The sequence below is a fragment of the Carcharodon carcharias genome, chromosome 25 (assembly GCF_017639515.1).
Source record: "Carcharodon carcharias isolate sCarCar2 chromosome 25, sCarCar2.pri, whole genome shotgun sequence".
In the NCBI taxonomy this organism is placed as follows: domain Eukaryota; kingdom Metazoa; phylum Chordata; class Chondrichthyes; order Lamniformes; family Lamnidae; genus Carcharodon; species Carcharodon carcharias.
Genome location: NC_054491.1, coordinates 11,998,869 through 12,070,957, shown reverse-complemented (window position 1 = coordinate 12,070,957; position 72,089 = coordinate 11,998,869). Strand labels below are relative to the sequence as shown.

The window sequence follows — 72,089 nt, the reverse complement described above, 5'->3', positions numbered from 1 at the left end:
ACCTCAAAAGATCACAGTGGTATATCAAGCTGTGTTTTTAGTGCACCACATGTACTACATGTTCTGGTCCGATTTCCAATTTCTGAAGAAATAGGAATGGGGTTGTGTAACGATATTGGTAGCGTTTGCAATTCATAACTAGGCAGCAAGCATGGGGCAGTTGTAACGAATGGAATTTAAAAGCTTTGTGCAATGTACAATGGAATATGTCCTAACCCTGTGTAAAGTGTATGGTGGCATGTACTCTAAATTATTCAACCTCTCGAGGGGGATACATAACATTAGATAAAAACCTGCAGAATGAGAAATCTGTGAACTGCTTCTGTGAGCTCTCAATGAGAGTTGACCACAACCCATGGGATACTGCACAAAAGTTTCCAGTCTACAGAATCAATCTAGGTTGACTGCATTTCACATTTTCAGATTCTGAATAAAAATTCCTTTTGAGATACATCAAAATGTTTTAAAGGTAAATTACAAAATTATACACTAGACAGGAGGTTCCTTCTGCTCAAGATCATTCAGACCTTCTTTCTAAACTACTTCATACATGGGCCCACAGAGAACAACTTGACCAGGGGCACTGCCAGTTATAGAGCACAAGTTTTCAAGACTGCAGCCAAGATATTGCCGGGGCCTATAGCATTTATGGTATCAAGTGCACTCAGCCATTTCTTGTTATCACATGGAGTGAATCAAATTGGCTGAAGACTGGCATCCATGATGGTCGGGACCTCAGGAGGTGGCTTAAATTGATCATCCACTTCTGGCTGAAGATGGTTGCAAACATTTCAGCCTTGTTTTTTGCACTGACATGCTGAGCTCTCCCTCACTGAGGATAGGGATATTTATGGAGCCCCCTTTTCTGGTTCGCTGTTTAATTATGCACCACAATTGTGACAGGGCCAGAACTTTGTTCTGATCCATTGGTTATGGGATTATTTTGCTCTGTCCTGTGTTGTAGCTTCACCATGATTGGCACCTCAAATTTAGGCACGCCTGGTGTCGCTCTTATACGTTTCTCATTGAACCAGAGTTGGTCCCCTAGCTTAATGGTAATGATAGAGTGATGGATATGCAGGGCCATGGGTGCCTCATTGTCAGGAAGATATAATAATTTCCATAAAGTTATAGGAATTTAATGTAAAATTCTAAAGTAGAGTAAAAGTGGGATGTGTCTATATATGTCTGTGTGGGTATGTGTGTGTATCTGTGTGAGACTTAATTGAATTAGAACCAGTTAATCTGGGTGTTTTGATGTAAGAAGAAAAGTTAGGTTTGAAATGTTAATTAAGTAAACATGGGGAAATTTAGAAACATAGATGACAAGGGAACATTTGCATTTTTAAATAAACCAGACCACATTGTTTTCAAAAGCAGAAGAGAAGACTGGTTGTAAGGGAAGGCATTTTAAGATCTTCAAGTGTGAAAAGACTTCAGCATCTATGCTTCAAGCTGTTATTTTCAAAGGACTAAAGTTAAGAAAATTCACTTTGAATTCGACTTGTTCAGGGTATCATGTTTCTTTGCCTGGGTCTTTTAAAATCTATGTGTCTTACTATTGCCTTAACGGAGGTGTAACTGGGAGTTAGATTGATTAGGCAAATTTAGAAATTATCATAGAGGTAATTTGTAGATCTATGTATGTATCTAAAATCATTTCTCTTATTAGTAAATGTTTAACCTAGATTTGTAAAACCTATAACACTTGGTGGTCTTATTACTACTGAATTCAAAGCATGTAATTCATCTCAAAATTTATAGAAACTGCAATACAAGTTGTGGCAGTTGTTTCAAGTAGACAGTACTTTGTTTACACAAGGACTGTGCAATGACAACCCCAATAATACTGTCATGGGTAGGTATATGTATGACAGGACAATTGGTTGAGACGAGGGCGAGTAGTTTTTCCCTTGTGTTGTTTCTCTCACCACCAACTGCATGCCCAATCTGGCAGAAATGTGCTTTAGGATTCTGCCAACTTGGTCAGTAGTGCTGATACCAAGCAATTGAATTTCCCCATTCTGAATACATTTTGTGCCCTTCCTATCCTCAGTGCTTCTTCCAAGTGGCGTTCAACAGGAAGGTGTACTGATTCATCAGCTGAGGGAAAGTAGTTGTCCATGTTTGACATGATGCCATGAGACTTCATGGAGTCTGGAGTCAATGCTGAGGACTCCCAGGTTGTATACTGTGGAAATATGAGCTCATACTACCCGTGTATTTCAATGTACCTTGTTGTTTGTGAGTTGAACATTCTATGAGTTAAAACAGCTTTTAGTTCTGCTGAAGAAGGATGCTTTGTAAAGGATGAAGAACTGAAGTTGTAGGAAAGTCACTCATTCATATCTTAAATGTCTGGGACATGTTGTTTGGTCAGTGTTCATAGTAATAAAGTGAATAAAGTGCTTGGGTGTACCATATAACCACGACAATGGAATGATTGCGAGAGATTGATGAACATGAGTGTATCTTCTTGACTCCGTGTTACCTGAAGACCGCATCATGTATTTTTTAATGTTTTGCAGTTTAGCATTAGCATGCATGGAATGTAGAGATCGAAGGTGGAATTGGTAAAATTGTTTGGTCAGGTTGGAATGGTAAAGGTTGGTACCTGAGCTCTTCTAGCGAATTGTGAACTCAATAATAAAGAGTAAATATAATCAAATGGAATTGTATTGTATGATATGACTGGGCACTCATGTTGAATTGTGTAACATGAGCTCTTTAAAGACAAGGGCTTGATTCTGCAGTTGTTACAACTGAAGACAAAGTAACAAAAGAAAATAGAACAGGAAAGCAGTCCAATATATGCCCTGGGCCACCACTTTTGGTGAGTCCATCCTGCCAGTGTGACAGGCCATACCCAGGGAAGATGATGCAGGAGTCTGGGTCATTGGCTATAATGTATGATTCAGTGAGTATGATTATGTCAGCCTGTATTTGACTAGTCTGTAGGACACCACACCTAACTTTGGCACAGTGCCCAGATGTTGGTGAGGTCTTTGCTTTGTCCACTGGGCACCATGTACCTTTGTCATGTCTGAATCCAGTGCCTAGGTAGATACTCAGTGGACTGTCCAGTTTTATTTTTATTAGATATTTTCGTAGAGTATACAACAGAGTGGTTGCTAGGCCATTTGAGAGGGTAGTTAACTGAAGCATAGATGCTGAAGGCTTTTCACACTTGTAAGATCTTAAAATGCCTTCCCTTACAACCAGTCTTCTCTCCTGCTTTTGAAAACAATGTAGTCTGGTTTATTTAAAAATGCAAATGTTCCCTTGTCACCTATGTTTCTAAATTTCCCCATGTTTACCTAATTAACATTTCAAACCTACATTTTTGATTGTTTATATATTAGTGATAAAAGACAGAGGAGCTCTTGTGGCACAGTGGCAGTGTCCCTACCTCTGCGCCAGCAGCTCTAGGTTCAAGTCCCACTTCAGGCTTATAGCCACAGAAGGTGTGTTCATACCATGGGCAAACATGATTATCAACATGCAAATCATTGTAAATCTGGTAAGAGCAGGACAGTTTCCTGATTCAGCCATACTGCAGAAGGCAACAGCAAACCACTGCAGTACTTTGCCCAGCATAATCATGGACCAATCCAATGGAAGTCCACGGTTGCCAATGTCCTCTTAGGGCATGGTACCTGAAGGAGGAGGGTATAAGACAACCCAGAACAAACGCTGATCACCAAATGGAGCCTTATTTATTTGTCACCTTTTAGTTTCCATCAGCAAATTAATTTTAGTTAACTTGATGTGCCATAAATTGCATAGACCTTTACCTTCTTTAGAAAATTTGAAAACAAAGATGTTAAGCAAAATCTCAACCATTTTCGCCATCATATCTTGTAAGAATTCTGGGACCATCCATCCAGCTATAGGTAATTCATTGGTATTAATCGATTTGAGCTTCTTAGGACCGCATGTTTTACTGACCTGTACCTTTACCATTCACTCTGAAGCCAGTTTGACGGGATGTGGAAGTTGACTCCTCATGAAAACTGACCTGAAAGATTTAACATTTGCTCAAATTTTCAATGACATGATTTGTCCTCTGCTATCCATCTGTTGTGGACAGAGTTTAAAATGCTTTGATCTTTCACATTGCTCTTACCTACAATTCGCTGATATTACTTTGAACTCAACTTAACTTCAGTTATCCTCAACTGATTTGGAATGAATCCAAAACTTCAACTCTTGATTCCCTGTGTTCATTTAAAAAATACTCATCCTTTATACTACTCCTGATTGCTAAATTCGGTAAGTAGACGTCACTTTTACTCTTTCTTAATTCTGAGGAAAAATCCTCCCTCTAAAGCTACTAAAACGGCAATCAATTTTTCGATTTATTAGCGAAGGCGTTTTGTGTTCCCGTCACACCTCCCACTATAACTGATCACGTATCTTATTTGCTATTTGTGGGACCTTTTGTGCACAAATTGAGTGTGACATTTGCCTATATAACTGATTACATATCAGAAAAGTGATTCATTGGATACAAAGTGTTAGAAATGCCGTGAGAATGTGATAAGCCATTTTGAAAAGGTTTTCTTTGTATGCTATAGCTTTAAAATTAGCCCTTCTGAAGCCCTTATAATTTGCTTTAGCTTTAATTCTGATATCAAATCTAACAATGGAATAATTACTAAAGGAGAATACAAGTGTTCACCCACCTCCATGAATACAATAATTTATGACAGCCTTTTAAATATTAAATGTAATGCAGCATCTGTCCTCGTATCCTGCTGCACATGGTATTTTAAGAAAAAGCCATTTATTGCTTCTATTAAGTTGTTAGCGCTTTCATGTTTCAGTCAAGAGTGTTCCTGATCAGTCCACTTTACCTCCAGGATATTGAAATCCCTCATGATTTCCTGCTGCCTCTCTCATTTAGCTAAACAACTCACTATCTAGCTATCATTTTCATTGAACCTGCAGACACCAGCAATTGCCAATTACTACTTGCAACTTTTATCATTACTAATTTGAACTCATCCTGTTTGGACCATCTACCGCCTGTTGTTATTTCAATCCTTTTGATAGGTGTTATGTTCCCCTGAACCAGTAATGTTCCTTCCCTACCTCGCCTATTAGGTCTATCATTACAGAACAAGCTATACCTGTCATAAGCACATTTTCGTACTGTCAGTTATAAATCTTTTTTCCCTGCTGTGTACGAACCTCTCATCTGAATAGTTTATTCTGAGCGGAATAAGTATTCTACCTTATCCTTCAATCCTGCTCTTAGCTTAATTAAATAATTCAATCACAGAATGGTTACAGCACAGGAAGCTGCCATTTGGCCCATCGTGATTATGCTGGCTCTTCGAAGAGGCAATTTACCCACTGCCACTGCCCCGCCATCTCTTCCCCGTAGCCTTGTACATTGTTATTTTTCAGATAATAATCCAACTCCCTCTTAAAAGCTTCGATTGAACCTGCCTTCACCACACTGTCAGGCAGTGCATTCCAGATCCTAATCACTCACTATGTGAAAAAGCTTTTGTCAGTGTTTTAATCTCTTTCATAACATTATCGCTGACAAAGTTACCATGTAGCCCCGCCAAGTTATCACCGTCATTTGCTAAACCTTCAATCTAGTTACATATATCTAAACTTCATGCAAGCTCTGCGTATTCCAAAAAATTCCCCAATTAGCTAACAAAAAGTAGTTCCAGCTTGAGCACAGAATGTTAGTTCACACTCAGTAATAATCTTCCTTATTCCGTCCCCCGATAGCTTTAGGAAAAATCCAGGTGTATTATTATCACGTCTGGACTCCGGGTGCCTTCAATAGAAGAGAGCTGGCAACTATGCTGTTATAATCTAGTGAACATTTATTGACTATTTACGGAGACAGACTTTAACTGGACTCCATTAGAATCTTCTTCCTTCCAGTTACATGTGATCTGACATTATCTGACATCACTAATGGTGTATTCTAGCTATTAGCATAATAGCTATTAACACTTTATGTTACACCTCCCCACAAATCTTTCATTCCAATCATTAACATTAACTATTTACACATTTAACCTACTCCTACTCCATTCACAACCGCCCCCCAGCAACCCACCTCCTAGTTTTGTCTGCCGGTGGCATCAATCTTCAACTATGTCCTTGGCTCTCTTTGTGGATGTGTATGACGTATACTGTCCGCAGTCTTCTCCTTGAAAGACACCAACCTCAGACAGAAATCTTTGCTTTTGATCCACAGTATAAAGGAGATGAACAAAGATGTTCCTTGTCTTCCCTTTTCTCTTTTCCCTTCTTCTTGGTAGTCTGGAGAAAGGTTGAAGTGCTGGCTGCTCTGACTTGAAAGAATGAAGCTCATTCAGCTCCTGCGAACATTTATTACAGCTGTAAAGGGTCCGCAAACATCTACTGCTGCAACGAGCAAAGTATTAGATAATGCCTCACCCATGAACGAATCAGGTGGATGAAGAATGTGGTGAAGAAGAAGTGGTGACTGTCCTGCCAGTACTGTATGGATTTTTGTTTCTGTAGGTAGTGTTTCAACTTGTACACTCTCTTCTGTGTGAGTTTGCTCCTCAGCAGGCATTAACATTTCCGGAACATCCTCGGAATGTATGCTGTCGCCACCATCAAACGTGAAAGGAACATGCAGGGGCAGAGAAATTACACTTTCTTGTACACCTATGGTGTTAGTAAGATCTGTAGTAAGCACCTCTGTAATGTATTGATCTCCACATTTAACTTCAGATTCAACAATAGCAGGGATTTGTTCTACCATGGCTACAGTGGCAATAGGAAATGTCTTGGATCTCCAATGTACATAAAGATTGCTGCATCAGGTTATTGTTGTATGACATTGGTGTCTTTCAGCAGAATGAACAAACAGGTTGACAGCTTTATCACCTTCTTCAATGGCCCGTAACTTCTAAACTCCGGGGTGGGGTGGTAGGTAGGTGGGACCCCAGAAGATGTGCTGGGGCAGCCCTGGAGCTCCCCACTTAAGGGCTGATGGTACTTGCCTGGAACTGATGGGCAATTACCCTGCATTGGGAACTATCAAATATTCCAATTTAAATCAGAGATTTCGGATGGTTCCAACTGTCTTATTAGAATTGTTCCCCATAGTATTGACCCCCTGACCCCAACCACTGGATCCCCCAACTACACTCAATCCTCCAACACCAACACCCCCACGTCCCTGGCTACCCTCCCAATATCCCCAACTACCTCCTCATCCCGCCTACCCCACCCAGCTCTCCACCCCATGAATTCCAACCCCCCCAATCCCCGTCTTCCCTCCTGAACCCCTGACAGCAGCTAGTGCCATAAAAAAAGGGTGTATGACTTCCTTTCCCTCGATGCTACTGCATTGTCTGAAGGCCTCGGGAACTCTCTACACTGCACTTTTCTCACCCGGCCCGAGTTGGAAAGTCGGGCGAGAAATGTGCAGCTGTGTTCTAATGTAAGTGAAAGGGAGCGGAGTGGCAATCCGACTGTGACTGCCACTCCTCAGAAGCTCTAATCCAATTCCATGCTGATACCCCTCACTAGAGGTATCTGGACAGGCATCATCATCATCTGCGGTGCCTTCAAAAAGCAAAGCAAGGTTCAGGATCTCCTTCTGCGACACAAATCATCGATATCAGCAGTATCTTGGTTATGATCCTCTTCCCCTCTTTCCCGAAAGAGCTAATTTTGGTCTAGAACGTCATCTTGTGGCCTCATCCTTGGTGCACCCATCTCCCGCTTCCTCTTGCCTCACCTCGATGAGAAAGGAATGTCTCCCTGTGGTCAGAGGGCCACAGTGTGGCCAGCCAGTGTGAAACGCAGGCTGAGAGCCTCAGCGCTGCCGGGGTAGGAGGAGTGGGAGGAGTGCGAGCACTGCAGTGTGCACATGCTTGGGGGTGCCTCAGGGAGCTGAAGATTTTTAAAATTAAAAATAAAGATTCTACAAACAATATGAACATGTCCCCACATGTGACTCAGTCACATGAAGAGGGACATGTTAAAGATGATTTTTTTTAAAAACTTATTGTTTTTTTTTGTTTACCGTTGGGAGCCTCGTGGATGAGGATTTGCAAAGGCCGCCTGGCCTATTTGCCTGCCCGCCAACCGTAAGGCTGGACAGGCAGCGAAAAACTCTACTTGATTGCTTGCCTAAGGGCCTTAATGGGCCTCTTGTTTGTCGGCGGGCACGCTGCTGACTCTCGCACGCGCCCGCCAACCGAAATGTCACGAGAGTGCGCGATGACATCGGGATGCTCGCCCAACCTCATCGCGCACTATTTTATTCCCGATCGTGTCGGGTGTGTGCCCACCCGCAGGATGAAAAGTTCTGCCCATGGTGCCAACCGGGCCCTCTTCATGCTGGCTTCCTTGTCTTGCAGGCGTGCTGATAGCCCTATGGTTCATGAATTGGGCTGAGTCCGTGGTCTGCGCCCAGGAAGGTTCCCCGCCACCCTGGGCGATAGGCCGTTTTGCTTGCAAAGTTCAGCCTGCCTGGCTTACTGTTTTGCTTTGGACAAGGTGAAATCTTCTCTGGACAGTAAGAAGTCTGACAATGCTTCATCGATCACCCCCACCATGATTCAGTCTCTGATGAGCTCCTCCCTCAATGTCCCATACTCACAGTTATCTGCTTAGCAATACAGGTCATTTATAAAAGAATCAATCTTCTCACCAGGTGCACTGGTTGCCTTTTGCCTGGTCTATTATGATATTGCACCACAGGCTAAAGTAGGAATTGAAGCTTGATGACTTCTTCATATTTAGTGGTATATTTTCATCAACCCCCTGTCTTCTTAAAATGTTGTCAGCACAGTTGGCAATTACATAAAGGAGAACAGTAACCTGATTGTTATCTGGTTTCTGATTGTGTCTGGAGGCACTCTGGTGTTGACTGAATTGGTGGCACCAGTTCGTAGTTCTCCAGTGCGCAGCTTGGTCGAGGATCTCCATGAAATTCAGGGGCCCAGGCAGAGGTAAGGCTTTTCTCACAGGTCTGTGAACTTCTAGTCAGCAGTCATGGGAGTCCAGTATTAATTAGTTGCTCCAGTTGCTGCTGTGGCAATCTGCTGGGCCGACAGTCTTCACTTTTCCCAAATTTATTGGCGATGACTGGGAAGCTTCACAGAACGCTGCCACCATGTATTATTATCACAACCAGGCTCTGGGTGCTTTTAATAGAAGAGATCTGAATTGCATGTTTTACAAAATATTTATTGGTTAGTTACCCTGTTTACAGAGACTTTAGCAGGACTCCATTGAACCTTCTTCCCTCAGGTTCCAGTGATCTTAAATCCTCTGACATCACTGATGATACACTCTAGCCATTAGCATAATAGCCATTATCCCTTTATATTACACCATATACACTACATAAAATGTCATTGTATTGAGCCAATAGTATTTAAACTAGAATGCCTAAGGCCATCAGATTTCCATCCTCCTCATTTCAAATTTTTGGTTTCTGGTTCTATATTTAATAATAGATTGGCTCAGTATATCTATTGCTGTGTGTTAATAATAAAAACAAATTTAAGCCTAACAGTTTTTTTACTTGTAGTAAACAGCGGCCTAGAAATTCAATGATGCCACACCCACGTTTCAAAGCAGACACCTATGCATTCAATACGATGGATAGAGTACGCACATACACTGGAAATATGCCAACTGATAACTTGGAAAAAGCAGAAAAAGAGGTGTCCAGGATCAGTGCCAGAAACAGGGTGTTCTGCTTGTGCAAATAATGTGTCCAATGCCTGTTTGAGGCACCTTTTGTGAAGTTGGGCTACCCTCCTGGTACTGAGCCTGCCACATTCGGGAAAACATGATCTACATGTGGTCATTAAAGGGGCTGTTGGGAGCTGCCACCAAAAATCATGTTTGTTAAAAAATATACGAATTTGGTTTTTCCTATAAGTGAAAGACACTCTAATTGGACTGCTCTTTTTTTTGAGGCGGATTCCTGGGATGAAGGGTCTGTCTTATCAGTAAAGGCTGAGCAGGTTGGGCCTACATTAACTGGAGTTGAAAATAATGAGAAGTGATCTTATTAAAACATATAAGATCCTGAGGGGGCTTGACAGGGTAGAGGATGTTTCCAGTCGTGGATGGGGAGTGGTGGGGTTGGTGGGGGTGGGGGAGGGGGGAAGGTGGGGTGGGTGGGGGGGGGTGGGGGGTGGTGTGGTGACATCTAGAACCAGGAGGCAAAGTTGAAAGATTTAAAATGGAGATGAGGAGGAATTTCTTCTCACAAAGGGTTGTTAGTCTTTAGAATTCTCTTGCCCAGCAAGCAGTGGAGGCTGGGTCATTGAATATATTCAAGCTTGAGTTAGATTTTTGACTGACGAGGGAGTTAAGAGTTATAGAAGAGGAAAGTGGAGTTAAGGCAATAAGCAGATCAGCCAAGTTCTTACTGAGTGGCAAACTAGGCTCAATGGGTCGAATGACCTACCCTGCACCTATTTTCCATGTTTTTATGTTCTTCCTTACCTGCTTGTGTGAGAGAGTTTGTCCTCAATGCTTCTTCTGAGTGGTTACTATACACAGTTTGGAGATTTGGTGCTCTGATATGCCCTTTGGGGCACTGATTTATCAGATCAGCATGGATGCCACGTACAGTATGTCACTTTGCAGCTCAGGCGTAGACCAAGATGGCCAGCAACAGCACTGGTAACAGCAGCACTCGTAGCAGGAGCAGCATCAGCAACCGCTTGTGGTTCCACAGGAGAGAGGAGGTCAGCAGACAGGTGCATCTCACAGGAGACCTGGAAATAATAATGCAGTGGCTGACTGAAAAAGTCACCAGCAGATAGGCTGCATTCTCGGTCCCTCAGCCCCGCTTCCAGTGTTTCACAATCTTAAAATCCCGACCTGTATTACAAATGTTCACTGAGAACTTTCTTTCAAGAAACTAAATTATTGGAGAGTTCTGGGAGATTAATATACATGAGAGAGTTTTCAGTTTACCATCTGGTTATTATTACCACAGAATGCAAATTTCAAAATACATCCATTCATCAAAAAGCTGCTTCACTCAAAGTTCAGTTGGGTGGCGGAGCTATTTCCAAGATTATCATCTCAGCCTATGCTACTATAATGTGTTATCTCCTTATTATCCTTCAAAATATTCAATAAGATACCCTCTTTCAGTGCCAAACATACAGAGGATGGAAATCAAAAGCGGTATCTTTCGAGCAAAATGATATGTCAGAGAGTTCAGGTTATGTCACTAAGGATGGAGGTTTGGTGGTGACAGTGTGTGCAGCTGTTACTAGCGGTGGATGGTTCTTGCATGTTTTCATGTCTGCTAAGAAATCGTAGGAATATTTTCCTGTCATTTCTACTGAATTTAAAATGCATCTTTTCTCGAATCTTCCTACCTCGTACTTTCTTCAATAATGTTCTTGATTTTGTGTTAAATTGCCCTAATTATTGCATTTACTCCATCAGCCTCAATGCCTCTCCAAAACATTAGGTGTTATGTTTTACAAATGTTCTTGTAGCTTCATCAGCTTGTTGATGAGGGTTTTATTGTCCTTAGCTGCTCCACTGCTTCTGTTTCTGAATTCAATCTTCCTCTGCTGATTGGGTGAGTGGGGAAGCACCATCGTGTCCTGCTTTGGGCTTGGCTTTCATCTTTGATGTGAAAACTGAACCAGGTTCAGTGCGGCTATCGGATTTGTTGAGCCTGTGGATCCTTGAGTTTCTTTTGTTTAAAATTTGTTATTTTATTACCTGCTCTGGCCTAACAATGAACCTCTTGCATGAGTAGCAGTTCCAGTAAATTGCTTGGCATGCTGCTGGGGCAGTGTTTAAATGCTCTTCTATCCAGGGTCGTTTTTGAGTTTCATTTCTCTCAGAACACACATTGCAGTTTCCACTTCTTCACAGAAAGGGTAGTGGAAATCTGGAACCCTCTCCTCCAAAAAACTCTTGAGGCTAAATTCATTTAAAATTTCAAAACTGGGATTGATAGATTTTTTTTTAGATAAGTATATTAAGAGTTATGGAAACTAAGGCATGTGGATGAATTTAAGACACAGATATAGCCATCATCTCATTGAATATCAGAACAGGCTTGAGGGGCTGAATGGCCTACTTCTATTCCTATGTTCCACATTGCTGCTTAAGGAAGTACCATATAAGATGTATGGGAAGGTGTATGAGGTGTATGGGAAGTGGAGGCATTGATGGGATAATCAGCAATCTAGGCAGCAGCTTGTTCTGTTGAGATGCGCTAGGAAATCCAAAACTGAACAGAATGAGGAAACTGGTTATTGCCTGCGCTATTCCCTGCCAAGGTTGGAACCAGAGAAAGTTAGAGCTTTCACTCAGGCAACAGGTATTTCTCAGATCATTGTGCACTGAATTTCTCTGAAGGCAGCTACCTGGAGCTGGTTTCATGCTTTATCAAGCCATTACCACATGTCACTAACTAAATTGCCCACTGGTAACTCCACATGGCTCAACCCAGAAGCTATGACCAGAAAGTTATATTTTTTAGTGTTCACTTTGAACAAATAATGAAAAACATTTACCAAACATCAGGAGCATTTTAGCTCTAATCTACATTTTCATGATGTTTCTACTCAAGTCAAGCAAAGGTACTTTGCCCTTTTAACTCTTGGCAAATATTGCGTCATATTATGTGAAAAATGTATTTTATTTGAATATACTGGAATGAAAACTTGTTAGCATGTTGCACTCATTCTGTATCCACCAAGAGTTTAATTCATCCAGTTACTATCAAGCAGGTGCTGGACAGTGAGTGTCAAATCTGTGTTAACCAGAGATAAAATGGAAGCAACTCTTTGTAGAGCAATGAGGAAGGTTTCTCTTCCTTAATGAAGCACTACAAAAGTATAAACGACTCACGTTTATAAACCTCATTTAAAATAGCACAGGGTCACAGTTGTGGGCGAAATCAGAGAAGGAGCTGTATGAACTTAGGCAAGGTGGTCAAAGGCACTGTTGAACATGCAGTTCCTAAGGAGACTTTTCAATGTAGGGAGAAGTGTTACACAGTGACATGGTTTACAGGGCAGTGTCCAAAGTGTAGGGGTAAGATGGCTAAAGTGCTCTAACACTGACGGTATAACAGAGGGATAGGAACAATGGCTCAAATCTTCCACTCAGCGTCGGAATCCATATTGCTGACCCTAACCAGACAAAAAGCTACCAATTTACCTTCCTCCGATTTTTATGGCCATGGATCCGACGAGGATCCTGCAGAACTCGGTCAGCACGGGAAACCTGGGGAACATCAGCAAAGGCAATCCACGCACCCTCTTCTTACAGCATTGGCTGTCATATTCTGACTGCAGCAGTTCAAGAAGGCAGTTCGCCACCACCTTCTCAAGGACAATTAGGGATGGGCAATAAATGCTGGCCTAGTCACTGACACCCACATCCCAAGAATGAAAAAACCTGATATGCTGAAAAATCCATGAAATCAATCAAGCCAGAATCAATGAAGTGACATTCATAAAAGTCAGCAAAATATTTTACAGTTGCATTTCTGAACTGCCTTTGAGATGTCATCTGGATCACAGCTTCAATATTTTTCACAAAGCTTAACAATGTTATTTTAGGAACACACACAAAGCCCAGCTCAACTCTGAATACCGTCCCCATGTAAACAGTCTCAGAGTTCACCATCTGAAATGGTAACAGCTCATTTAATCTGTCAGGCATTTGGCATTCTATTTGAATAGGTGTGACAAAATAACTGGGAGATGTAGGCAGTACGTGAAAGGTGGAACTTCTTTCTCAGCAGTGTGGGAATGTAAATTATGGGCAGAATTTCACCCATGTCGGGCGAGAAGCCACCCGCTGCCTGCGATTGGGGCCAGAATGCGATTTCACGCTGGGCAGGCCAAGTAAGGCCATGCCCAGCTATGCCCGCCAGGGTGAAATCGCATTCTGGCCCCAATGTGTGGTGGTGGTGGGGTGGGCTGGGGTGGGGGGGGGGGGGGGAGGTGGGAGAAGAGCGAGCGGGATGAGTGTGACCTTTGCACACGCGCACGAGCGCCCGCTTCATATTCTCCCCGAGGCACAGAGAGCTCCCTCAGGGAGGTGAGGGGTTATAAAAAAAAACTAACAAAGAAAATAAAAATGTAATGAAACATGTCCCTGCTCATGTGACATGTTATTAATTAAGATTTTAAATTTTTACCTTATTTTCAGCTGCTTCAGGAAGCCACATCCTCCCCCGTGGATGCGGTTTCCAAAAATGTGCAAAGGCTGTTTGGCCTTTTCGCTTGCTTGCCAGCCGTAAGGTTGGACGGGCAGTCGAAAATTCAACTTAACTGATAACTTAATGATAAAAACAAAAAAACTGCAGATGCTGGAAATCCAAAACAAAAACAAAAACAGAATTACCTGGAAAAACTCAGCAGGTTTGGCAGCATCGGCGGAGAAGAAAAGAGTTGACGTTTTGAGTCCTCATGACCCTTCGACAGAACTTGAGGGACTTACCGGACCTTTTCATTATTGGCGGGCGCGCTGGCAATGCCGACACTTGCCCACCGAGCTAAAGATTTTGCCCTATATGTTTACATTTTGCACAGCTTCCTGTCGATCTTTCTTATACATCAGCTGGGCTGAATATTACTGGGGTGGGGTTGGGGGCTGCCCGAAGCAAAGACAGTGCGGAGCCTACCTGCTCCACGTCGGCCTGTCCCACGGCCATAGCAGGCTGCGGGTGGGCTAAACAAGGCCTCAGTGGGACGTCCCCTCCCACTTCACTGGGGAGGAAGTCCGGCCCTCGGGAGCCGTGAGGCCAATCCAATTGGCTGGCAGCTCCATCAGTCCCAGCCGTCCCAAGAGCACGTTAGTGGGCGTTACCAGGACTGCAAGAGGAGGAGGAAGAAGGCCCATGGATTCCCGAAGCTGGGTAAGTCTTGGGCAGGGAGGATTTGGGCAGGTGAGGGAGGGGGCCAGTGTGGTAGGTTTAAGGCTACAGGTGGGTAGGAGGAAAGGAGTGGGGTTCTAGCTTAGGTGTGGCCACCGTCCGATCGGCAAAGGGCAGCCCCCAAAAGATGGAACACTCCCTTCCATCCCACCCTCTGAAGAGATTATTTAAAAAACCGGCTGCCCACGCCACCCATTTTGTGGTGCGGGCAGTGTATTATCGGGGTCTGTTGGCTTGGTAACAAGCCTAATCAACCCTTGATGATCTATTTAAATATGGCAGGTGGGCTGCCGATTTCGGTGCCCACCCACCACCCCACCCTCAGCATCTGTAAAGTACAGGAACTGTGGGTTCAGCGTGTGAGTCATGCCAAATATTAAGCTTTGGTCGAAATGCTGAAATACGAGAGACAAGCCTCTGGATTGTCACTACTACTTTTACGCTACTCTTTATGGGGGTCTTGCACACAGCATGAGAGAGAATACCCGTTAATGACGTTAAACAGAGATCTTTGAGTTTCTTAGGTATATATGGAATGTTTTGTCGCCGGTCTCCATGCACTTGACAAAATAACCTTTAGAGTATGGAATCTTGGGCACGTGGTCCTTAACCCAGAAATAGTACTGCACAGTGACCAGTTCTCACCATTTTGTTAACTCTGAAGGACATTATTCTCCTGAATTTGTACATATTTTTAGCACACCCTTTCCGGTCGATGCACAACACATTTCTTTCCCCCTTAAAGATAACAGCCGGGATCATTCTGCCCCAGCGCTGACGGGCATCGTTGCGGGCAGGGTGGGAAGATTTGGAGAGCCGTTGACTTTGACGGCTCTCCAAATTTTCCCCACCAGCTCACGACTACGGTCGCCGGTGTTGGGACAGGAAAATCCCACCCAATGTCGCAGAAGAGTTTTTAACCGAATGAGCAGGAGTCAAAAAAATCCCACGGGTTTACTGGGGCTTGAGTCCTTTCCTGTTGGAAACTGATATTTTGCCCAAAACTCTGGCTTATTTCTCAATCCCAGGTTTGCTGGCAGAATTATTCTGTTAGAAGCACAGTCAGACTGTGAACGACACACATTAAAAAGAGGAGAAATTAGGACCCAATCAAGGGCATTATGAAAGATTTTGGAAATAAAATCAAAATGAGAGAAAAAGCAAACATCGAAGGAAAGAAAATACAAAAAGGAAGATCAGGAAATAAAGACTTGAGAAACACAGAGGTATAACCCAACGGTCAACTCGAAATTACCCGGTCACAGCAGCAGCAGCTAGTCTTTCATACCTGGGGTGGAATCGTCGGGTCCCGTTGACTTCGGGTGTCATAGCGACCGGGGGTTGGACAGTATGGTGAGAAGGTCAAAAATTGGTTTCACACCATCGCGAAACCAGGTTGCAATGGTCCGCTCCGTCTGGCAATGGCGGGCCTCGCTTCTGTCACCGCAAATCAGGAACATAATTTCCATATTTTAGTTACCTCATTTATAAGCCCAGTTCGCTGTAATCGCTCCCACACATGAAATTTACCACCTGACTTCAGAACGGCGTGCTGCACAACTGCCTTTAAGAGGCGCGCACCTGGCGAGCTGCGCTTCGAAGGGAACGTGAAGGTGAGTTCACACATCCTTGCGCAGTGCTCGTGAGCATCGTGAGTAGGACGTCAAGGAAGTGGCGCTGTGCGTTCGGGCGGGGTGGGGTGGGCACAAGCCAGTCCCTTTTTTCTGGCTGGCTTTCAGTGAGGTGCCAAGGCAAGGGCTCCAGTGCGGGCGCATGCGCGGGGGTGGGGGGGGTGGGGTGGTGTTGGTGTTGCAAGGCAGCACAGAACTGAAGGGAGTACACAAGCACATGCCGGGGAGAGGGATGGTGTGGGGTGGGGGCGGGGGGAGGGGAGGTGGGTGAGGGAAGCAGCCACGCACTTTTGTTAAAACTGGTCAAAACTGAGCATTCTTCCACAGTTGAGGCCGTTCAGCAGCAGCTCCACTGAAAGGCTTGGAGTCGGGCCTCTGAAGCTTTTCTGCCCACTCAAGTAACGCAAAAGCATGAAAGTGCCACCAAATGCCCCAGAACTTTTCAACCCTTGGGCGCAGACTGCAAATTAATGTGTGTTTGAGGGGGCAGCAGAACAATTGGACCATGAGACCATAAGACGTAGGAGCAGAAGTAGGCCATTTGGCCCATCAAGTCAGCTTTGCCATGCAATGAGATCATGGCTGATCTGATAATCCTCAACTCCATTTTCCTGCCTTTTCTCCATAACCCTTGATCCCCTTACTGATTAAAAATCTGTCTACCTCAGCCTTGAATATATTTAACAACCCAGCCTCTGCAGCCCCTCTGCATTAAAGAATTCCATAGGTTGACTACTCTCTGAGAGAAGAAATTCCTCCTCATCTCTGTTTTAAATGGGTGTCCCTTAATCTGAGGTTACACCCTCTGGTCCTAGGCTCTCCCACAAGGAGAAACAAGCTCTCAGCATCTACCCTGTCAAACCCCCTAAGAATCTTATATATTTCAATAAAGACGCCTCTCATTCTTCTAAATTCCAATGAGTACTGGCCCAACCTACTCAACCTCTCCTCATACGAAAATCCTTCCATACCCGGGATCAACCTAGTGAAACATTTCTGGACTGCCTCCAATGCCAGTACATCGTTTCTTAAATAAGGGGACCAAAATTGTTCATAGTATTCTAGGTGTGGTCTAACTAGTGCCTTGTATAGTTTTACCAAGACTTCCCTATATTTATACTCTATTCCCTTTGAAGTAAAGGCCAACATTCCATTTGCCTTCCCTATTACCTGTTGAACTTGTATGTTAGTTTTTTGTGATTCATGCACAAGGACTCCCAAATCCCTCTGTGCTGCAGCCTTCTGCAGTTTTTTCTCCATTTAAATAATATTCAGCTCCTCTATTCTTCCCACCAAAGTGCATTTTCCCACGTTAAATTTTCCCAAGCTTTTGCTCACTCACTTAACCTGTCTATATCCCTTTGTAGACTCCTTGTGTCACCCTCATCACTTGCCTTCCCACCTAGTTTTGTGTCAGCTGCAAACTTGGCAAAAGTTCATTCACTTCCCTCATTGAAGTCATTAATATATATTGTAAATAATTGAGACCCCAACACTGATCCCTGTGGCACTCAACTAGTTACAGGTTGCCATCCCGAAAGTGCCCCCCTTATCACAACTCTCTGTCTTCTATTAGTTAGTCAATCCTCTATCCATTCTAATATACTACACCCAACGCCATGGGCTCTTATCTTAAAAAGTAGCCTTACATGAGGTGCTTTATCGCATGCCTTTTGGAAATCTAAATATATTACGTCTACAGGTTCCCCCTTATCTATCCTGCTTGTTACATGCTGGGCAAGTTGTAGAAGCCCCTTGCAAAAAGTGGCCATGGTGCAGTCACTGGTGGAGATACACACAAACCCTTGCAATGTCTTTATTTAGGCTTCAATCAGTATCCATCATGATTCAAGTTAACAGCACAGCCTTGCAGTGCCAGTTAGGAGGATGCCTGCATCTGAGCTGAGAGCGCGGCATGCAGTCCAGTAGGCGAAGCTACCGCCAATCGGTCAAGTGGAGTGGGGCGGAGGTCGGTGGGGTTTCCGACAACCAATAAGCGCACTACACACTGGCCAACCAAGTGGCAATCTCCTGCATGAGTGAGGGGGCTTCAGACTTATTCAAGAGTGGTTTTTAGGACACACATGTCTCTTTGATCCTGCAGCAGGAGAACATCAGGATCACGGAGAGTGGTGATTTAGCGATATGCCTCATGGCTCACAGAGAGCAGAGAACAAGAAGAAAAGTGTGGTGGAGGTGCCTGGCTCGACAAAAGGAAGATCACCTCCCACAGCATGAAGGGTGGCAGGGCCTGCTGTGCACTCAGCTGCTGAGCTACAGAAAGCCATTGCTCGTAGACACTTTGCTAGACCCAAGGTCTATAGATGGTGCCTGTCATTCCTGCAGATGACTGAGAACCAGTGTCGCTGAAGACCGTGCATGTCTAGAGAACTGGTCAGTCACATATGCCAGCTGCTGCAGGATATGGGGATATGGAGGACATCCACTGCCAGTGACCATGAAAGTGACCGTGGCACTCAATGTTTAGGGCAATGGCTCCTTCCAGGGCATTTGGCCCGGGATCAGAAAAGCTGGTAAGCAGGTGCAGGGTGCCTTCGACTGCACTCACATGGCACTTAGATCTCTGTAGCAACAAATAGTCAACTACGTCAACCTCAAGGGCTTCCATCCGCTCAATGTTTAGCTGGTCTGCAACCACCACAAACGCATCCTACAGATCTGCACACAATTACCATCCACGACTCCTACATTTGTAGCAAGCCTAAGATCCCTGACATCTTCCAGGGTCCAGAATGGGTGTAGAGTTGACTCCACATGGACAAGGGCTACCCACAGAAACGTGGCTGATGGCACCTGTGCGGCGGCCTCAGGCAGCAGCAGAGAGACGGTAAAACGAGGCTCATGCCGCAACCTGGACTTTGGTGGAGCAAACAATAGGCATTTTGAAAATGAGGGCCCAGTGCCTCAACAGGTTTGGTGGAGCACAGCAATACCGTCCCCAGAGGGTGTCGTGCATCATAGTTGCTTGTTGCACGCTCCGCAACATGGCAACAGGGGGAGGACCTGGCTGAAGAGCAGATGGAAGAGATGCATGTCTCCTCCGATGAGAAGGACATTGAAGAGGATGACAGAGATGAGGTCCTCGAACTCAAGGATGCTGGCGATGAGACCATTGCACTGGCCAGACAGGATAGGCATGCATGGGAGACTCTCATATCCCCAAGATTTATGGAGGATGATGATGACGATGTAATGAGGACACTCCATACTTCTTCACATTACTTCTTTGAATGTCTGACTCCTGTCTGGTTGAGGGCAGCTCGCTTGCGCTCTGTGATCCGGGTCATTTCATGGAGTCGCAGCTGCGAAACTTTAAATGCATCTGATCCTTGGTCAGCCTTCAGCCCATGACCCTTTCAGGAGCACAGCATCACTGGTCACAGATGCTGAAGAGATGGGGGCCAGCCCCACCTCAAAGGTGCTGAGAGCACACAGAGAGAATGATGGAACTCTGTGATGCCTGCCCACAACATCTGGCAGCAATGACCAGCACCACTAAGGTGCAGGTATTACTAAAGCATCCAGTGAGTGTGAAGCCGGACCATCCCTTTGGTCTGAAGGTTACACACTGCACGGGGAAGAGGCCCTGGACTGAGACACCTGCCTTTGCAGGAACCAAGGTTTCAGATCTGAGTGACACAAACACTGCTCATCATAACAAGGATCCATATGCAAGGAGACATTCTTGGGAGTTCATTTACAATCGTGAATGTTATATACAAGAGATTAACATCCACGCCCAGGCTGAGCAACTACAATTTCTTGACCTTCCTAACCCTGTCGCTACGTCTTGGTTCTCCCCAGACATCCACAGCAGAGGAGAAGGTGGCCTGCTGACAGAAGGTGTTATGATGACCTTGGTGGGCATCCTCTGGAGGTCTGAGACCTGGAGCGCACCAGCCTGCTTTGGGTACCCTCCCATGGGCCAGCTGCACCCTTCTTGGCCTGTTGAGCTGGAGCTGCGGGGTTCACAGGAAGAGGGGATTTGGATGGGCTGAACATTTCTGGAGTCACCTGAGTGGATGGCCCCAGGGTGTACACCTGCTGGACCTCTTCCTTATGGGTGCCTGAGAACTCTTGGCTGACTCCTTAAGCAGAAGGGGGAGCTGGAGTGAGATCGAGCTGCCCCGCACCCCTCTTGGCGTTGACACTGTTGGAGGCCACCAATGGTATCAGCGATGGAGTTCAGCCCAAGCAACCAATGTCCTGGACCAAGGCCTCCATGGCAGCCACCATCCTACCCATGTTGACCTGGGTGCATTTTCATGCCGGCACAGTCACCTCAGATGGAAAGCAGACAGACTCCGCCATTATGTCTTGCAATTTGATTGCAGACGACATCCCTTCCTGGTGTTCCCGAGCTTATCTTTGAAGCTTCAGCTACTGAGGTATGACCGAGTGCAACAGCCCCTCATCTGAATCGGACTCAGCAGAGTTCTAACCTCCAGCAGTCCTCCTGCTGCTGAAAACCTGGGAAGTCCTTGCCGCCGCCTGCTATGGATCAGACCGAGCAATGTGCTCACCAGATTGTGAACCCAAGGCTATTCTAAAGCTAGGTCCCACTGAGCTGTGTGACTCTGCTCTGGTGGAGGCTGCGCTGTGACAGGTCTTCAATTAGGGTGTCATCAGATTCTTCTTCCAAGGTGTCGTTGGGGCTTGAGTCGAGGACTTGGGAAGGATGCCTGGCATGTGTGGGTGATGAGTTGTGCCATGGACATGAGGACATGATCCACAGGGCAGATGAAGACGCATGTGAGAGAGTGAAAGGCAATGTCCCTTGAACTGGCAGTGAGTGAGATCCCCGTGGATGTGTGATCGTTTTTTGAGCGTGTGAGTTGGGAGTGATGAGAAGAGTGACTTACCCTAGAGGAACAGAGGAGATCGTTCATCTCCTTTAGCACTTGGTGACTGTCCTCTTTTGCAGATCATTGGCACTGACCATCGCTGCCTCCGTCTCCCATGCTGGATTGGTGACCTTGCTTGTTCGTCTTCACCCAGAGCAGCAGTAGAGAACTTCATGGCAGGCCTGCACTGTGTCCAGTAGTGACTGAGGGAAGTGGTGCTAAGTTTGGGTGCAGCATGTTTCCTCCCTTTGGGAACCATGACTTTGCAAGAGCTTTCGCTCCCTTGGAGAGTGCTAGCTTTGTGCAGGGGTGCCAGTGGTAATTATGGTTTTACATAATGTGTAGTATACCTTTAAGAAGAATGTTATGAAGGAAGATCTTACGTGACCAATAGAGGAGTAGCGCGGGCTATGTCTATAGTCAGTAGTCTGTAGTTAGTAGTTAGAAGTATGGAGATGGGGTCCGATGTAGAAGCACACACGTGTAGCTGCTGTGTACCTTGTAAATAAATGGAATGTGTCTCACATAAGAAGTGTCTGCTGATCAACTCTATCTATAGTCCCAACTCGACCATCCCACAACAAGCGTGTAACTGTGATTCACAAGTCCCAACAAACTTGCGTCAAGGATAAAGCAAGGAAAAAGCAAACAAAAATCAAGGATAGCAGGAAGATAAAATGAACTAGCATCAAGAGTAAAATCACTTAATGGAAGAAATTGAGAGAAACAAAATTGGGCTGTACCTCGCACAGCAATTGTCAGTAGAATTTCCGAATTTTCAAAGTAATCCTCTCACAGGATGCCACAATTCAGAAGAATAGACCCTGTCCGTCCAGCCATGGGTGATTGGCCTCATTACATTGAACACCACGCGTTCTATTTCGAAGTGAATGACATTTCAGGGGGAAGAGAAGAGGCGAGTGATCCTCTGAAGTACATGTGGGAATAAAGTCTATGGGTTATTTTGAATTTTGATGGCACCCAGTGCCGCAGATTTGAAAAACCTTGATGAATTGGTGAACCTCGTGAAGGCTCATTACCAGCTGAAGCCCTCGGTAACAATGCAATGATTCAAGTTTAACTCAAGAAATAGAGCCCCAGGGAAGACAGTTCTTGTTATGTGGCAAGTTTGAAACAATTAACAGAACTTGCGAGTTTGGTACATCCTTGATATGCTCAGAGATCATTTAGTGTGCGGTGTGAATGAGGACGCGATTCAGAAAAGATTACTGCCCGTAACAAATTTGGATTTTAAGAAGGCACTAGAGATAGTATTGGCCACGGAAAGCACAGGAAGGGATTCAAAAGCCATATAGGGAGTGCAAAATGGCACCGTCCTCCATGTTGGGTGGGAAACTCCAGCCAAAAAGGGCGCAGAAATGCAAGACACTGCCGAGAAACGGGAAACAGCCACCGCTATCAGAAAAATAAAAAGAACTGACTTAACAGCAAAAACAAGGAATAATTGCAGCTGAAGTGGAAATAATCCGTCTTATAATGATTGGCAGTTTAAAAAAATCAAATGTTTTTATTGTCATCGAAATGGGCATATAATGAGACAGTGCAAGGAAAGAATCAGACAGACTTTCAAACAAAAGATAAAACCCCATGAGATCTACAATGTAGAAGAGCCTGAAGCAACACATTCAGATGTTTATTCATTATTTAATTTGAAGGTTGGAAAGTCAGAACCAATTTATGTAACAGTGAAAGTGAAAAGTGAATGGCAGACCTATCAGGATCAGGAGCTTCCACTACAGTAATTGGTGAACACATCTTCAAATATCTGAATTATGGTGAACATAAATTAAATTTGGAAGAAACTGATGCCAAAGTAAAAACTTACACAGGTGAAGGCATCCAAGTCAAAGTAGAGTTACTGTCCAATACAGAAGCCAACTGGTTAAACTATCATTGTTGGTATTGGGAGGCAGAGGATTAAACCTCCTAGGATGAAACTGGCTGAGGGAAATCAACCTTGATTGGCCACTGAGATTCCAGAAGGAAGCTGGAAACATTCCTGTTTTGGAAAAGGAGTTTGTAAGGACTCAGCAAGCTAAAGAAACACAGGCAGACTTAAGCCAAAACACAGTAGAACAGCAAAACAAACTCAAATAGACCATGCTCAAAGCAAAGTTCGAGATGAGGTGAGCAACCTTCAAAAGGAGAAAGTAAACCTGCTGAAAGACCCTCACACATGACAAGATTCCCTCAGGCCTAAGTTTGCACCTCTGGAAAAGTATGAAAAGAAAGAATTCAATATTTCTCTGAATAAACTGAAGGATGAGTTGGCAGAGAAGACACAATAATGTTCAATTTTCCAGGGGCCAGCGAACAAATTCAAAAAAAGAGTTGGAAGAGCTGAAGAATCAGGTAAACAAAAGCAGAGAGGCTTTGGAGGCAAAAGTTGCAGAATTTTCTAAGAAGCAGACAGATGATGAAATTCTGGGAAGCTCAACCGTCGAGTTCACTCAAGCCGAGCTTGCCTCTGAGAGTAGTCTGGCCAATATGTAAGTCGAAAAGAAGGCCAAGATTAAACTCATTGTCAAAAAGAAGAAAGCCCTTCAAAAGAAGACACAGAAACACAAATAAGCCTTGATCCTGGCAGCACACTTTCGTACATAGGCCTGGAAATCAAATTGCAAACATCAATGTACTTAGTCGTTTGCCTTTACAAGACAGTGATGATGTCCCAGTTACACAAGAGCTTGTGTGGTGTAATTTTACGCTGACGGGATTTTACGATCCTGTTCAAGTCAATGGACTTTTGAACAAAAACAGAATTACCTGGAAAAACTCAGCAGGTCTGGCAGCATCGGCGGAGAAGAAAAGAGTTGACGTTTCGAGTCCTCATGACCCTTCGACAGAACTTGAGTTCGAGTCCAGGAAAGAGCTGAAATATAAGCTGGTTTAAGGTGTGTGTGTGGGGGGGCGGAGAGATAGAGAGACAGAGAGGTGGAGGGGGTTGGTGTGGTTGTTTTGAACAGCTCGCTGCATTTTACAGCCCCACACCCGCCGTGAGGATGCCGTAAAATTCTGCCCATGTTATTGTTAAATTTCTGAGATTCATCGCCGGTATGCACTAGACAGATCATAGACTGGGCAAGCTGGGACCCAGTCCTATCTCCAGTGCGAGAACAAATGCTTTATGGTTGGTCACAAGAGCCTGTATCAGATTAAATGAAACCGTACTTCAACAGAAGATATGAACTAACCAGCCAGGATGGGATCTTAATGTGGGGAGCACGAGTGATAGTACCTCCAAAGGGAAGAAAGCCGTTGTTAACCGAACAACATAGTGCACACCCAGGAATATCCCAAATGAAAACCACGCAGCTACTTATGGTGGCCTGGGATGGTGGAGAAATGGAAGGCTTAGTGAAGAATTGCATGTAGTGTCAGCAATTGCAAAAGTTACCTTCAACAGCTCCATTACACCCTTGGGAATGGCCAGGAAGACACAGAAACACAAATAAGCCTTGATCCTGGCAGCACACTTTTGTACATAGGCCTGGAAATCAAATTGCAAACATCAATGTACTTAGTCGTTTGCCTTTACAAGACAGTGATGTTGTCCCAGTTACACAAGAGCTGGTGCGGTTACACATTGACTATGTGGGACCTTTCATGGGGACAATCTTTCTGCTCATTGTTGATACCCACTCAAGATAGAAGGACATAAGTGAGGTGAAGTCACCAACATCTTCTGCTACAATTGAGAAGCTAGTCAAAGTTTTGTCATTCACGGACTACCAGAAGTAGTCATATCTGATAACAGCACGGCCTTTACGAGTGCTGAGTTTCAACAGTTTATCAGCCTCAAAGGTATCACTCATGTAAAAACTTCACTACCAGCTTTCCTCAAATGGATTGGCCGAAAGAGCGGTTCAAATATTCAAGGCTAGCATGAAGAAGTTAACTGGAGATTCCATAGCAACCAAGCTAGCATGCTTTCTTTTCCATTACAGGGCCCATCCCTCAGACAACAACAGGTGTCACACCTGCGGAGTTATTGATGAAACACCATCTCATGACAAGATTGAGCTTTATAATGCTGAATTTAGAAGGGAAGGTCGAAAGGAGACAGGCAAGTCAGAAAACTAAACACGACTGGCATAGTCATGAGAGGAAATTTACCGTGGGAGAGACAGTATATGTGAAAATCTTTGGAGAAGGACCAAAGTGGTTTCCGGATGAAAGAAGCACAGTGACTGGACCTCTATCTTACCACGTGGAGTTGGAAGGCTGAGTCATTCGGAGACATGCGGGTCATCTAAGGAACAGAGAATCAAATCACCAAGAAATGATTCCACCAGTGTTCATGACCGGGTCAGCATTTCCTTTTGAGAGAACTCATCCTAGTACAGATGTGTCTCATGTGTCGGATGTACTGCAAGAGTTGAGGAAACAGATTTGCAGGTACCCGCTGAAGAACCTGATGTTCAGTCAACTCCAGAAAATGAGGCTCCTAACAAAGCATCCAAGTTGTAGAGCTGAGATGTTCTACACACATAAAGAAACCCCCAGAGAGACTGAATTTGTAAATTACTTATCTGTGTAAATAATTTTCTATTTTGAGAAAATTGTAATTGTAAACGTAAGATGTATGTTCCAAGTAAAAGGGGAGAGATGCGGTAATAATGATTTTATGTAATGCGTAATTATGTAATCCTTAAGAAGAATGTTTATAAGGAAGATCACATGATCTTGTGTAACCAATAGAAGAATAGCATGGGTTACCTCTGTAGTCAGTAGCTAGTAGTCAGAAGTATGGAGATAGGGTTTGGTATACAAGCACACATGTGTAGCTGCCGAGTACCTTGTAAATAAACAGAATGTGTTCCACCTAAGAAATATCTGCTGACCAACTCTATCTTGAGTCCCGGCTCGGCCATCCCACAACAAGCATGGGATTCATAACAGTGCCCTTTAAATACGGTGCCCGAATTATTGATGGACTGAGGTGACAGTGGGGCAGGCAAATCAGAGGCTGTCCTGCCAGCAACCTGGCCTGTTTCCCATGAATGCATTATTAATGAGGCAGGACATGCCAGGAATGGGACAATACAGCATGAAAACCCACCACTGCGGCCAGCAGGTAAAATAACTTTTATCATGCTGGACCGCAAGTCCTCTGAATGATTGTATTAAAAACAATTTTCAGTTATAAACCACTTCTCCCATATAGTGTCTCAGAGTGCTTAAAGGGGGACAACAAGCAAGAAAAAGGCTAGTACCTGGGAAGAGGTGAAACTGGTGGTATTGTCATCGATAACAGTCTTCATTGAGCAGTTTCAAGAGGGAGGAAGGAACAAATGGGAAGGTTCTAGGGAGAGATATCCAGAGAACAAAGTGTGAAGACTGAATAGAATTCTAGGTCAAAAGCAAACACGCACAATAAAAACTTTGCACAGAAATAACTTCAGAAAAAAGGCCACAAGAAAAAAACCTTACAGTGGCATGTATTAGAAGTTTCAAGGGTAACATAGATCCACTCTGTTCATGTGGCATTCATCCTTCATAAAAGTGCAATTGTCAAGGCCAACAAGACAGTGAAAAATACCAGTTCCACAATATAATGTGTCGCCCTGACAACCAGCTGAAGAGTGCATCATTTTCCCTGAGAAATGCCATTTCCTGCGCAGAAAACACAACGATCAAGAGAAGCTCTTGGGTTCCTGTATATCTGTGCGCTGAAGGCTGCTCAGGGTAAGACATATGTTACAGAAATACCATTATTTTTAACAAAATAGTTGACACAGAAGAAAAATAAGACCAAGTGTCACTGGGTTTAAAATTTTGAGTTTCACATCACTCTATATTTTTGTTGAAAATAGAAGTACTGACACAGCAAAGATGTGAGGCACCTTTCTTTCATTCGCTAATTGTATCAAATAAATGACTATGATTAGAAAGTGGGGAACATTGCTTTAAAGTCAGGTCTAATGTTTTCCTCATATTAAAAAGATGAGAAAAAAAAAACCTACTGAAATTATATAAATATTGGCTGCTATTTATATATTTTTATATTATAACCAGCATTCAAGAGTCATAAGTTTTAGGAACACTGCAAGTGCTTGTTTCTATGTAAAAAAAAATGGGGTGGAATAGTCCCAGATTTGCACTAAGTGCGGTAGTGGGCGGGAAAAAGGACATTTTAACCACCAGCCGCAATGGTCCCAACCCTTCTTCATCGATCATGCAATCCCGGGAAACGTTCCGGGTCGCTGGTGGGGCAGCCTGTCATTCACCCGCTCTGCTGTCACATCAGGCCTTCACTAAACCTGGCACCATGGCTAAAAGCTGACCCTGCAAAGAGCTAGCACTCTTCCAGGGGTAGGAAGCTGCTGTAAATCCATGGCTGCCAAACAGAGGAGCCAATGCTGCCCCAAGGTTTACGAAACCCTCCCTTGACCAGGGAGGCCAGCTGCTATGTCCTCTAGCACTGCTCTGGGCAAAGGCCAGCAGGCAAGATGACTAATTCAGCATGGGAAATGGTGGCAGCGGTGGGTCAGCGCCAACGCCTTGTGACAGAGGGCAGCCACCCAGTGCTGAAAAGAGGATGCGTGATCTCCTCTGTTCCGCCAGAGTAAGTCACTCTTCTCAACGCTCTCAACTCACACACACACACACACAAGCCCATCACACATCAACAGGGATCTCAGTCGCTGCCAGCTCAAGAGACATCACCATTCACTGTCTCACACATGTTTTCATTGCCCTCATCCTGTCCATGGGATGACTATCACCCACACATGCCAGGCATACTTATCACCTGGCCTGGCAGGCATCCTGCTTACAGTCTCTCCATCTGTATTCACGCAGGATAAGCTGGCGCACAACAAGAGGGAGAGGTTGCAGACTGGTGGAGGGATGCTTGAAATCAAGGTCCTCTCCGACATTGAAAATAGAGTCACCCAGCTGGCCGGTGATGATCTGAACCAATCTGGTGCTGACAGTGAGGTCAGCGCTGCTCTACCAAGTGAGGATCCAGCACTGCAACATCCATCAGACAACCATGCTGTGAATGATGTGTCTTGTTTCCCCGCCATGCACTGACTATCTCTCCTTGCTTTCGCAGGCACATCTGGGAAACAGCCAAGGGAGTCCACGATTCAGGCCCTCGACTCAAGATCTGAAGACACGTCAGAAGAATAATCTGCTGAAACCCTCACTGAAGACATGTCATAGCGCTCACCCACACCCACGACCAGCACACCTCAGTGGGACCAAGCTTTAGAGTAGCCTCGGGGTCACAATCTGGAGAGCACATCGCATTGTTTGATCCACAACAGGTGGTGGGAGGGACTTCCCAGATTTCCATCACTTGGAGGATTTATGGAGGCCAGAAATCTGCTGAGTCCGAGTCAGATGACGAGCCTCTGGACTCGGTCATACCTCAGTTGCAGGAACTGCAAAGGCAAGCTCTGGAACATTAGGAAGAGATGTCCACTGCGCTCCTCAGATTGCAAAGCATGATGGAGGAGTCTGTCCACCTTCAGTCTGAAATGATAGTGCCGGAATGCCAACACACTGAGGTTAACACTGTTAGGGTGGTGGCTGCCATGGAGACCTTGGTCCAGGACACTAGTCCTGCACTGATGAGCGGGCTGAATTCCATCGCTGACACCACAGTTGGCCTCCAACAGTGTCAATGCAAGAGGGGTGCAGGTCAGCTCGATCTCACTCCAGCTTCCGCTTCCGCTCAAGGAGTGAATCAGGGACCCTGGGCACCCAGAGGGGGGAGGATCAGCAAGTGCACACCCCAGAGCCATTTACTCCGGGTGACACCGGGAGTGTCAGGCCAATCAGAACCTCCCCCCACCCCTGGCTTCCTGTTACCCCAGTAGCTCCAGCTCCACAGGCAGAGGAGGGTGCCACTGCCACACAGCAGGCCCCAGAAAGCAGGCCGGGGCCCTCCAGGTCTTGGCCCACTAGAGGACGCCCATCAAGGTCATCACAGACAGGGGGCAGAACTTTTTGTTTGTTGGGCAGGCGTGAGCCTGACCTGAACAAGCGAAAAATGATGTGTGATGATGTCGGGTGAGTGTCCCGGCCATGATATTTCGGTCAGTAGGCGCACGTACAAGTTGGCAGCGCGCCGGCTGACAATTAACAGGCCTATTAAGGCCATTAAAAGTCTAATTGAATTACATTTTTCGCTGCTGGTCCAACCATTACTGTTGGTGGGCAGGAAAAAAGGCCAAGCGGCCTTTGGAGTTTTGTGAAACATCATCCACGGACAGGATGAGGTATCGATCCGGCATGAAAAAAATTAAAAATTTTCGAATTAATTTCGAACGTGTCCCTGTTCATGTGACTGAGCCACGTGAGGGGACATGTTGGTCACACTGCTAAAATCTTTTTTTTTAATTTTTCCAAATCTTCCTCTCTCTGGGGCAGCTCTCTGCCACGGGCAGCACCCGCATGCATGCACAAACCTGCTCGCTCGCCCTCCTCCCGCTCTCCCTCCCCACTCCAACCCACACCGCCTCACACAGGCAGTGCTGAGCGCTGCAGCGTGGGTTTCACACTGGTCGGGCCCTGATTGCGGGTGGTGGTCGGCTTCCCAACCGGTCCCGCTCGCCCTCGCCGAGCCTGCCCGACAGGGGCAAAGTCCTGGCCAGGGCGTTGCAGTCGGCAGGCTGTCTCAACCTCCGCTGTAGGGGGGAGAACCAAGACATGGAGGCAGGGTTAGGAAGGTTAGGATGATATAGTTGCACAGCCTGGGCACGGGTGTTAATCACTTGTACATAACGTTCACTATTGTAAATAAACTCCCAAGAATGTCTCCTTATCTATGGCTCCTTGTTCTGATGAACAGTGTTGGTGCACAAGATAAAAGCCGGCGTCTCAGTCTCTTCCCTGTGCAGTGTGCAACCTTCCCAGCCATTAGTGGGGGATCTTCACTGTCACTGGACACATTAGTCATGCCTGCACCTTGACAGGGGCCTATTACTGCTGCCAGAATGTCCTGGGCCAGCAGCACAGAGTTCCGTCGTTCTCTCTGTGTGCTCTCAGCATCTTTGAGGTGTAGCTACCCCCCCCACCATCTCATCAGCATCTGTGTCCAGTGACAGTGTGACCCTGAAGGATTCAGCTCTTGGAGGACGCCATAGGATCAGAAGTAAGAGTTTCTCCATGATATGATCCTGTTTAGAGAGCATAGGTAAGGCACCATCAGCCAGGCAGGAGGCAGACATTCACATAAGCTGTATGAGGATCTATAGTGTCCCCACTGCATGTCATCATCATCCTCCACGAACCTAACAGCTATGACGGCCTCCAGAATGTGGCGGCCCCATCACCATCATCCTCGCTTTTGAGGACCTCCTTGCCCTCATCCCCACCGACATCCTCCTCACCGGAGGAGAAGTGCAGCTCCTCCATCTCCTCCTCAGTCAGCTTCTCTCCCCGTTGCAGTGCCAGGTTGTAAAGGGTGCAGCAGGTGATGACGGTGTGCGACACTCTCTGTGGACCACATTGCAGGGCTCCACCAGACTGGCCCAGGCACCAGAACCTCATTTTCAACATTCCAATGGTTTGCTCCATCAAGGTGCGAGTTGCAGCATGAGCCTTGTTGTACCTGCACTCTGAGGCTGCCAAACAGTTGTCATTGGCCACGTTCTCTGTGGGTAGCCCTTGTCCCTGAGGAGCCAATCCTGCAGCTTCTGTGGACCCTAGAAAATGTCAAGAATCTGATACCTACTGAGAACGTTGGAGTCATGGACACTCCCTGGGAACTGTGCACAGACCTGCAGGATACATATGTGGTGGTTGCACACTGGCTGAACATTCTGCGAGTGGAAACCCAGGTGGTTGATGTTGTTGACTGCTTGTTGACACGGAGACCTGACTGCCATGTGAGTGCAAATAATGGCACCCTGCACTTGTGGGAAACTTGAGATCTCCCCAAATCCAGGTGCTCTTGCTTCCTGGCTGTGTGCTTTCGCAAAGATGGCATCCGTGACCTCATGGATAGCTTGCGGTATATCACAGAGGTCACCTGTGGAGCCCTGAAAGGAGCCACTGGTGTAAAAACTGAGCACTGTGGTCACTTTCACGGCCACTGGCAATGGATACCCTCCATGTTCCCATGGCTCCAAATCCTGTAGACCTGGCAGATGTGACTGACCAGTTCCCTGACATGCGCAGTCTTTGGCGATACTGGTTCTTGGTCATCTGCATGAATGGCAATCTCTGTCTGTCGACCTTGGCTTTATCTAGGTGCTGACCAGCGATGGCTCACTGTGGCTCTTCAGCGGTGTGTGTGGGAGACCCAGCTGCCCCTTCTTCCTAAGGGTGTTACTCCCCTCTCTGCCCAGCATGTGTCTCTGTCAATCTCTTCTCCTTTGTCTCCTCTCTCTAAGCTATGAGGCATACAGCTAGGTCACTAGGTCACCAGGCTCCATGCTCCTGATGTACTCCTCTTGTAGGGTGAAAGAGAGAGTCAGAGAAGTGGGTTAGCCTGGGTTTACTAAAAGCCTCTCTTGGTTAAGTCTGAAGGCCCTTAATGTATTCCAGAGAGTGCTGACTACCGCTTGGATGACCAGAGATTAGTTTGCTGCACGGTTGCCTGAATCCACAGCCACCTCCGCCCCACTCCACCTGATCAATTGGCGGTGGATTAGCTCACTGACTGCATGCTATGCTCTCAGCTCAAACACATGGATCTCCTAACCCACGCTGAAAGGCTGCCCTGTTAGCTTGAGCCAAGGGAAGCCTTCTGGATTTTACTCACTCCCTAAGCCTAATGCAAACCCAAATGTCTGTTAGCCATCCTTTTAACTCAGTTTTCATTGAGTTCCTGCTAGGTGCCAATGACTTGAAACTTTGAGCAAGAGATTAAATTAGCACTTATTTTAAGAAATAGCTGAAATAATAAGAAAAAGATTTCAGGGGTTAAAATCACTAGCTCTTGAAAGCGGACACAGAGCTCGTGTTAGGCGATTAACACACATTGTTTGGACTGTAGGCAGAATGCCATTTGTGCTGCCTGCTCATTCCAATGACTTCGGTGTACAGCCGGCACTAACCACACTTTTGATTGGCTGGACACATCAGCAAGAAACCAATTGTGAGTTTAGCCATACCTATAAATTGACCTATATATAATATATATATATATATATATTTTAGGCCTTGAACAGAATTAGAATATTAACATTTTTGCCAAAATTCAAAATGTAAGTATCCCAACACATCAATGATTGAAAATAAATTCTATGGAGGGAAATAGTTTTCACACTCAGTTACAGTTACCATTAACATTCATTTTAGCTTCAATGTACATTTGAGGGAAGTATATAAAATGACCCTCATTCATTAATAATGGAAATTTTATGAGGTGAATACATTATCCACTAAGTAATTCTCACTTTTTGCCAACATGTCATCCTGATTAGTCTCTCAACAGTACATCTGTTATATAAAGCACTAGCCATACAAAGGTGTAAAATAAGAATATCGCGCCATGGATAATATACTTATGTTGAGAATAATATTGACTTTTAGGAGTATAGTCATTTTGGAACAAGATCCTGCAATGGATTTTGACCACCTCAAATGTTCCAATTTTCTGTCTGTATACCACATTCTGTTATCATTAACGGGTATGGGTTAAACCATGGATAGCTCACTTATTCATCTGATTTTCCTTGACTTCTAAATCCTCAAATAAAGTCATTCATAAAATTACCTGTATACTCCCCAGCGCACTTTTAATGGCCTGTTCCTGTGTTCTGTAAACTAAGAGCCAATTTTCAAAATTACAACCTTGCGATTTACTGAAAACTTACTGGATCAAGCATGACTGAGGAGGACCAGATGGGGTTATAGGCTGCAGACAGCATGATCTCATTGAAAGGCAGAATAGGTTTGAGGGATGAAATGGCTTACTTCTGTTCCTGTGTTACTGTTAGTAGAGTGCTAACCAATTACCAAATTCAGCAAGTCAGTGGATCCGAGTACTCAGCCACTGTTTGGATTCTGAAGGAAAAGTGGACCAAGAAAATGGAAATCAGCTGCAACTGTGACCAGATAATAATAATAGATTATAGACATCTATACCAAAATTGATGCTTCCTTAGCGGCTATGCCTGTAAACTATTCTTAAGCCAATCTGCCTATCTGCAGTTGGTGGATGCATCAAAAATGGCTGCCCATTTTTATTTGATTTAATCTTACTGACTAGTTCCTCACTGACCTTTTACTAAACAAAGGAGACATGCGCAAGCCTTAAAGGATTCAAGAAATTAAGATTTAATATTTGCCTTAAGCAGTTAAAAAACTATTTACTAGATATTATCTGTGCCAAAGTGATTCAAATTACACAGGAAACTCACTGTTGGCCATTGCAATTGAAAGGAATATAAGTTTAAAATGTAATTTGAAATCTTAATCGACACTTAGAAATTAGATTAGCACATCTTTAATTTAGTATTATTCTTTTATATTATTTAATCTGTTAAAATTCTATTTTGTGTTAATCTTTAACTCATGACTAGAGGTTGATTTTAATTTAATTTGAAAATTATGTGAATAGGGATGTAAAGATGAACTAGTACTTCAGATCTGCCAACAGGCTACTTCAAAAGTACTTTGCTCTAATGTCCTTCGATATTAGCTGTCTAAATTTTGCTAATCACTTTCTGTATTTTCAGTTATTTAAATCAAACGTAAATTGCATAGGCCAGTGATGCCTTCTATTTATGAATATGTTGCACTGAGCGACAATTTACACAAAGATTTCCATCACAATATGGATTCCTCATTGTGCATGGACTTCAAAACCAGGGGGAGGGAAAGGATCACAGCTTCGGACTGAGGGGCAGAAAACCGAATGGTAACATAGTATGGCTGGCTTGTTGCCATTACAGTGACACTAGCAGAACCTTGGGAGCACACACTCTGTCATCTAGGTTCAAGGGGAAAATCATATACACAATAAAAGCACATGTAACCTACTTTGTTCTTTACATAATCAAGCAGATGTCAGAAGCTGTACTTCTGAACAGAAACACTTTACTTTGTAAAAGCATTTGTCAGGTCTGGCACAGATCCCAGCTCTCACGATGGTTGGTGTGGTTTTCTTAAAGATGTAATTACTCAGCCTGTACACCAGATAGTGCCATTTTGGGAAACCAATCTAACCGCCTTGCTGACGGTTTCAGCAGAGCCATTCGTCCAACTCCACCTTCTGTTTTTTTTAAGGCTGCTCATTGTCCTTCAAAAATTACGACTGGTTAAATGTAACCCCTTTTCACCATAGGACCTACTATACCTATACCAGGAAAAACTCAGCAGGTCTGGCAGCATCGGCGGAGAAGAAAAGAGTTGACGTTTTGAGTCCTCATGACCCTTCGACAGAACTTGAGTTCGAGTCCAAGAAAGAGCTGAAATATGAGCTGGTTTAAGGTGTGTGTGTGGAGGGGTGGGGGTGGGGGGGGGTGGGGGTGGCGGAGAAAGAGAGAGAGAGAGAGAGAAGTGGAGGGGGTTGGTGTGGTTGTAGGGACAAACAAGCAGTGATAGAGCAGATCATCAAAAGATGTCACCAACAATAGAACAAAAGAACACATAGGTGTTAAAGTTGGTGATATTATCTAAACAAATGTGCTAATTAAGAATGGATGGTAGGGCACTCAAGGTATAGCTCTAATGGGGGTGGGAGAGCATAAAAGATTTTAAAATATTTAAAAATAATGGAAATAGGTGGGAAAAGAAAAATCTATATAATTTATTGGAAAAAAACAAAAGGAAGGGGGAAACAGAAAGGGGGTGGGGATGGGAGAGGGAGCTCAAGACCTAAAGTTGTTGAATTCAATATTCAGTCCGGAAGGCTGTAAAGTCCCTAGTCGGAAGATGAGGTGTTGTTCCTCCAGTTTGCGTTGGGCTTCACTGGAACAATGCAGCAAGCCAAGGACAGACATGTGGGCAAGAGAGCAGGGTGGAGTGTTAAAATGGCAAGCGACAGGGAGGTTTGGGTCATTCTTGCGGACAGACCGCAGGTGTTCTGCAAAGCGGTCGCCCAGTTTACGTCTGGTCTCTCCAATATAGAGGAGACCACATTGGGAGCAACGAATGCAGTAGACTAAGTTGGGGGAAATGCAAGTGAAATGCTGCTTCACTTGAAAGGAGTGTTTGGGCCCTTGGACGGTGAGGAGAGAGAAAGTGAAGGGGCAGGTGTTACATCTTTTGCGTGGGCATGGGGTGGTGCCATAGGAGGGGGTTGAGGAGTAGGGGGTGATGGAGGAGTGGACCAGGGTGTCCCAGAGGGAGCGATCCCTACAGAATGCCGATAGGGGGTTGAATGGAAGATGTGTTTGGTGGTGGCATCATGCTGGAGTTGGCAGAAATGGCGGAGGATGATCCTTTGAATGCGGAGGCTGGTGGGGTGATAAGTGAGGACAAGGGGGACCCTATCATGTTTCTGGGAGGGAGGAGAAGGCGTGAGGGCGGATGCACGGGAGATGGGCCGGACACGGTTGAGGGCCCTGTCAATGACCGTGGGTGGAAAACCTCGGTTAAGGAAGAAGGAGGACATGTCAGAGGAACTGTTTTTGAAGGTAGCATCATCGGAACAGATGCAACGGAGGCGAAGGAACTGAGAGAAGGGGATGGAGTCCTTACAGGAAGCGGGGTGTGAGGAGCTGTAGTCGAGGTAGCTGTGGGAGTCGGTGGGTTTGTAATGGATATTGGTGGACAGTCTATCACCAGAGATTGAGACAGAGAGGTCAAGGAAGGGAAGGGAAGTGTCAGAGATGGACCACGTGAAAATGATGGAGGTGTGGAGATTGGAAGCAAAATTAATAAATTCTTCCAAGTCCCGACGAGAGCATGAAGCAGCACCGAAGTAATCATTGATGTACTGGAGAAAGAGTTGTGGAAGGGGGCCGGAGTAGGACTAGAACAAGGAATGTTCCACATACCCCATAAAGAGACAGGCATTCGTTTAGATAATATCACCAACTTTAACACCTATGTGTTCTTTTGTTCTATTGTTGGTGACATCTTGTGATGATCTGCTTCTATCACTGCTTGTTTGTCCCTACAACCACACCAACCCCCTCCACTTTCTCTCTCTCTCTCTCCGCCCCCCCCACACACCTTAAACCAGCTTATATTTCAACTCTTTCTTGGACTCGAACTCAAGTTCTGTTGAAGGTTCATGAGGACTCGAAACATCAACTCTTTTCTTCTCCGCTGACGCTGCCAGACCTGCTGAGTTTTTCCAGGTAATTCTGTTTGTGTTTTGGATTTCCAGCATCCGCAGTTTTTTTGTTTTTATTCCTATACCAGTTCCATCTCAAATTATAATATGTTATTAATATATATCATTAATAATTGAGGTGTCAGCAGTGGCTTAGTTGGTAGCACTCTTGCCTGTGAGTCATAAGGTTGTGCGTTCAAGTTCACTCCTGGAATCGGACACAAAAATCAAGGTTAAATCAGTCTACTTGATAAGTTAACTGTGCTTCTCTCTCCACAGATGCTGTCAGACCTTCAGAGTTTTTCCAGCATCCACGGTGTTTTGTTTTCAGTTTAGGCTGAGGGAATGCTGCATTGTTCATGGTGCCATCTTTTGGATAAGATGTTAAACTGAGGTCCTGCCTGCCCTCTCAGATATGTAAAAGATCCCTTGGCACTATTTCAATGAATAATGAAGAACAGGAGATTTAACCCAGTGACCTATACAATACTTAACCCTCAATTGATATCGTAAAACAGATTATATGGTCTTTATCACATTGTTGTTTGTGAGACCTTGCAAGCTGCTGCCTTTCCTAACAGCAACTAAACTTCCAAAAGTATTTCATTGACTATGAGGCAGTTTGAGATGTCCTGTGGTCGTGGAAGGTACGATATAAATGCAAGTCTTTCTTTCTTTAATGAACATTAAGTAACAAAGTAACAGAATCATTCAAGTGATCTACTTTCATTATAATTCTTCAAGCCTTGTCATAATTGTCTGTGAACTTTGGTCATTTGTCACTCTAGCACAACTATTCTAACCTCCCTTGAATGGCTCTTCACCACCATCTTGCTGTGCCTGTGTTCTCTTCGTTTTTCATCTGTGAGAGAGGGAGGGATGTGTTTTTCTTATGTCTTTGTCAGCGTATGGCAATTTCTCAACATTTACCTCCTGTCTTAATATTGGGAACTTCCTAGGTTCTACAACCTGCTGGTCTTTGATCTCTCATTTCTTCCATTGATCCATGTGAGACAATGGCCCTGATTTTTGTGGAGTCAGAATGACAGCAAAGCCATATACAAATGGTGAGTGGGACACAATTTAGCAATTCCTGCCTCCATTCCCCTGATTTTCACTGGTGCAGGATAAGGGCATGGGCAGCAAACCTGCACCTTAGTCTCCTGACCTGGCCTTCTCCATTGTGGGGGTCAGGCACCTCCTAAATCCCCGCAATTTTCACGGGGTCAGGCCAGCTTCTCTATGATTCATATTTCACGGCCCCTCTGGTGAGATATGAAGCATAGTCTGGATTCGGGAACTGGAGTAACTAGATATATTGTCCCTCCCTCTTGTCAATCACTCATCATGTGATGCAATTTCAGGGGCTTCGACCAATAAGCGTATTATGCGAGTAATCCTGTGGGCAGGGCTTCCAACGGAGAGATCGCGTCTAGCATGCCAACACCTCCACATGTATCCTAAATTAAGTTTAGCCTTTTCTTCACAAAACCTGCTGCTCCATCAAGTTATTATAGGAACATTTTGAAAGGTAAGTTCAAAAGGTCCTACTCATGCCCCTTCAATGCCCCCATGTCGGTCCTTTCCAACTCAGTGTCAACTTATGCCCCCCCACTCACACCCATAGCTCCTTGTTCTCTGCATGCCAACTTAATGCCAACTCATGCTTTTTCTGAATGCCCATTCATTCAGTATGAACATAACCAATGAGCTATCTAATAACAATGCAAGTGCAATGAGAGGGAAAGAAAACACCCATTCACAAATCTTCCATTGAAAAAAACTGCTGTTCCTAAACCTTATAAAAGAGTCGATCAGACAGACAATTGAAGAGGCTTCAAACACTTCACACATCTTAATTTTGACCAAATAAACATTGAGATACAGGCAAAAGAGATTATAGAAAGAATACTTTATTTTAACCACTTAAAGATATCAATCAATTAAAGTCAACAACTCACTTCAGTTGTCAAAGCAGAAGCCCCTGCTGAGCTAATGCTTTTACAGGTCTGGGCTCAAACTCATCATACATAATGAGTCATAATGATGTTCCGCTTTTGGGGTCAGAAGGCCCCATTCCATCCCAAACATACCCACTCCACATCCCTCCCCCCCCCGCCCCCAATCCTGAGCAGTGAATCTGGGAAATTTTTACCGAGGCAGGTCCAGCACATTGGGAAATTTCCCGACTCGAGCAATTTGCCTCAGTAGCCAAAATCGAGCCCATTGTCAGCACTCTTGCCACATCTCCCCCTCTCTCTCTCTCTCAAAAGGTAAAAGTTCTTTGGCAAACTTGTATAATAATGAGTATATTCTTATTTACTCATTACACATTTTCAACAACTTCCCATTTAATTATTTTTTTAATTCATCCATGGGATGTAGGCATCACTGACCAGGCCAGCATTTATTACTCATCCCTAATTGCCCTAGTTCGGAGCATTTAATAGTTATCTACATTGCTATGGGTCTGGAGTCACATGTAGGCCAAACCAGGTAAGGAAAGCAGATTTCCTTCCCTAAAGGACATTAGTGAACCAGATGGGTTTTTACAACAATCAGCAATGGTTCCATAGTCATCATTAGACTTTTGATTACAGATTTTTATTAAATTCAAATTTCACCATCTGCTGTGGTGGGATTCAAACCCACATCCACAGATCATTACTCTGGGGCTCTAAATTACTAGTTCAGCAACAATGCCACTACACCATCACCTCCCCATTACTTGTAATGTCCTTAGTTCTGTGCACTGGGCTCTGCTTTGGACTCCAAAGTAAGGGTTTGCTTGAATCCTGGGATGAAGAGGTTGTCTTGTCAAGTCTCACACTCTCATACTCCAAAATTGCTAAGTAAGGGTCTGCTCGTGCTAACTACTGTCATTAGAGACCTTGTTGCTTGGATTTCTTATTTCACTTTTCTATTCCCGTTAAGTATTGTGCTTAAAAGTCCAGTTCCTTAGGAACGTCATGAATTGTTCCGAGATGGACCATTATCTGGAAAAACAGACATGTGGTACTGCACATTTTGCAAATTAACATTGCAAATTTTCAAGTTAGGGTTTTTGCATGTCCTCCATGTTGCATGTTTCTTTGTAATTGTAATAATAATTAACAATGTTCTGACAGACAACATCAAAAACAAATAAATCCATTCCAGCCTTTGAACAATGAGCTCAAGTGCTTTATGTGGTTTTATCACCTTCTGCTGTCTCATTTCTATTGTTTGATGAGCAACCACATTTCTCAATGTAATCTTACAGTTCTATACTGTATTTATTTTGTTCAAAAAACATGTTTGCTCTTCACAAACAACCTTCCAGTGCAATGCAGGTTGAAATGATACATTACATGATTTCCCTTCTCAATGATTTGGAGATTATTACACATTCAATTCAAAATACATCATCATTCTGGGCATTTTGTTCATTTCTAAATAGAAAGAATGAAATAACTGGTGCTGGTTACCTCATCCTGTTCAGTATCAAATTGTGAAGTGCACGTCTGCAGAATCTGAAGGCTTTTAACTCCTGCAGTCATGGCTCTATGGGTAAGACTTCAATATTATTCTCTGTCGCTTATAGTTTGCCTTTATCCTTGGAAATGTATGATAAATATACTTTAACGAAAAGATCATCAAGCTGCAACTGCTTTTGTGGCTGATGATTTATCTGTATCTGTAATATCTTGAGTATAATTAACATTTTTTCTAGCTGTTTTGATGTAGAATGAGGTGGTTTCCACAATATAACCTTTATCGACCTCTGACCCAAGCAGTTATTGATGTGGCATAGACATATAAGTGGAATCTCTCAGGTTTAAATAATATCTTTTTCAATCTAGGCGCACCTTATCCTGATATGATGCTTTCATGTGTGACTAGCTGTTCCAGCTATGTCAATGCTGCTCCAGACCTTGGGTTAGAGGCATTTTTTTCCACGGTGAGTTCACCCTTCTAACACTTCAATACTTAGTGAGATATTGCCAGCTGTTTGACTTGTTCAATCGCTTGGCTGTGAATGTGCAGCTAACACCATTCTGTATCTTTCAGTGTCAGTTTTGTTTCAGTGATTCACATACATCATTGAGCTTCCACAAAAAAAAAACTGAGCGAGGGAAGCGACATAAATCCTTGAAATTCTGTGACATTCAAGAGCTTGTGGATTTTCAAATCTGCTCTGACATTTTCTGAGTTGGTTTTTAACCTTGACCTGGATTAATAGGTTCTATAATTTGAACTTCTCAAAGTTTTATTTGATCCTTATCTCTGTTGAGTTGTAGGTTGTGTACACAACAGTTTTCCATAAGGCTTTTGAGCAAACTATAGTCACTGCAGCTTCTTGAGCTTTTACCATACACCAATGTGTCACCTGTGATAGCCTTTAGACTTGCATTAGACACTATTAATGGCTTCTTCCTATGCTCACATTTTTCTAGAGCACTGATATACCAAAGGACACACACAATCTTCTGTATCTGGGTTATGGAGTTGATCTTCCAGACAACTTTTCTTAGTGGACACATTTAACTTTATTTACAAGACAGAAGCAGCAACTACACATATGCATCAAACTCCAGAACTAAAGAAGAACTCTCTACTGGAGGTTCCCTATGTTGCTAACACATTGGTTTACAAAGATAAAGTGATCTTACAATGCAGGATTATTCTTAAAGCTACAGTCCTATGTTTATCCAAACTATAATTACCATAATCTGCCAAGTGGAGGTAGCAATCTTGGATTGAATGCAAGATCCATTTTGGGATCCAAAATTTTGAATACCTTTTGCATGGTTCAAATCTAGTCATATTCCCTCATGAAGAGACATAGTATATTGACTTCTCCCTATCACACTGCTCAGGTCTCAGGCACACACAGATTCTCACCTGACAGTTACCAGACTCAGTAACCAAGGTGTTGGATTGGTTACTGGAGCTATCGTAGTCAATTTAGCCAACCTTTAAACTTAGTTTTTGATCAGACTTTTTAACAACATTTTACCAGGCTTTGCTTCAGGATTCAGACCTAGATTAATTAAGAAAGCAAATGGAATTTTGGCCTGTATTGCTAGGGTGTTGGAGTTTAGGGAAGTCTTGTTAAAACTGTTGAGGGTGTTGGTGAGGCCGCACCTGGAGCACTGTGCACAGTTTTGGTTCCCGTGTTTAAGAAATGATATACTGGCATTGGAGGCTGTTCAAAAGAGATTCAATAGGCTGATTCCTGGGATGAAGCGGTTGTCTTATCAAGAATGGCTAAATAGGTTAGGCCTTTATTCATTAGAGTTTAGAAGAATGAGGGGTGATCTTATTGAAACGTACAAGATTCTGAGAGGGGCTTGACAGGGTAGATGCTGGAAAGATGTTTCCACTAGTGGGGGAATATCAAACTAGGGGACATAGTTACAAAATAAGGGGACACTCATTTAAACTGAGATGCAAAGCAATTTCTTCTCTCAGAGGGTAGTAAACGTTTGGAATTCTCTACTCCAGAGAGTTGTGGAGGCTAGATCGCTGAAAGTATTTAAAGAAGAGATAGATTGATTTTTGAAATATCAGGGAGTTGAGGGCTATGAGGAGTTGGCACAAAAGGGGAGTTGAGGCCTGGCGCAGATCAGACATGATCTTATTGAATGGCGGGCAGGCTTGATGGGCTGAATGGCCTACTGCTCCTATTTCTTATGTTCTTATATTCGAGATGATCTTTTTGTTTTAGCCTGTGCCTATTAGACATAAATGTATGTTGTAACAAGTTGACCCAGGGCTGGTGAATTCATGGGCCTTTGTTCTGTCCACATTATCGTCTTAGTTATAGCAATGACAACATTCTCATACTCTAGTTTATGAGTTGTTTTTGTTGCACCTGGGCATTGAGGACATTCAGAGCTCCTGTACACCACAACCTCTTTATTAAAGCATAAATAAATATTCAAATGCGGGAAGTAGAATAATTACGCACTGCATTGACAACAAAGTGAATCAAAACCTGGAATACTTTAATCAGGAGCCGTATGCAGTTTTTCTGTGCTACGGTGAGTTTTGCCATTGGCATCATATTTGGCCAGGGTCCCTGATGACCGGCCCCATGGGCTTGTGTGCTAATCCACCTCTGGTTGCACTGTCGTGCTTCCACACAGATGTACATAGTTGACATTCTGCAATTATTATGAATTTGGCGTGCCAAATTTCTTACCGTGTTTTGGGGTTTGCCACATTTCCTTCACATTCTCCCCGAGGCCTCAGGACAGCTTTACCACACACATACTGAATCTGGTGCACTCCGCAAAGCGAAACTTGCTCAGTTCTCCTAAACGCTTGGCCGTGCTCTTGTTGCAGCTTCCACTGCTACCTGATTGAAATGTGGCTGTTCTGATGTTATCAAGCACGATAAGTCTTGAAGGTTTAAGTCTGTTTGCCGTCATGGTTACAGCTAATAGCATTCACTGCCCTGCTTCTAGCAACAGGGTTAGAGGCTTGATGGCCTCGAGGTCTTGGCTGCTGCCTATTTCTAAGATAGGTTGAAACTTGACTTTTCTCTGGTATTCAGCAGAACACTGCCAAGCAAAATAAAATATATTCAGCAATTCCTGTAAAGCTGGCATCTGGGACATTTTTCTTTTCACTGCTCATACTTTTCCTCATAACTACCAATAGAGACAGAACCAGCAATTTTATAACACCTTCCAAGTCTTTAGGATGTCCTAAAGCACTTCACAGCCAATGAATCATCACGGTTTTAGCAGCAAACTCCATAATCAATTTGCACTTAGCAAATTCCACAACAGCAGTGTGATAAATGATTAGTTAGCCTGTTTTTGGCCCTAAAAACAACAGGTCTGGCAGCATCTGTGCAGAGAGAGAAAAACAGAGTTAATGTTTTTGAGTCAAATATGACTATTCTTCTGAGTATTTCCAGCAATTTCTGTTTTTATTTCAGATTTCCACAATATTTTGCATTTGTTTTTGGAGGTGCTGGGGTCAAGGGGAGCACTGGTAGCCGTGTCGTGTGATTGTTTACATCCACGTGAGCAGGCAAATGGGGCATCAGTTTCAAGTGTCTTCCAAAAGTCCTGACCTAAGCAAACGAGCACTCCTTCAGTGCTGCAGTAAGTGGTCACCCTGGACTATGTGCTGAACTCACGATTTGAGACTTGAACACACTGACTCAATGCAATAACTGATCTGCAGTTTAGTGTAAGAAATAGGAGTCGGAGTACCCCATACAGCCTCTCAAGCCAGCTCCAACATTCAATAAGATAATGGCTGATTTTTTTACCTCAACCCCATTTCCACTCCCCGATCACCTTATTCCGTGATTCCCCTTGGTGGCCAAAAGTCTATCTCAGTCTTGAACCTACTCAATAACTGAGCCTCTGTGTGAAGAAATTTCTCCTCATCTCAACTCTAAATGGCTGAACCTGTATTGTGACAATACAAGCTGAATTTTACTTGCCCCCTGCAGGTTTGTTTCCTGAAGGATGTGGGGAGTGTGCGGGGGGTGGGGGTGGGGGGTGGGGGGTTGGTGGTGCTGGGGGGGGCACAGAAAAGGGATTGGTTCCCATCACACCATCATCCTGCCCACCACGAGCTCAGCTTATAATATGGGGGAGTGTGGGCGGGTGCTGAAATTGGCAGCCTGTCCACCATACATAAATGAACAATTAAGGGTCGATTAGGCTTCTCATCAAACCAATTGACGATAAAACGTTTGGCTTGGGCAGCAGGGTGGGAGCAGGTAGCCTGACTTTTTACCTCAAGTATTTAAAGAGCAGCAAAGAAGGGGGGAAATTGCTCTTTGCGGGCTGCCCTTTGCCGATTGTAGGGTGCCCCCCCACCCCCACCACCTTAGCTTGAATTCTCCCCCTTCCTACCTACCCTCTCCCTCCCTTAAACCCACACCCTCACCCATTCACATCACCACCCTCCACATCACCACCAACACTGCCCCTCTCCCTAGCCAGAAAGAAAAAGCAGTTTGGACCAGTATTCTTATTTCCCAGTTTTTACTGTTTTCTCGTTCTGAATAACCTACCCAAACCCTCCTGGCTTAAGACCCAAGACTTAACTGCCCCAGGGATCCAAGGCCTCAGGGTCCTTGTATCTCCAGCAGTCCCAGCCACTGATGCCTTCCTGGTGCTGCTGGAACTGATGGAGCTGCAGCTCCAGAGATCGAGAATTCAGCCCCAATGAGGCCTGGAAGTCTCCCTCAGTCCTCATAAGCCCAGCCTGCCGTGTTTTATGGCTGCAGAGCAGATCAGCTTGGAGCGTGTCAGCTCCATGCCTCCATGGTTTCCAGGGTGGGTGAAGGGCATGTCATCTGCTCCTATGCACCCACCCCCCCTCCCTCCACCACCTATATTATTCAGCCCCATGACCTATGACTCACAGTTTTGGAATCTCAGCCAGGGGAGACAGCCTCCCAGCATTTACCATGTCAAGCCATCCTGGAATTCTTTATGTTTCAATGAGAAAACCTTGTCTAAACTCCAAAGAATGTAGGCCCATTCTACTAATCTCTCCTTATGAGATAACCCTCTCATCCCAGGAATCAATCTTTGATGCACCCCCTCTAAGACAATTCTATCTGCCCTTAGGTAAGGAGACCAACATTATACCACAGTAGCTGTAGCCACACAAGGTCTTATGAAATTGCAGTATGACTTGTTTACTCATAAGCTACAACCCCCATTGCAATAAAGGCTAATAAAGCATTTGGCTTTCTGGTTGCTTGCTGTACCTACGTACTAATATTCTGTGATTTGTTTGCACTGTTTGCAATATGACTTTAAGAGATATCAGCATGATATCACTAGAAAGGAAATGTGTCTTCCAATTCAGTCTTAGTTTCACAATAGTACACTTTGCCATGGCCTTCCATATCTGGATACATGTCTTTTAGAATTCGCAGGGGTAGTATGTTGGAATTTGCCCCTGTGCCAACCTTGGCCAATAACAAATAGTTACCGTTTTCCTTTCTTAGGTCAGATAATTTGAATTTTGGTGAACATTTTGGATGGTGAGATGGTTTCTATGAGATTGATGCTGTGAAACGTGTGTCCACTGCTCTTTGTCTCGTCGTACACACAACATTACCATTTTCTGGTTTGTCAGTCGCCTCATCTCTATATTTATGACGGGATACTGGATGGTTATTCTTATTTATTGATGTTACCCGTTGTGTATGGTCTGTTTGGATCAGTGCCGCTGCCAATGGCCCTTTCTGCCACATGCCTTGCAGAATTGCTGGAAAGCTGGGCATTCCCTTGCTGCATGGAGAAGACCACACCCTCCAGATACCTTACTCAGTTTGGCTGTTCTAGCAAGCGTGTCAACAATTGGGGTGTATTCAGGACCTGCAAGCTTTGTTGACCTGCAACAATCGCTTCATACTTACAGCCATCCTTGAGTTGCTCATCGAAGCTATATGTTTTGGGTCTGTCTCGCAGGTCTTTCTGGCACACTTCTATGGTAGTGCACACAATCAACAGCTCAACAATTCTGTCTGCTAGCTCTGCATTTTAAAAATCACTGCATGTACCCTATCCCTGCATCTGCTGATGAAGTGGCCTGTGGGTTCTGTAGGCTGTTTTCGAAATGACATGAGCTCTAGTCAATGAAAATGGAAGTTTAACCTGATTCTGAACCAGTCTTCCAATGTAGTCCATATCTTTTTGGAACCCTTCAGCTCTGCTTCTGTTAATCCTGAAGCATTCAGCCTGTGTAGACCTTCATTCCCAATTGCTAGGTGATTAATCTGGGATGAGTGTCGCTGTAGCCACTCTTGCGCGCTTTTTTGCAGCTCTGCCTGTGAAGGCAAGTTGTGGTGAGAACGCACCATGGAGTAATGGCACCTTTGCTTTCTATTCAATTTATTGTTCAGCAACACTCAAAGCTACACCTTCTCCAGCCTGAATTTTATGACGCTTTTTCTTTGTTTGACTTTCCCTTGCTCGCTATCAATCCGGCCCACACCCTGGTCACTCACCTTCCCCGACTGAGCTAACCTGGTGCTGATCCTCTTGACGCACTGTTCTAAGCATGGAACTGACAGGCTCTGCAATCTCAACATGAGGGATCCATCTGCTTACCAGTTCTTTACTTGAGCATTAGCTCGGTGCTGTGTCTCCAAAGCTTTTCTTCACTGTCACAACACGGCATTTTCAACATTCTCCGGCGTTGTGACTTCATTGAGGCCAAACCAAAACATCAAGGATGTTCTCATGTTCTCATGCCAGGATGATTGCACAATGCTCAGTACCATTGGCAACTCCTCAGATACTGAAGCAGTCCATGTCCGAATGCAGCAAGACCGGGACAATGGATAAGGCTTGGGCTGACAAGTGGCAAGTAACATTCATGCCACACAAGTGCCAGGCAATGACCATCTCCAACAAGAGAGCCTAACCATCGCCCCTTGTTGTTGAATGGCATTACCATCACCGAATCCCCCACTATCAACATCCTGGGGGTTACCACTGATGAGAAACTAAACTGGACTAGCCATATAAATACTGTGGCTACAAGAGCAGATCATAGGCTAGGAATCGTATGACGAGTAACTCATCTCCTGACTCCCCAAAGCCTATTCACAATCTACAAGGCACAAGTCAGGAGTGTGAAGGAATATTCCCCACTTGCCTGGATGAATGCAGCTCCCGCAATACTCAAGAAGCTTGGTATCGTGCAGGACAAAGCAGCCCGCTCAATTGGCACCACATCCACAAACATTCACTCCCTCCACCAAAGCCCTTCTGAGCGATTGGTACCTTGTACAGTAAATAAACCCAAGGTATTATATCATTATAATAATACAACATGTGATCAGAGATGGTGAGACAGGTGACAGTGAGATGAAGTACAGGTGTGACATGGTGAAGAGCCTTAGATTGGGCATAAAGTGCCAAAGTACAGTAGCAGCAGTGTGTACCATCTACAAGATGCACTGCAGGAATTCACCAAGGCTCCTTCGACAGCACCTTCCAAACCCACGACCACTATCATCTAGAAGGACAAGGGCAGCAGGTGGATGGGAACACCATCACCTGGAAGCTGCCCTGCAAGTCACTCACTATCTTGACTTGGAAATATATCGCTGTTCCTTCACTGTCGCTGGGGCAAAGTCCTGGAACTCCCTCCCTAACAGCACTGTGGGTGTACCTACACATGTGGACTGCAGGAGCTCAAGAAGGCAGCTCACCACCACCTTCACAAGGGCAACAAGGGGTGGACAATAAATGCTGGCCCAGCCAGCGAAGCCCACATCCTGTGAATGAATAAAAAATATGTAGCCCGATCTAAGGCGCTGCACCATGTCACACCTGAACTTCATCTCACTGCCAGCTGACTCACCACCTCTGATCATGTGTCGCCTTATTACAATGATATAATACCTTGGGTTTATTTACTGTACAAGACACCAATCGCTCAGAAGGGCTTTGGTAAACACACTGTGGTTTCAGTTATTAAGACTAGGCACATGAGAACAGTTATACATAGGTATAAAGCTTGAAGGACAGAAGTGTGTGCGCTCTGCTCAAACAAAGTGAAATGAAGACTGGATCACATGACACATTTGCCTTCTAGTGATGTCATGCTGATATGCCTCAAAGGCATATTACAGCACGCACGGCATCACAGTAGTTATAACATACCAACCACAAAATAACCCATTTATTCCTGCTAGCTTTATTCTGTCCAAGATCAATTCTCAATCCATGCTAATTTATTACCCCCAGTTCCATGATCCTTAATCTTGTGTAACAACCCATTGTGTGATATCTTATCAGATACCTTTGAAAATTAGTTAGTATCAGTGTTGGTTACTGTGTTTTTTACTTAACTTTGTGGGCCATCTCATCTTGTTGATTGAAATCTCATCTGCAATGGTTCATGAAATACATGCCCAGCAATGCCAATGTATTGTTTCAGAGCTTATTAATTCTGCGTATATAAACATTTTATGACATTTAAATGATTTTGCTTAAAAGTTTCCTTCACGTGTGTGTCTTGAACTCTACAGATGATCCTTTCTCTGACTAAAGATTCATAAAGTTCTCCAAAATTGACAAAAGCTGCCAAAATATTCAGTTGAGTGATACCTCTCTAGTTGTTCTTTCACACTTGGTGACAGGTTAAAAAAAAACCCTCAACTATCTCAACTTTCTCAAGATGTGTTCATCAAGTGTTTGCTGTTCCTTTGTGAGGACATGGTCTACTGCAGCTGTACTCTACCTCATCCTCTCTAGCAGTCTGAAGTAATAAATAGGTGTTTTTATAGAGCACTTTTTACAAATTCAGGATGTCCCTGAATTCAGGGGCTACAGGGTAGATGCAGGAAGGATATTTCCCCTGCCTGGAAGGTCTAGAACCAAAGGGCACAGTCTCAGACTAAGAGGCAGGCCATTTGGGACTTAGATAAGGAGGAATTTCTTCACTCAGTCGTTGGTGAATCTTGGGAATTCTCTATTCCACAGCGCTGTGGGGACTCAATCATTGAGCACATTCAGAACATAAATCAGTAGATTAATGGATACTATTGACATCAAGGAATATGCTGATCATGCAGGAAAGTGTAATTGATCAGGTGATCAGAAATGATCTAGTTAAATGGCAGAGCAGTCTCAAGGGGATGAATGGCTTACTCCTGCTCCTATGTCCGTATGTTCCCTAATTGCTTTTCAACCAATTCAATGTTTTTGAAATGTAGGAAACATGGGCTACTGATTTGTCCACAACCAGGTCCCTCAACAGACAGGAGATAATGAGGGATAATCTATTTTAGGGATGTTAGTTGAGGGGTTAACAAAATAGCCAGGGAGAACTGCCTGCTCTTCATCAAAATAGTGTCATGGGATCTTCTACTGAGAAGACAGCAAGGGACTCAGTTTAACCTCTCCTCTGGAAAACAGGACTCTCGTCAGCACTATACTGGAGCATTATCTCAGAATAAGTGCTTAAGTCACTGGACTTGGAGTTAAACCTATAACCTTCTGACCCAGAGGAGAGAATGCCATCAACTGAGGCACAGCTGACACATAGTAAGCTTTATTTTCTTGTCTCCTTTCAATCATTGCAACTTCCATATATAACTGCGATTCTTTGCAGTATTTCCAGATCAACAAGAAGTTCACTATTTTGAATTGTAATTCTTTGTATTTTTGTTTTATTCATTCATGGGATGTGGGCTTCGCTGGCTGGGCCAGCATTTATTGCCCATCCCTAATTGCCCTTGAGAAGGTGGTGGTGAGCTGCCTTCTTGAATCCCCGCAGTCCCTGTGGTGTAGGTACACCCACCGTGCTGTTAGAGAGGGGGTTCCAGATTTTGACCCAGCCACAGTGAAGGCATGGTGATATAGTTCCAAGTCAGGATGGTGAGTGATTTGGAGGGGGACTTCCAGGTGGTGGTGTTCCCATCTATCTGCTGCCCTTATCCTTCTACATGGTAGTGGTCATGGGTTTGGAAGGTGCTGTTGAAGGAGCCTTGGTGAATCCCTACAGTGCATCTTGTAGATAGTACACACTGCTGCTACAGTGCGTTGGTGCTGGAGGGAGTGAATGGGGTGCCAATCAAGTGGGTTGCTTGTCATTGGTTGTGTCAAGCTTCTTGAATGTTGTGGGAGCTGCATTCATCCAGGTGAGTGGAGAGTGTTCCAACACACTCCTGACTTGTGCCTTGTAGATGGTGAACAGGCTTTTGAGGAGTCAGGAGGTGAGTGTTACTCCCTGCAGGATTCCAGCTCCTGACCAATTCTTGTAGCCACAATATTTATATGGCTAGTCCAGTTCAGTTTTTGGTCAATGGTAACTCCCAGGATGTTGATAGTGGGGGATTCAGTGATGGTAATGCCATTGAACATCAAGGGGCGATGGTTAGATTCTCTCTTTTTGGAGATGGTTATTGCCTGGCACTTGTGTGGTGCGAGTGTTAGTGCTTGAGGAGCTGTAAACTTCTGATATTTTCACTGTGTGCACCACAGTTGCTTAAAAAAATGTTCTTAATTAGAACAAAATTTTGCAGAGCTGGATGGTTAACAAATGAGTTGCTGGCAAGATTTTTTTTACCCTGGTTCTTTCTGGTGCCTTCAAACATCAAAGTAATCTATTTTCTGGCTAAGCAGTGACTTGCAGCAATCATTGCAATTCCGCTGCCCTGTTTTTGCATTTCTCATTCATGGCATCATGAAGTCGGAGACTCTAGCTTCAAACAGTTCATTTAGCACAAGTGTTTTCTGGCTTAGACACTGGGTGGAATCATCCCAGATTTGCACTGAGTGTGGTCTAGGATGGGTGAAATGCCGTCTTACCCGTCGACCACAATGGCGGCTTTTCACAGCGTGTCGTCCCAAACTCACCACATTAGTTATGCATTCCCGGGAAACATGCCGTTTCCATGGCGAGTGAGCTCTCATTCGCCTGCCTCACCATCACCTCACCGCTTCATCACGCCAGGGGCCATATTTAAAGTTGAACCGTGCGCACTCCTCTCAGTGCTTCCAGCCCAGGGCTACTGCAGGGACATGACCACAAGAGGCAAAAAGGCTGCAGCCCCCATGTCGCTGGAACACATTTTAGAAACCATGGAGGTCCTCCACAATGTCCTCTACCACCACTCTGGCCGCAGGATGGGCAGCGGTATGATCAACCAGGCTAGGGAGGCGGTGGTCAACACTTCAAAAAAGGACGGCCACCCAGTACCACAAGAGCATGAATGATTTCCTCCGTTGCGCCAGGGTAAGTCACTCTTCTCATTGCTCTCAACTCACACACTCACAAACCCATCACACATCCACAGGGTCCCCACTCACTGCTGGTTCTAGGGACATCACCATTCACTCTCTAACACACACCTGCATTGTCCTCATCCTGTCCATGGGACCACTCACAACCCACATAGGTCAGGGATAGTTATCATCTGGTCTGGCAGGTGTCCTGCTTACATTCTCTCCATCTCTATTCATGCAGGACAAGCTGGTGCACAACAAAAAGGAGAGGTTGCAGACTGGTGGAGGGATGCCTGACTTCAAGGTCCTCACCGACATTGAAAACAGAGCCATCCAGCTGGCCGGCTTTGACAACAAGGTCGGCGCTGCTTTACCAAGTGAGGATTCAGCAGTGCAACATCCATCAGATGACCATACTGTGGGTGATGTGTCCTGTTTCACGGGCCACCGACATGCACTAATTATCTCCCCTTGCTTCCGCAGGCACATCTGGGAAACAACCGACAGAGTCCACCACCCAGGGCCTCTGATCAAGCCCCAAAGAAACCTCTGAAGAAGAATCAGGAGGCACCCTCCCTGAAGTCCCATCACAGCGCCCACCCATACCCTTCAGCGGTGCAGAGACACACCTCGGTGAGTCCTAGCTTTAGAGTAGCCTCAGGATCACAATCTGGTGAGCACATCGCATTTTCCGATCCAAAGCAGGCGGCGGCAGGGACTTCTCAGGTTCCTGGCGCTCTGAGGGCTACTGGAGGCCAGAGATTTGCTGAGTCCGAGTCAGATGACAAACCTCTGGACTCGGTCATGTCACAGTTGCTGGATCTGCAAAGGCAAGCTCGGGAACATCAGGAAGGGATGTCCGCTGCACTCCTCAGATTGCAAGGCACGATGGAGGAGTCCATCCGCTTTCAGGCTGAGGTGATAGCGCTGGGATGCCAGTGCATTGAGGCCAACACTGGCAGGATGGCGGCCACCATGGAGACCTTGGTCCAGGACTTCACTCCTACACTGTTGCGTGGTTGAACTCCATCACTGATGTCATAGTTGGCCTCCCACAGTATATACGCAAGATGGGTGCCGGGCAGCTCGATTTCACTCCAAAAAACCCTTCTCCTCAAGGAGTCAACCAATGGCCCTGAGGCACCCACTGGGAGGATGATCAGCAGGTTTATCCCCACAGGGCCATCCGTCCAGGTGACTCTGAGAGTGTCTGGCCCACCTGAATCCCCTCTTCTTGTGACCTCAGCAGCTCCAGCTCCACAGGCCGAGAAGAGTGCCACTGCCACACAGCAGGACCCCGAAAGCAGGCCGGGACCCTCCAGGTCGCTCACCAAAGTCACAGACAGGGTGCAGCAATCAACAGGTGGCCTCCACCTCTGCTGTGGATGGCCGGGGAGCACCAACACATAGCAGCAGGGGTTGGAAAGTTAAGAAGATGTAGTTGCACAGCCTGTTCATGGGCGTTATTCACCTGTACATACTGTTCACTATTGTGGATAAGCTCTCAAGAATGTCTCCCTGCCTATGGCTCCTTGTTCTGATGAACAGTGTTAGTGTCACTCAGGTGTGAAACCTTTCTGCACAAGATAAAGGCAGGTTTTTTTAGTCCAGGGCCTCTTCCCTGTGTCTGTGCAGCCTTCAGACCAAAGTGATGGTCTAGCCTCACACTCCCTGGACACATTACTGATGCCTGTGCCTCAGCGGTGCTGGTCATTGCTGCCAGGATGTTGTGGGCAGGCATTATACCATCCTTCTCTCTGTGTACTATCAGCAACTTTAAGGTGGGGCTGGCCCCCATCACTTCAGCACCTGTGATGCTGTGCTCCTGAGGGGCTCAGGTGCTGAAGCATATGCTTTTAAGGTTTAATGGCCATGTCTCTATGATATGACCCTAATCACAGAGGGCAAATGAGCTGCCCTCAGCCAGGCAGGAGTCAGCCATTCTCAGAGGCTGGGTGAAGATCTATGGAGTGTCCTCACTGCATGTCATCATCATCCTCCTGCAGTCAAGTGACTATTAGGGCCTCCACTGCATCTCCATGACAGGAGCATTATCACTGAGGGTATGTGTGTTGCCATAAGCCAGACTAGAGTCAAATGTTGATAGATACAATGTGAGGATCTATGGTGTCTCCTCACTGCACATCGTCATCATCCTCCTGAAATCTAGCAGCTATGAGGGCCTCCCGAGTGTGGTTGCCTCGTCTGACCAGTGTGATGGCCTCACATCATTATCCTCGCCTTCGAGGACCTCCTCACCCTCGTCCCCATCAACATTCTCCTCACCGGAGAAGTGCAGCTTCTCCATCTCCTCCTCAGCCAGCTCCTCTCTCCGTTGCAGTGCCAGGTTGTAAATGGTGCAGCAAGCGACAACGATGTGTGACACCCTCTGTGGACTGTTTTGCAGAGCTCCATCAGACCGGTCCAGGCACTGGAACCTCATTTTCAGCATCCCAATGGCTTACTCCACCAAGTTGCGAGTTGCAGCATGAACCTCGTTACACCATCGCTGAGACTGCCACACGGGTGTCATCAGCCACAGCCTCTGCAGGTAGCCCTTGTCCCCGAGGAGCCATCCCTACAGCTTCTGTAGATATGGAGGTCTACAGGGGTCTGTGACCGACTGAGATTGTAGGAGTTGTGGACACTCCCTGGAAACCATGTACAGACCCGCAGGATGTGTTTGTGGTGGTTGCGCACCAGCTGCACATTCAGTGAATGGAATCCCTTGCAGTTGACGTTGTTGACCATGTGTTGCGATGGAGATCTGAGCGCCACGTGAAAGCAGTCGATGGCACCCTGCACCTGTGGGAAACCCGAAATCTGGGCAACTTCAATCGCTTTTGCATCCTGGCTGTCCTGGTACCGGGCGAAATGCACAAAGTTGTGTGGCCTTTGTGAAGATGGCATCCATGACCTCATGTATGCATTTGTGGGTGGAGGCTTGTGATATCCCACACAGGTCACCTGTGGAACCCTGAAAGGAGCCACTGGTGTAGAAATTGAGCACTGTGGTTACATTCACAGCCACAGGCAGTGGATGCCCTCCATGTTTTCATGACGCCAAATCCTGCAGTAGTTGGCAGATGTGACTGACCAGTTCCCTAGCCATGAGCAATCCTCGGTTCTCAGTCATCTGCAGGAATGAAAGGCTGCGTCTATTGGCTCTGGGTCTAGCTAGGCACCAATCAGCGACAGCACACTTTGGCTCTTCAGCGGTGTTTGTGGGAGCCCCATCTTCCAGAGGGTTCTGCTCCCCCCCTCTCCACACCAAGGATGCTGTCTTCTCCATCATCTTTGCTGTCTGTAAGGCATGAGGCATTCACCAGGCTCCGTGATCCTGATGTACTCGTCCTGCAGGATGAAAGAGAGAGTCACGTGGGTGTACTAGGAACCTGTCTTAGTTACGTCTGAAGGCCCCTTAATACATCCCAGAGACCATTTGGATGGCCAGAGATTAGTGCGCTGCATGGCTGCCCAAAACCCCACCCACCTCTGCCTGACTTCACCCCACTGATTGGCAGCAGCTTTGCCCATTGGTCAACATGCTGTGCTCTTAGCTCAGGCGCAGGCATTCTCTTAACCCACGCTGCAAGGCTGCACTGTTAGCTTGAACGGGGGGGGGGAGACTGGTCCAAACCGGGATGATAATATTTCAAGGGGCTGTGAGGACCCCCACCAGTGACTGCTCGATGGCCAGCTTTAGTGAGGAGATTGTCCAACTGTTCTGCAGTCCATTAAAATGCTCATAACTTTGCAGTCTGTGCCTGAGGGGTGAAAAGCTCTGGGGAACTTGGTGACACTTTGATGCCACTGCGTTGCTTGAGTGGGCAGCTAAGCTAGAAGCCCGGCTCCAATCGTATCACTGTGGCTGCGCCTGAACTGTCTCAGCTGCAGAGGAATGGTCACTTTATACAAAGTATACCTAATGCCTGTCTGCTTCCCTTGCCCACCCTTCCCTCCACCACCCTACACGTGCTTGTGTGCTTCCTGCAACCACAGGGCAGTCCTTGCCCCTAATCCCCAAGTTGTCTCAACTGCAGGGTAGCCCTTGCTCCTCCACCAACACGCCTCAACATTGAACAACAACAGGTGACCCTGGTGAGCACTCCGCAATGTTCTTGTATACTCACCTCTGATTTCCCCTCAAAGTGCAGCGTGCCAAGTGCATGCCTTTTATATGCTGTTGTGAAACACATTGGCATGCAATCACTCTGACGTGGGTGGACGATCCAGCAGGGGGGATGATTCTGGCGCACTGGCCTTATAATGATATGCTTATGTATTATAATGAGGTTCCCAACATCCAATGGCGGGAAACGTCATCTGCCACTGGCGGGTGGAGCGGATGATGGCAAACTGGTTTCACTACATCCTGAAACCTATTTTTGGCCATCTCGCCATATTGTCCAATCACGCCACTGAACATGCCCAACCCCAGTGGGCATGGAAAATCCTGGCCAGTATCTGCGCTCCCACAATGTCTAGTGCTACATACGTCAACGCACAGGGTAATTTCTGGGCTGTACCATTGCTGTTCTTGGCATCCAAGACGGCTGTTAGGACCTTTGCCATTTACCTCGCTACAAAGTGGGATGGAGAGCTAGAGGAGAGGGAAGGGATTTGTTGGAGAAAACGTGTGGGCAAGAGAAAGAGAGAGGTGAGGGGTACAGGGTGAGGAATGATGGGGCACAACAGAGCGATGGTGCGGGGCAGATAAAGGAGGAAGGATAGCCCCCAGTGCATTTTGAGGCAAGGAATCTCATTATGGTGATGCACATGAAAAATGAACTCAGTGCCTGTGATTTCTGAGAACTCAGAGTTTACTGAGCATCTCACTTAATGTGGCAAAAATGGTGTAATTAACCCACTTTTCTCTCCAGCTATCATTTTTGACTATTTCCTTCTCTTGGAAGTGACTATTTAAGCCTCCTTTCCTCAAGTTGCTACTGAATTCAGGGATGTAACAGGATCAAAGCACAAACATATACAGTCATGGTGACAGTAAAGGCCCCTGCTTAGCAGTCCTCACAGATTGCTAAAACAATGTGATCTCAAACTACAATTTTGCATTGCGCCAAGAGTTTAAACAGTCAACTGCCCACCTGAACTGCAGCACTTGAACTTCTGAACATCCTTCATTACTTCAAGGCAACAAGAAGAAGGGAAACTGCCAAATATTGCTGATGATTCGCTTGAAAGCAAGTGACAATACTTGGTATCTGATGCCAGATTTGCTCCTAAACCATGATTAATCTCCAGGGCCTCTCAAAATTTGAAGGTGTATTCCCATCAATGCAGTTCGGCAGTGATTTGGAAATGGAAAATATTGTCAGCTTTCATTACTGTTTCCTCATGCTACAACCTACAGGATAAAAAAAACCCTTTGTGGTTTCACAATCTTTGCACGTGTACTTCCGTGAGATACCTAGTTTGATAGGCATTAGATTATACTGCACATGGTGGAAGGACTCACTGTGTCTAATAGAGACAGACGTGGCATTTCCATTGGGACCTTTGATTTTAACAAGAAGTGAGCAAGATAAAGATATGGGAAAGTAAGAGTCAGCAAGAGGTTTGTGCTTTGATGTCTTGTAGAATGATGCCACATGTGAAAAATCATGATAAATTTATCCTAATGAATGCTGCGCACGTACTTGGTCATGGCATAGGATGTTTGTGGGCCAGCCTCAATAAATAAGTCTGCTCAAGAGGTTGTTTGTTTCACTCATCCTTTTTTGAATATTTTGAATGGCTATCTAAAGCAATGAGGGAATTTCATGCAGTGAATTATAAAGACAACTATTAACTGCATTTTGTGTCTCATTGCAGCTTTGAGCTTCATTGGGTATTTCTTGCAATCTTTCAATTTTAGCTCTTGGATATGTCTGATCGTGGCTATAGTGACACGGGTCAACCATAGTGACAGAGAAAGGCTGCAGTAACAGGGAAAGGCTCGTCTTGTCTCTTGTTTCTTTTTTTAAATGATGCACACAGGCCATCGATATTGCAGCTGGGCTAACTTTATTGATAACACACTTTCCTAACATGAATACATACCTGCAGTGCACAAACTCTATCAAGACAAGCTTCAACATGGTGCTACCTGACCTTCAACCCCCAGGTCAGGTCACCCTGTATATTGTACAGAGTACCATATAGTATCTAATACTGGAGCCCATGACTACAATCAGCTATAATCATGACAAGGCTATGATGATAAAGAAAGACTAGATTGGCAGGAGAAGACTAGAGTGAAAGGGAAAGCCATGATGCTGATCCTGATGCAGTCTCAGATGAATTAACCCTATCAGGTCTGCTATCTTTAAGCTTCCAATTGAAGGAAAACATAATCAGACCACAGCCTTACCATTTATTGTCCAAATATTTTGACTTGAGACATGCTACCTAATGACACATACCTCCTCATGCTCTTAATGAACAGGAGGTGAGAAATGGTTTACTAACCTTACCGGAAGGAAGAGTTCTTGTTTTAAAAACCAGAATGTCCTGTCACAGCTCAAACTGCTCCTCCCCGTGATACTTTGTGTTGATAAGTGCACTGCTCAGTGTAATAAGGCAGACACACTGTGTGTTCAGCTCTCATCCCAAGCCTATTCCAAATGAGCTGACTTCGCTCAAAACTGTAGTTGTGCAATAATGGTTTCAGCACTGGTTTGGGAGGGGGAAAGGAAAGGAGTTTGCACTGTTAAATGACACAGCCAGGAAAGTGTGAGGATAGGATCAAACACAACGTGCAATTGGCTTACAAAAGCTGACACTCACTGTCCAGGCTCACAGACAAAGACAAACCTTTTTGGCCTATCTTTGCAGGTCTGAAATTGGTGACTTGGAAACTAGCGTGTGGTGGGCTGGCAATGTACGGGAGGCTGAAGACCTAAGACTTGCTAGAATTTGAGCCTCAGGCCTCGTTTATATAACATAAAGCAAGCTGTGGCTGTTGATTAGTCATCCCAATGCAGGCATTTGGGGCTTTGTCAGCCCACATGTAAATCCTGGGATAGCAAGAGAGGTAATGGGTTGAAATGGACTCCCTCTGCTCTGTAAAGATTCTGCGAGTCTGATTTCACCCAGAGGGTGGTTGGAGTCTGGAATGAACTTCCTGAGCGGGTGATGGAGGCAGGTTTGATTGAGGTATTCAAAAAGGAATTGGATTGCTATCTGAAAAGAAAGAACGAGCAAGGTTATGCGGATAAGGTGGGTGGGTGGGACGAGGGAGAATGCTTTTTCAGAGAGCCAGTGCAGACTTGTTGGGCCAAATGGCCTCATTCTGTACTGGAAAGATTCTGTGATTTTGATACTGAACAACAACATGAGTCAGTGCTTTAAGGAAGTTTGAAATGTGTGAAGAAAAAAAACATTGTTAATTTACCTGTGTTTGAATGTGTCAGCCATTGTAAATCAACGTAGCTGAGATGTCCCTCCCTATTTGGCTAACCTCCTTCAGCCCTACAACCCTCTGAAATATCTTCGCCCTCCAATTCTGCCTCTTGCATATCCCTAATTTTATTTGCTCCAATATTGGAGACTGTGCCTGCAGTCTGATAGGCCCCAAGTTCTGGAATTCCTTCTGTTAAACCTCACTACCTCTCTCTCCTCCTTTTGGGAACTCCAAGCTATTGTTCAGCTGTTCCAATATGTGACTCAGTGTCAAATTTTGTTTGCAAGTTGTTCTTGTGAATTGTCTTTGTTTTATTTTGTTAAGGGTGCAGTATTATGCCAGCACTTGTTGCTGCTGAGATATCTCATGGAATCCAGTGTAGTTCAATGAAATGTTAGCGAAGAAGCAGCAAAATGTCGAGAGTTGTTTTCAAAAATAGTCAATAATACAACATGACAGTCATACACTTAACTTTAGCATTGGCATGACACATTGAATGGGGAAGCTTTTGGATGCCAAGGCAATCTATAGACAAACACATCTGCAGAAAGTGTAAGCTCTGGATCAGGATTATTGATCCAGAAGCCAAACTGCAGATACTGCGCATATAAGAGAGGTGGGGGGTGGGGGTGGGTGGTGGTGGGGGGGGTGGGGTGGGGTTGGGGGGGTGGGTGGTGGGGGGGTGGGGGGGTGGGGGTGGGTGGTGGGGGGGGTGGGGATGGTGGAGGTGGGGGGGGTGGGGGTGGGTGGTGGTGGGGGTGTGGTGGGTGGTGGGGGGGTGGGGGTTGGCGGCAGGTGGGGGGAAATAATATCTGGTCACTTTATTCTAGAAGATGCCTCTTAGAAAAGGGTTATCTGTTTTGGTCAGCAGTGACAGGCAGGAGGATGTGACCATGAGTGAGGCAGGTAATGGACCGGAGCAGACCGTAGTAGGGGAGGCTCGGACTTTGCAATTGCCAGACAGGTTTGAGGTGCTCACAGCTGTGTAGCCGAAAGCAAGTTCTGAAAGGTGGATGAGCTGTCTGGTTATGGCAGGGGGAGCAAACAGGAATACACTGGTTGTAGGGGATAGTATAGTGAGGGTGATTGACACTGTTCTCTGCAGCAAAGAGCAAGAGTCCTGAAGGCTTTGTTGCCTGCCCGGTGCCAGGGTTCGGGGCATCTGCTCAGGGCTGGAGAGGAACTTGCAGAGAGAGGGGGAAGATCCAGTGATCATGGTCCATGTAGGTACATAGGCAAGACAAGGAAGGAGGTTCTACATAGTCAGTTTGAGAAGCTAGGTACCAAATTAAGAAGCAGAAAGTCAAAGGTAATAATCTCTGGATTATTACCTGATACATGTGCAAATTGGCATAGGGCAACTAAGACTAGGCAGATGAATGTGTGGCTCAAAGACTGGTGTGGGAGAAGCAGGTTCCAGTTTGTGGGGCACTGGCACCAGTACTGAGGAGAGTAGGGGCTGCACTGTTGGGGCGGTCTACACTTGAACTGTCTTGGGACACGTGTTCTTATGAATCGCTTAACTAGAGAAGTAGAGAGTGCTTTAAACTAAACAAGGGGAGTGAGGGATCAAACTTAGGTAGATGTGACAAATTTAATTGAAGGCAGGACACCCATTCCAGCTTGTTGTTGTATATCTCAATCTTATCATTAGAAAGTCACAACAAGAGATCTGGGAGAAGGTTGTCACCCTACCCTCTCAATGTTAGTACAAAGTATTGCTCAGAAAAGAAAGTAGCCTGTTTCAAAACAAAGCTCAAAATATTTACTGTCAGTCATATCTCAGTGGGTTACATTCTCACCTCTGAATCACAGGATTCTGGGTTCTAGATCCACTCCAGGGCTTGAGCACAGAAACTGAGGCTGTCCCATCAGAGCAGTACTGAGGGAGTGCTGCATTTTCAGAGGTGCCATTGTTTGGATGAGACATTAAACCAATGTCTGCTTGGGTAGAGGTAAAAGATCCCATGGCACTATTTCAAAGAAAAAGGGAGTTAGTCCTGCTTAGTATTTATCCCTCAATCAACATCACAGAAAAAAGATTGTCTGCTCCTGATTACATTGTTGTTTGTGGGAGTTTATAGTGTGCAAATTGGCTGCCACATTTCCTACCTTACAATTGTGACTACATTTCAAAAGTACTTCATTGGCTATATAAACACAGCTATTTCTTTCACTTTCTTTGTCACGTGGCAAAATAATTCAGATGGAACTGATTGGAAAAAATGAGAAGAGGTCAGGCAGCACCCAGAGAGAAACAAGGGTTAGATAAACATTTCAGCTATGGGACCTTTACAAATGTTACAAATGATAAGCTTAAAAGTAGATACAGAGCCAGAGAAAAGGAGGGATGAGGGTAAACAAATAACCTCTTAACTCTTTCCCCACATATGCCATTTAATGTTTCCAGCAATTTATGCTTTTATTTCAGAATTTCTGCTGTATTTTGCTATTTGTTTTACTGATGTTGTGTTCTTAGCAACATGGGATGAATGTTTAATATTCCATTATTTGCTTTGCACAAAGAATTGGTTGTTATAATACCATATCAATTAAAATGGGAATTATATATAACTATTGGTAACAAGCAGATCTTTGAGGGCTACTTATAGAAATTCTAATCACAAATAGTCTGTGTAGCTCAATAGGCTCACCTTTTCATAGCTTATTCATAATCTATGGCTTGAAAAATCCAGCCCAATATAATATCAGTATATCATTTTTTTTTGTTTTTCCAGCTCTTTGTGCATTATTTTATATAACTAATAATGTCATTTTCTTTGTAATCATGCCAGCACAAAATGACACTATGATAAGTCTTTTTAATAAATGAAACCTGTAAGAACAAATCAAATCAGTTCCCTGTTCCTGTAGCCTTTCCCTGTCACTAGTCACAAAGACGTATTCAAAAGCTGAAATCGAAGGCTTTTGAGAAATGTCTCCTCAAGGCAGCTCAAAGCCTCATTGACATCAAAGATATTTTTAAAGTTGTGAATAATGAGATCTATTACTCTCTACCTATCTATACCAGTTATATTTCAATACTTTCTGAAACAGACTGAACTCATTGTTAAATGGACCTACATTGAGATTTTACTCCATTTCAGAAAATGTTGTGGATAAAACTGGATTATGTTTCCCAGAAGAAAGCTGTATTGTAAACTTTACAACACTGAAAATTTAACTCTTCATTTAAAGAGCCTCCAACTAAGAACCACCTGACTCGATTTTTCCTCCAGTAGTGGATGATAAATACTCTTTTTATCGATTGGTTCTTGTTTATTAACAACTGCAAATATAGTGTACGTTTTGCTTAGCTTTCACCCCGTTTCCCTTGAAGGGATTTACTCATGTTGGGGTACATTTCCTGATTACATTACTGCAGGCCATCGTGCAGTATCTTATCTCAGTTGCCACCTATTATGTGTGAATTTAGGAGGTTGAGTGTATAGCCAGGTGGGGAGCATTGCAGGCAATACTAATCCTACCCCTCTGATCTCCACAAGTCCCATTTCAGCAGAAAGAGAAGGATAGCACACAGGAAATGCAAAACCAACTTCTTCCTGACTCAGGGATCCAACTGATAATTTTTAGTACCACTAACACAACATCATTTCACACCAAAAAGCTAAGAGTTTCATGTCTAATTAAAAGACCTTATCAATGCGATAGCTGAGCTACATATCATTTACATCCCAGTAAGCTGCAAGGAATACACTTCCCTTTCAACAAAGGGCCTTCCTCAAGATTTCTAATTAAAAGGGGCAGTCACAATGGGAAGAGTGAATTATAATGTGGGCACTCAAAACATAATTAAATGTCACATTGTGACATTGTGTGTATTAAGATGATGCATGACTGGACTTTGTTATTACTTTAATTTGTCTGAAGTATTAGTTTCAGGACATCATTCAAGGTGCCAGCGCTTTTTGTCCCACCTGTATCTAATTTGCAGAACAGTAATTGCTCTAATTAGAGTGGGTGGGTTGAAGTTGCTAACATTATAATTATCTAGTGAAGTCAAGCAACTGCAGTGATATCATCTTGACATGCTCACAGCATTGGAAGTATTAGATTATTATAGAATTAAGTATGTTATGTAAAGTGCAATAAGGCACTTTTAAGCTGTGGGTCTGTAAAAAAGTCAAAGCTGTAAGTGAGAACATGTCCCACAGCCCAAGATGAAAGACTGGGGTCACACAACTAAAGTGGTCACAGTACTAATCTAGACAATAATAAGAAAGAAGTGTTCACATTTGGAAAGAGCAATTATGTGGCACCAAAGCCTCACCTCTCCCTATCTCTATAATCTCCTCCAGCCCCACAATCCTCCAGGATGTGTGTTCTCCGTGAATTCTGTCATCTTGCTTGTCCAGAATTTTAATTACTCCAGGGATGCCTTTAGCTGCCGACTCCCTGAGCTTTAGAATACATTTCTTGAATCTCTCCATCTCTCTACCTCCCTCTCCTCCTTTAAGATGATCCTTAAGCCTGTGGTTGGAGCTAGAGAATCAAGAACTGAAGCCACACAGCGAGAGTTCCGGAAATATCTGGGTTGTGTGTGTTAAATGAATGTGAATTTTAAGGTGTCAAACAACAACAAAGGGTGTGTAATCAAACCACCACTCATTACTGGAAAAAAAGGACTTTTAGTTTGTACAAGTTACATGGTGAGGAAGCCATTTTGTTGGCTGCTTTTAAAATAACAGCAAGAAGCTGTTTTGTGGAGTCAGTGTTCCATCAGAAAGCCATCAAACCAGCTTTGAGTCATCTAAGCAGCCAAGTTAATAAACAGCAATACTTTGAAAGTGGGGGAAGGACTCTTACCACCTCCCCTGCCCCCACCTGTTCCAACTTTGAGTTCACCTGAGAACCAACCTCTTGGACATTCAACTATAAGAAGCCTCACAATTTACTGAGAATCCTCTGCGTTACAAAACCTTCACTTCAACTAAGGCATCGACTTGGCTAAGAAGCTACAGGCCTGCCATGAAGAGACTGAAACAATCATATACGGTAATTGTTTTGTTTTACCTTTATGTGTATCTAATCTTTGTGTGAGTCCAATGAGTGAGACATTGTGGTTTAAACCTCCACAGCATGTGTGGTATAATAAATAACCTTCTCTATTTAAAAACTCACAAAAAGCTTGCTGCTGGGATAACTTAAATTTGGACAATCACTCTGAGGGTAAAAACACACACCTTTTACATACAAATATATTGATTGTGGGCAATAAAAAGGAACACATACATTCTGCCTGTGATGAATTAAACAAACTGTTGTAGATTTAGAAGTAGTGTCATCTCTGCATTGCTCTGAAATAAATCAGACAAATAAGATATACCACAGCCCGGCAAATACATAACAGCAGCATTCTCTGTTCCGATCAGGCAACAATATTTTTCTTGCATCCTACCCAGGGAGGTGTTCAAAGAATCTTTCTAAAGTTGGGAAGTTTCAAACCTGGGGAATTCGAGAAGTGAGGGCTAGAGGGCCTAATATTTAAAACAATTGGGATGAAGTCCAAGAGAACCAAGGCTCGCCTTTTAAACAGCCCACTTTGGCACTCGGCAGACCGTGTGGCTGCCTCGATATGCGTCTGGGGGCGGCGTGCCTGTGAGAAAGTTACGCCACTTGGAGCACTTTTCTCTCCTGAGGTGGGTTCACTGAGCCAGGGGATTCCCTGACTCGAATTGCTGGCCTCAGGAGCAAACATCCAGCCCTTTGACTTTATAGAGAGATAAGAGTCGTTGATGGCACAATGCATTCCTGTGTGCAAAAGGTGTAGTCTGTTATCCTGTTCAGATAGTCATTGAAACGCATATTTGGTTCACAATTGTGCACAATGACCTTGGAAGCTTGCCATTCATCAAACGATGAATCCCTCACCATCATAAGCAATTTACATGTTAAGAGAACAGGACCCTTTGTGGTTGATGGATACCATTAGATTAAACAATGGCTCCCAGATTTTTATATGAACATAGTCTAACACAGAATCTTGGAGAAACTAGCAATAGCACAAAACTATCTCAGCAATGCTGGCAGAATAGATGAACCTGCCAACTTCTGGAACAGTACATCAGTCACCTGCTGAATGCAGGTGGACACATTGTACTTTGAGTAATGCCAGCAAAATCATTCGCAGTGCCTTGAACATCACTGTGGAAAATAAATTTATTGCTGCTGTCAATTTAACACCTAGAGGCAAAAAAGTTGGAGTCACTTAGATCCCTTCAAATTCAGGTGCTATTAATTGGCACAGGTCATGCCTGCTTTTTCTGCTTCTGCTCAGATGCTGCTTCACTGACAAACAGAAGGTATGCAAATCCTTTTCACATGCTAAGGCCGACCGATTTACTAATATCCTTTGCAGAACCATCCATATCTACCCTGACCTCTATAGGGCTTCAGTCCTGCACTAACATAATTGACCGTTAGCTCACCTAGAAGGTCACTCAACTGCATCTAACCACCAGTGGCTCAAAAAAGCACATCAATACCTGCCAAGTTGCCATCCAGATTGAGAAAGATCAGGAAGTTAAGAGGACGCATTAGCTATGGTCATGGCCATATTGGCAAACATAGGAAGCATCCTGGTGGTCGTGCCAATGCTGGTGGTATGCATCATCACAGAATCAACTTTGATAAATATCATCCAGGTTACTTTGGAAAAGTTGGTATGAGACAGTACCATCTGAAGAGGAATCAATTGTTCTGTCCGACCATAAATCTGGATGAGCTGTGGATGCTGGTCAGTGAACAGATTAAACTATGCCAAGAAACCTGAAGGACCAGCACCTGTTGTTGATGTTGTGCATGCTTGTTACTATAAAGTCCTGGTTAAAGGAAGACTGCCAGATCACTCAGGCAATGTTCTTCAGTAGGAAGGCTGAAGAGAAGACCAAGGAGATTGGTGGAGCCTGTCAATTGATGGCATAAATTTTATAATTGGGAGTACAAATAAAATACTGTCACTTTAAAAAGAAAAACCTCCTCATACCAGCTAGGCAGAGAAAATGAAGGCAGGTCTTGCCAACAATTTAGCACTTCTCACCACATCACTTGCACTTGACTTCTGTCATGTAGCGACTTCAAACATTGAGTTACGTTATCCAATGTTTATCACAGTAAGCTTAGTTTACTGAGATTCTGGTAAACACTAGACTAAACATGATGTTTTGGAAAGATATGATTAGACTTTTCTAGTTCTACTTTCTAAAAGGAGCTTATCATTTAAATTAATAAGAGACTGGTAGTTGAAGCCAACTAATGTTTGGCTAAGGGTATTGAAGATTGATTTAAAGCAAGATTGGACAGTGTGGCTTAACTTTTCAATATACAGATGCACTTCAAAAATAGGACCCATGTCTGATATACACTCAGTTGGCTGTAACTCCCAAGTTCCAGGGCATCATATCTGAGGGATACCCCAAAGATGGGGGGAAACCCCGCCCACCTGAAGTTCCCAGTTAAGGTTTGCACGGCAATTGCCGGGAAAATGCAAACATCCCATGGGCAGTTGCCCTGCACTGGGAACCATCCGATAATGCGATTTAAATCACAAACTTCAGATGGTTCCGACTGTGTTACATCAATAGTTAACCAGAAACAGTTAAAAGATTTAAAACCACTTCTAGCCTCTGGGTAGCTATTGTACAGACCCACATCAACAACCCTGCTCCCCCCGCGGGACTCGCCTCCCCTACTTCCGACACTCTTCCCCCCCCCCCCCCCATGGGACTCCCCCAGCTCCACTCGCTCCAGGGGACTCTATCCCCATGGCATACCCCTTGCCACCCCCCCACCACCCCCCCCCCCACCCCTCCTCATTGGACTCCCGTAACCTTGCACCCTCCCCCCCACCACCCCACCAACCGCCATGGACTCCTCCACTGTGCCCCTCCCCCCCCTCACCCCGCTGGACTCCCCACCCCCACCCCCCCTCCCTCCCACTGTGGGACTGGATACCTTGGGGAACTGGTAAGGCATTGAAAGCCATAACTGATGGCAAACTGAGTGAAGCATTCATTTTGAATTGTGGGCCATTGTCAGACACCACCATGGCTGGCAAACACTTCCTTCAAGTTGCTAACAACCACCCCTGTGATCGTCGTGTGTAACCGCTTCACATCGATCCATTGGGAGAAGTAATCAACCACCATGAAGGAGGACCTGCCATTAAACATAAGTAAATCCATTCCCAACCGTTCTCACAGCCTGGTATGGAACTATGTGGGGATAAGGGTCCCCCGCTTTGTGGGGATAAGGAATACCCTCAGCACAGGTTTGTGTAGTGCGTACACCTGGCAGTTTGAGATCGTTTCTTCAATTGCCCTTGACACTCCCGGCCACTACACTACACTCGTTGGAGAATCTCCAGCCAAAGGGAGACTGGAATGACCAACCGTTTGTTATATACTGGGCAGATCGTGTATCACACGTCAGGCTGCTGCTCTTCAAAACAAATTTTCATGATGTTGCCACCTAGCCTCTGCTCTGGCCACCCTTGTTGACAGTAATGACGGATGTGGACAGACTCCTCCTCTCGCAACTGCTCCTGACGTATTTGCTGAAGATTCCCTGAGGTAGCTGGCAGTTGTTTTCTCATCCATTAGGAATACGACTGGAGCTCATCGACCAGGTTGACATCATTTATCACAAGAAGGTTGACTGTGGCCTTGGATAGTGTGTCTGAGGTCATTTGATGTTTCCCTTGAATATACACCATATTATATGCGAGGTGGATGAGACTCAGGCTGAATTCTGGGGACATCTCCACAGGTTCTTTCTCCACTAACAGTGAGACAAGTCATTTATGTTCCTTTTTGATGGTGACTTTCAGGCCAATAATGTAGCCAAAGAACTTTTTGCAAGCCCATGTGACTACAAGAGCTTCCATTTCAATAACAGCATTCCGTATCTCTGTGTCTAACAATCCTTTAGGTGCGTAATACACTGGTCAGCGGCATCCATCCAGTTGCTCCTGGAATAAAACTGCCCCTAGGCCTGTGGAGGAGGCATCTATTGTTAGTGTAGTGGGCAGGATGGGTCGTTGTGAGCCAGGATATTGGGTGAGAGCAGTGTGCCTTTGACATGACCGAATGCTCGCTCTTGATGCGCATCCCAGCACCGTACCTGGTCCTTTTTGAGAAGTTGCAGCAGGGGTTCTGTGACGCCCTGCAGGCCCTGTAAGATGGCCGATGTCGTGCGTTTAAAGGTCACGGGCGCTGAGGTAGTGCCGACGGGCAAGCGGTTGAAACAGAATCTACCAAATGGGTGATAAAACGTAGTCAGTGATCTGGACTTCTCATCTAGTGGAAGTTGCCCGAAGCCGCTGTTAGCATCATGCTTCGAAAACGCTGTGCTGTTGGAGAGCTTGGTCAGGCTGTCATCCACCGAGGACATTGGGTGGACTTCTCTCGCTGCTGCCTTGTCGAGTTGTGTCAGGTTGACTTCAGGTTTGGCTTCAGAGCTGGGACCATCCTAGAACACCATTCCCTCAGCTGCGTGACAGGGGAGGTGACCCCCCCCATCTTGGTCGTCTCATCCAGTTGTTCCTCTACTTGCTTCATAAGTGGGTGAAGTATTTTCTGTGGTGTGAACAGGCATGTGGGGTTAGCATCCTCTCTCATGTCATACTGTATGCAGTCTTCATTCGCCCCAATCCAGTGAAAAGCTTCAGAAGCTCTTTCTTAAAATTGGAACCAGGCCCTTACTGGTTAACCTCATCAATTTTCTGAAGGAGGTTAAGGTCGGCACAGGCTTTCATGCTCATAGGGGAAAATTCTTAATGTGGAGAACAAATAATGTCACCTGTATTCATTTGTTTTTCTACCGGAGTGTGGCTTGAAATGCATCTTTAACTGGGAGCTTAATGCTGCCTGCTCCATACAACTGTGTTGTGGATGGCATCAGGCGTTGCTTCACTAGCCATGATCCCCTTTCCAAGAGGACCATAACACTGGCTTCCATGTCCAATTTGAAATCGGTGAGGTGGCCGTTTACAGAAATGTCAGCATTCCAAACGGAGAATCCAGGATCCCTTGATCTCACCCAAGAAGCATGTTTGGACTTCTTCCTGGTGTGGTACATAAACCTCTAGACTGTTTTGTGTGAGATCCTCTGCACACCTTGATGTCTTGATGCACAGCTTTCCAAAGTGTTGCAACCAGCCAGTTGCTGTTGAAACTCTGCGCAAAGCTTGCTGAACATTGTCCTCGCCTATGAGGTCTTTTGGCTCCACAGTGCTGACATGGTTTCCTGCCCTCATGTGGTCTGTTTGGACATTGTCTCCTTTGGCCTGGAATCTCCCTGCTCTTTTGTTGTTTTATGAGCAACACAGTTGGGGTTACACTGTGGCTTGGCCTCGCCACATAAAATGGACCGGTGTTGTTGGCAAATTTCAGACTGCCTGACTATTTGGATGGCCGTTTCTAGAGTTAGATCTTCTTTTGCCTGCAGTGTGTCAAAAAGAGCATCATCAGCCACTCTGACTACTAGTCAAGCTCGTATGAGCCCTGACTTAAGGTTGCCATAGTCACAGCCTTCAGCCAATCTGTATAGTTCGGTTATGAAAGAGTCAGTGGGTTCTCCAGGCTGTTGGACTTGCTTGTTGAACTTTACTCAGGCTAAAATATTATTACTCTTAAATTACAGTAGGTATTAAAAGATTTCAGAACCTCTTCAAACTTATCTAAAGATTAATTTATTCCTTGCCTCGCAGTGATGTCATCAGCTGTCGGACCTACTGAGTACTGTAGTGTATTCACTTGTTCAGCCTCTGTCTTCTTATTTAATCCTGAAGCAATCATGTGTCTTGAAATTCTTTTTCACCAAAGTCCCCAATTCTGCATCTGGTCTGGTCCTTGTATCAGCCAAAATTTATTTGGTGGGGTAGATTAGTTATCCATTGTTGCTTTTCAGCTCGGAGGAGTACAGCTTTAAATGCTGTTTCACTTTTAAAGATGGTGCTGCCATAACAGCTTATTCAATTCTTCCTGTGAGTTATTTAATCAAAGATTTGGGCCCTTTAGAACATTTTCAGACTATGTTAAGGCGATTCGAAGGTGATTCCCAACTCTGGCTGATTTTTTAAAAATTTCATTTATTTTCAGCAGAGTTTGGCTGCCATGTTGTATGATGCTGTCTCTGAACCTGGGCTGGCTGTGGTGATTAACGAAACAGACTGCTCTGACTGATTAATAGCCTGAAGACTTTTAAAGGCTAATGCAGGCTTAGAACTGAGTTTTTTTCCTTGCCCTTGCTAGGTGCTTTGACTCTGCAGCCGATGGGGATTCATAATGGCCCTCTACATGCTCTGGTCCTTTAGCGGCACTGAGGATTGTTCTTCTGCCCTTCAGCCTCCAAGACTGCAATGGATCTACTTTGTGGGAAATCTCCAGCTGTGTCTTTGGCTCAAGTACACTTCGGTCATGTCAGGATATTATTCCTTTAGTTATTCAGGTTCTGGGTCCTTCACCAGCTTCTCTGGTTCCAGGCTCATTCATGAACTGCCACCATGTTGTAAGGGCTTGTTCATTAGGTCTCACAAAGAGGTATAAATGCTTGTAAGGTTGAACAGTAGTGTTCATTGGTAACACATAACTATATACATATGTACAAAGCATAGCCCAAACTAGGAGCTTACTCCATTTTGACTTCCACTTAAGCGTCTCCATATAACTCTGACCCTGTCTACGGTCATGTGTGTCTCTCTCTACATAATACCATGGACGGTACTGTTCTCCTGTCCCACATTAACCCTTGCTATGCTAAACACCCTCTCCATGATGCCTCTTTTATAATGATTTTGGAATTTATTTAAAAAATGGTTTAGGCATTTTTATCCCAGAAATGTAGTTTTTGTTTGTTCAGACAACGAGGTAAAGCTGCGGCATGCTGAGGTATGAACAGAGGACCCTCCTCCGTTTAATTCAGATCCTGGTTACATCATGGCCAGAATTTTACGCCACCCATGCAGGCAGTGCCCGACCCAACAGCGCGTGAAACCACAAGAGAGGATGTTGGGTGTGCGTCCTGACATCGTCACGTGGTCACGCATATATTTCGCTCGGCGGGCGTGCTGAAAGTGCCCCCGCCGTCAAATAAGTGGGCAATTAAGACCATAATGGAGGCAATTGACAGCGATTTTACGAGGCCCGTCTGCTTTTGCGGTTGGCGAATGGGCCCAAATGGCCAGGCAGCCTTCACATCGTCGCTACCTCGATCCAGGGCAGGGGGATATGTCCGGGGTGAAACATAATTAAAAGAAAGATGTCTGGGGACTGAGGTTTTCTGAGTCCCGCTGCCAGATGCTTGAGTGTGCTGCATAGACACAGTTTGCTGCGTTTTTTTTTTTCCCTTCCCATTTAATCTGTCCGGGTCTGCGGCCTCCTGAGGCAGCTCCACAGCAGCGGCCCACCTCCAGGGAGCTCATTAGAAGCGCCCACCGCTTTTTTTCGGCGCCTGCCCTCTACCTGCTCCCCACCCACCCCCCACCCCCCGCCGGTAGCCAGAATGAAATTGCGTTTGGGGGGGGAGTCAGCCACACAGGAAGCGCATTTTACGTCCACTTCCCCAGGCCAGCCGATCGAGCGTGCCCGACGAGCTCAAGATTCAGGCCCATATGCACCAAATCACGATTGGGTACTTAGATTTTTGAAGTTGGACGCAACCCTGAAGATATTGCACTGTAACTTCCAATGGAATGCCAACTGAGTCGGGTCGCCACTCAGCTTGAAACCCAAGCGATCCTATCTCGCCCGACTTCCTGACTCAGGCCAGGCGAGATCTGGGGCCTGGCGTCGAGGGCTGGAGGGTCAAAGGTAAGTAAGCCATGCCACCTTTTTATGGCACTAGCTGCTGTAAACCAGGTAAGCTTACAGGTCCGGGCAGGTTTAAAGGTCTTTGGCAAGGTAAGTGTATTCAGTAAGTGGGTAGGGTCTGGAGGGTTATGGGGTTATGCAGTGGGGGGGTAGCCAGGCCTGGCCTGTGGGGGGGGGGTGGGGGGTGGGCAGTGCAGTCGAGCCCTTGTTGAGGGTGGGAGGGGGATGGCGTCAGTGGGGTCGGGTCGGGTCAGGTCAGGCTTTGGGGTGGGGGAGGGGTCGGGCCAGGCTTTGCGGGGGGATATCCAGAAGGTATCCAAAATCTTATCGCGAGGCCGAAAAAGGCTTAGGCACCATTAAAACCCTTTTGAAGAAAAAGCAAAGACTTCCCAATGATACTTTTGACACCCCATTGCAATATAGATTTGCCCCTTTAGAGCTACTGCTGGGCAGAAAACTTCACACTCAACTCCCAGTGCTGCCCAAGAACTTAATCCCAGGGTCGGCAGCCAAGGACTACTGGAAGGTTCAGGA

The 72,089-nt window shown here is 45.0% G+C and overlaps 1 pseudogene; it reads left to right on the top strand.

Annotated features, from left to right (window-relative positions):
- The first annotated feature begins 51,612 nt into the window (after positions 1-51,612).
- LOC121269505 lies at positions 51,613-65,670 on the top strand (annotated as a pseudogene).
- Positions 65,671-72,089: the final 6,419 nt, after the last annotated feature.